The sequence below is a fragment of the Triticum aestivum genome, chromosome 2D, assembly GCF_018294505.1.
Source record: "Triticum aestivum cultivar Chinese Spring chromosome 2D, IWGSC CS RefSeq v2.1, whole genome shotgun sequence".
NCBI lineage: Eukaryota > Viridiplantae > Streptophyta > Magnoliopsida > Poales > Poaceae > Triticum > Triticum aestivum.
In genome coordinates this window covers 460,134,196-460,206,284 of record NC_057799.1, presented here as the reverse complement: position 1 = coordinate 460,206,284, position 72,089 = coordinate 460,134,196, and the positions used below count along the sequence as shown (strand labels likewise).

General features: G+C 44.8%; 1 protein-coding gene and 1 long non-coding RNA gene across 13 annotated transcripts; one reads left to right on the top strand and one right to left on the bottom strand.

The window, feature by feature from the left end:
- Positions 1-41,264: 41,264 nt before the first annotated feature.
- On the top strand, positions 41,265-52,483 carry LOC123053809 (uncharacterized). Of its 12 annotated transcripts, none has more exons than XR_006425853.1 (10): positions 41,266-41,594; positions 41,693-41,771; positions 42,119-42,214; positions 43,561-43,655; positions 44,571-44,733; positions 45,519-45,664; positions 45,783-50,957; positions 51,301-51,436; positions 51,692-51,737; positions 52,139-52,483. It is a non-coding gene; the product is annotated as an uncharacterized lncRNA (long non-coding RNA). The 12 variants fall into 12 exon arrangements; XR_006425849.1 differs by having other exon boundaries at positions 41,274-41,594; positions 45,783-45,906; positions 50,847-50,957; positions 51,301-51,737; XR_006425852.1 differs by having other exon boundaries at positions 41,274-41,594; positions 45,783-45,906; positions 50,833-50,957; positions 51,301-51,737.
- Positions 42,233-43,337, bottom strand: LOC123053808 (ATP-dependent DNA helicase PIF1-like). Its single transcript, XM_044477365.1, has one exon. It carries the CDS (start codon positions 43,282-43,284, stop codon positions 42,412-42,414), a length of 873 nt encoding a protein of 290 aa, XP_044333300.1. The 5' UTR covers positions 43,285-43,337; the 3' UTR covers positions 42,233-42,411.
- Positions 52,484-72,089: the final 19,606 nt, after the last annotated feature.

The following is a 72,089-nucleotide window of genomic DNA, read 5'->3' as shown; positions in this document are numbered from 1 at the left end:
ATGACAGGATTCACTCGACCCCTCGCCCAAGCCGGAGTTATAGCAGACACATGGACTCACCAGCCGTCTCAAGCAGTGACAGGCACCGTAAACAGCCTCGTGGGCATGACCCGACGCGTGATAGTGTTTGGGATTTGGTGGACCAGGACAGAGCACGTCGAGAAGCTGAGCTGGCGGCTAAGCAGGCGGCTCATCAACATCTTCCGATTTATCCGACAACTTCGGTGGAGGCAGGTGTGACCTCTAGAAGCACGGGTGTACCATGTTTAGTGCCGGCTCTGCATAATGCATGTCTGCCCAAGGATTTCAAAGGACCTCGTAAGGTGCCCAACTACACAGCCGACTTACCCACTGAGGCATGGACTGAGAGTTACGAGATGGCCATGGAGCTGTTGGAGGTTAGTGATGCTGCATGTGCCAAATACTTCACCATGATGCTGGATGGGACGACCCGTACTTGGTTAAAAGGGATGCCTGCCAACTCCATCGGGTCGTGGGCCAAGTTAAAGGCCCGGTTTATCCAGAATTTTAAGGATACATGCAAGCAACCCATGTCAATTGTGGTTTTGGATGCCTGCGCCCAAGAAGAGGGCGAGTCAACGACCCATTGGGTGCGCCGGGTCAAAGCTATCTTGCACTCATCGGATAACATCAAATGCCGGCTCAGCAGTCCTAATGTTAGAGAAGAATTGCCGTTTTTTGCCTCTGAAACAGAAGCTAGGGCAGCTCAAGCGCCACTACAATGACATGGGGGAGCTAATGGCGGCTCTAATTAAATATGCCGACTCTGATAGTACCAAGGAACCCGAATCTGATGATGAAAAGCCGAGAAAGGGAAAGAAGAGTGGTAACACCAAGGGTCAGCATCTTAACCCGGCGAGCCAGGGGGGCAATGGTAAGCGCAAGGCCGATAGTAATTCAGATTTTGTGGCCAATACCAATACGCAGAATGATGGTCAACGTCGTAAGGGGAAGCCACCTCCTCGGGTAAGGAGGGCAGGTCTCAATCTTGAGCAGATGCTAAATCAGCCCTGCCCAAAGCATGGTTTGCGGGAAAGACCATCCAGTCACCTTTGGAAGGACTGCTACATTATGAAGGAGTTCAAAAATTCTGATTTATTCCAAAACAATCATGGGCCGGGCGGCGGCTCAGGTTTCGGTGGTCGCGGTTCTCATGGCCCGGGCTACGGTGGTGGCGGTTCTAATTCCGGTTTCTAGGGTCACCCAAGCAATCAAGGCAATCAGGGTGGTTATCATCAACAGTCCGGTCAGGGGAATCAACAACAGCAATCTGGGTATCAAAGTAACCCGGAGCAGTTGAATAGTGGGCAGTACCACGTCTTCACCACGAGTTTATACAAGCGAGACCAGAAGCTCCGTAAAAGAGCTGTAAACGCCATTGAGCCTGCGGTTCCCCATTACCTGCGATGGTCCGAGCAGCCCATTGTGTGGAGTCGTGAGGATCACCCGCCCCGGGTTGATAATCCGGGTCAATTGGCTTTGGTGCTGGCACCTCAGGTTGGAGGGTACAAGTTCACCAAAGTACTCATGGATGGAGGCAGCAGTATTAATATCCTTTATTATGATACTTTCCGTCGTATGGGATTAACTGACAAAAATCTTAAGCCATCCAATACTGGTTTCCATGGAGTGGTGCCCGGTAAGTTGGCCTATCCGGTGGGTAAGATCGCTTTGGAAGTGGCCTTTGGAGATGACCATGACTCCCGGGCTGAAACGCTAACCTTTGAAGTAGTCAAGATTCAGAGTCGGTATCACGCTCTGTTTGGACGGTCGGCTTATGCCAAGTTCATGGCACAGCCTTGTTATGTTTATCTGCGACTCAAAATGCCGGGTCACAAAGGGACTATCACAGTGCATGGAAGCCGGAAGATAGCTTTGGAGTGTGAAGAAGGTGACGTTGTGTATGCTGAGTCTGTCTGTGCAACAGAGGAATTGAAGTTTTATAAAGATAATGTTGACCCGGCAGATATGACATCTTTGAAGAAAACAACTACGGAGCATGACCCGGTCCTGAAGTTTAAGTCGGCGGATGACACTAAGCTAGTTGATTTCGTTCCTGGCGATTCATCCAAGCAGTTCAGCATCAGTGCTAATCTGGATCCGAAATAGGAAGGCACGCTCATCGAGTTCATCCGTGAGAACCGGGACATCTTTGCATGGAAACCTTCTGACATGCCAGGTGTACCGAGGGAAATCGCTGAGCACACTCTTAATATTGATCCGAAGTTTAAGCCGGTCAAGCAATTCCTTCGTCGTTTTAATGAAGAGAGGCGTAAGGCCATTGGTGAAGAAGTGGCCCGGCTCTTGGCGGCTGGGTTCATTGTCGAAGTTTTTCATCCTGAGTGGTTGGCTAACACGGTGCTGGTGCTTAAAAAGAATGGCACTTGGTGTATCTGTGTGGATTACACGAACTTAAATAAAGCTTGTCCGGCTGATCCTTTTGCTCTCCCTCGTATTGATCAAATTATTGATGCTACGGCGGGCTATGAGCGTTTGAGCTTTTTGGATGCTTATTCTGGTTATCATCATATCAAAATGGCAGTTAAGGACCAGGAGAAGACAACGTTCCATTACTCCGTTTGGAGCCTTCTGCTATGTGTCCATGCCCTTTGGGCTCAAGAGTGTCCAGGCGACTTACCAACGGTGTGTGCAAAATTGCCTTCATAATCAAATCGGGCGTAATGTTCATGCTTATGTGGATGACATTGTGGTGAAATCTAGAAAGAAGGAGACCCTAATTGATGATTTGAAGGAGTCCTTTGACAATCTCCGGGTTTATAAGATGATGCTTAACCCGGCCAAGTGTGTTTTTGGTGTACCAGCTGGTCAGCTTTTGGGTTTTCTGGTTTCTGAACGAGGTATTGAAGCTAACCCGGAGAAGATCAAGGCTATTACTTCCTTGGCTAAGCCGCCATGTGTCAATGATGTTCAACATCTGGCAGGTCGTATTGCGGCCTTGAGCCGGTTCATAAGCCGGTTGGGTGAAAAGGCTATACCGCTGTACCAGATGATGAAGAAAACAGATCACTTTGTCTGGAGTGATGCTACTAATCAAGCATTTGAGGACTTGAAGAAACAGTTGGCTGAGCCGCCCGTTCTTGCTGCTCCCATTGATAAAGAGCCCTTGTTGTTATATGTGGCTGCCAATAGCCGAGCTGTTAGTGTTGCCATTGTGGTGGAAAGGAAGGAAACAGGCAAAGAATATCCGGTTCAACAGCCAGTTTACTATATCAGTGAGGTCCTTATTGAGTCCAAACAGAGGTATCCACATTGGCAGAAGCTTGTGTATGGGGTTTTTATGGCTAGCCGAAAGCTTAAGCAGTATTTTCTGGGTCATCCTATCACTGTGGTTAGTTCTGCGCTGTTAGGGGATATCATCCAAAACAGAGAAGCCACAGGTCGGGTAGCCAAATGGGCCATTGAGCTTGGACCTCATGATTTAAAGTATATGCCTCGTACAACCCTCAAATCTCAAGCACTTTTAGATTTCATCAATGATTGGACAGAGTTGCAGATGCCTGAGGAGAAGCCGGATAACACATATTGGACTATTCACTTTGATGGGTCCAGGCAGTTAGAAGGATCGGGGGTTGGATTTGTATTGACTTCCCCACAAGGTGATAAATTTTCTTATGTTCTCCAGTTGATGTTCCCTTGTACTAACAATGCAGCTGAATATGAGGTCTTGCTCCATGGTCTTCGGATGGCTAAGGAGATGAACTTAAGCCGGGTGAGGTGCTTTGGCGACTCAGATCTGGTAGGTCGGAAAGTTTCTGGCACTTGGGATTCTAAGCATCCACTCATGGCGGCTTATCGTCGAGAGGTTGATGCTATTGCAGGTCACTTCAAGGGTTATCAAGTCGAACATGTTGATCGCAGGAAAAATGAGGCGGCTGATGCTTTAAGCCGGTTAGGATCCCAGCGTAAGCCGGTGCCACCTAACACTTTCCTGGATATTCTGCATAACCCTTCTATGAAATTGCCTACAGAGGAGGATCTCGATGTTCCTGATCCGGAGGCGCAATTGGTGGTGGCTCTTCATGCGACTCCTGATTGGATAGTTCCATATTTGGCTTATATGACCCGGGGTGAGTTACCTGAGGATGAAACTTTGGCCAGGCAGATAACCCGGCGGTCCAAGTCAATGACTATCGTTAATGGAGAGTTGCATCATCGCAGTGTCACAGGGGCGTTTCAACATTGTGTTTCTCCTGAAGAAGGCTGTGAGATTCTAGAATCATGAAGGATATTGTGGCCATCATGTCGGCTCTATGTCTCTTGTGGCTAAGGCTTTTCGTCATGGATTTTATTGGCTGACGGCTCACGCTGATCCTGAGGATCTAGTCAGTAAATGTGATGGTTGTCAGAAATTTTCACGACGAGCTCATGTGCCGGCTCAAGAATTGAGGATGATTCCAATTACTTGGCCGTTTGCAGTCTGGGGGCTTGATATGGTTGGGCCTTTCAAAAGGTCTAAGGATAAAAAGACACACCTCCTGGTGGCGGTTGACAAATTTACAAAGCGGGTTGAGGCAGAGCCGGTCAGTAAATGTGACGCAGCGACGGCGGTTCAATTCATCAAAAAGGTGATTTTCCGTTTTGGCTTTCCCCACAGTACCATAACTGATAATGGCACTAATCTATCCAAGGGTGCTATGAAGAATTTTGTGAACGTGAGCATATTTGGCTTGATGTATCATCAGTGGCTCACCCCTAGTCTAATTGTCAAGCCAAGAGAGCCAATCAAGAGATCCTGAGAAGCATCAAGCCCCGGCTTATGGTTCCCTTTCAGAGGACGTCGGGTTGTTGGGTGGAGGAGTTACCTTCCGTGTTATGGAGCATTAATACCACCCCAACAGAACTACGGGTTACACGCCTTTCTTCATGGTTTACGGAGCAGAGGCGGTTCTCCCCAGTGACATCCGTCACGATTCACCTCGTGTGGCGGCTTATGTTGAAGCTGATAATGAAAGAGCGCGTCAGGATGCACTTGACTTATTGGATGAGAAGCGTGACCTTGGGCGGCTCGTTCGGTGATTTACCAGCAAGATCTGCACCGTTATCACAGCCGCCGGGTTAAAACTAGAACTTTCAAGAAGGTGACCTGGTGCTCCGGCTTATTCAGGATCAGACGGATATGCATAAATTATCCCCACCTTGGGAAGGGCCTTTTGTGGTCAGCAAGAATCTGAATGACGGATCATACTACCTTATCGATGTTCGAGACCGCAAGGACTCACGCACGTCGGAGGAGGAGACCCGTCGACCATGGAATATTGCTCATCTTCGGCCTTACTAGACTTGAACCACCGGCTCTTACAATGTACATATCTTGACAATGTATATATTATGATGATTATAATAAACCCGGCATCCCTGATAATGCAGGGCCTATGTCGTTTCGTTTCCAAGAGTAACGAGTCTTTTTCATCCTAATGGTCACTTGGGGGCTTCCTGCTCATTGAGCATAGCTGTGAATATCCCTCTTGATCGGCTCAATGCCACACCTCTAATGGTCACTTGGGGGCTTCCTGCTCATCGAGCACAGCTGTGAATATCCCTCTTGATCGGCGCAACGCCACAAAGCACTTGGGGGCTTCCTGTTCAAACATGGGTGTATTCACCAAAGAGAACATAGCGTTACTACCCTTGTGAACTGGGTTGGAACACCAGGTGTATTCACCAAAACCTTCCGGGTTCTCCTGCTTTGTAGAGTCTGCCACTCCGCCCAGGTAATCCCGGAATGACAAGCCGAACTCTTGACAAGTCAATCTTACATAGACCCTGAACTTGTCAATTCTTGACAAGTCAATCTTACATAGACCCTGAACTTATCAAGGTTAAAACAGCGGTCATGTGAGGCAGGATTCACAAAGTATAAAAGGTTAACTCAGTGGCTTGGCGGCCCATGAAAGCCTCGGAGCTTTAGGCTTGGCGGCCTATGAAAGCCTTGTTTTCTTGCTTTGATTCGTTTTTTAACATTTTTTGGGTTCATCTTGGTATCATATTGACATATGATTTAAAAAATAATTCAAGCCATGTAGCCTCAATTCTTCCAGCTCATATTTGAGTATATCCGTGGTTTCTGATAACCCGGCCTGGCTTTAGACGATAAGTCGCCAGCATATGATGATATTAAATACTTGGAAGTATTATCTTCTAAGTTTTGGGTTATGACCCTTACTGCATTGGTATGGTAAGCCGACAGTTTAATCACATATCACAGGTATGATATTTTTGATTATATCTAATTATGATTGAACCGACTCTGGTTATGCACTGTTTTAGTCACCAGTGGTTTTATATGGGGTATTATGACCCGCCCTGTGGTAAACCGCCAGGGCACTTGTGATTTACTTGTGTGCAGGGTAATGATTAATCTCATCTGCGTAAGTTGTCATCATCATAAACATAAAATGGTAGCTTTTCAAATGGCGGATCAAACAGTGTTGCGCAAAACAAAAATGTGCACGATGGCACGACAGATCAAAGTTTCACTAGCCTATTACATGACTCAGTGAGCCAATAAAGATCAAGTGTTCTCAAATATATAAACCACCTGGCGGTTCACTCTTCTTGGCCTTGATGACTTGAGGCTTTTGGATCATCCTTCTCCGGTTCTTCATCCTCCTCCACCGTCTGGATATTTGGTGATGACCAATCGATGCCACACAAGGCTTGAAATTCAGCTTCATCATCTATAAGTTCGGACGGTTCAACTTCAGGGGCGAAAGTATGCTTACGGATTGGGAGGATTAGATCCATCACTTTATAAGCCGGCGTGGGCATCTTCTGATTCTCCATGCTATAAGCCGGTTGGTATGTTGAAAGATCCGTTTCATTTGCAATCAGGCTGGCCAGGGGACGTATCTCCTTTACGCCGACAGAGAAGTCTTTCTTCTCAGAGGGAGTGCCATCTTCCTTTAAGCTTGGGTACCCAGTAGCTATCTCGGCTGGGTCTAGCTCCGTTAGCCATGCCTTGGCCCGGCTTAAAGCTGTCACGGCACCGGCTCTTGCAGATGATTGTTTCATCTCGTCAATCCTAGCAGGCAGAACAGAGAGTTTTTTCAAGACGTCAATCAAGAGAGTAGGTGCTTGATTAGTCGGAGAAATTGTCGCCAGTGCGCACTGAGCTCCAGTATATAGCTGTTCAACAAGTGTATAAACAGCCTTAAGCTTCACAAGCATGTCTTGGTTAAGATTGCTGCTCCTGGGACCTGAGTAATAGTTATGGATTGGGATTCAATTTTGATGTTGGCAAGGCGACTCACCAAAGATAGCAGAAACCATTTGGGAAACACGGTATTTTAAACCGGTAAGCTCAGTGGTCACCTCTTGAAGAGCCGCCTCTACTTTTTCAGCTCGCTGCGTCAAAGCAGTTTTCTCTTCAGCCCAGGCGTTTCCTTCAGCCTCAAAGCTGGTCTTCAGTCTTTCCGTTTCAGCCACGCTAAATTGGAATTTTGAATCGGCTTTCCGGGTCTCAGCTTCTTGATTCTCCAGCCGAGTCTTTGCATCAGCCAATTGTGATTGAAGTTCAGCAATGGTGTCCTGTACAAGCACAGAGTTGCAAACACATTCATATCCGGGTTACAGGAATATAAGTCCCAAGCACTTTGCAAGCAAGAGTACTTGTCACTTGGGGGCTAATGCCTGCCAAAAATTCTTCATACAACGGCTCATGTGAATAAGTCCCAAGCACTTTGCAAGCAAGAGTACTTGGCACTTGGGGGCTAATCCATATCGCTTGTGTCTCCTTACTACTTTCTGATGACCCGGTTGTGCCGTAAACAATCACAGCCGGTTCATGGGGGCTATACAGGTAAACAATGGTGAACAGGACCAGCTCATTCATGCTAATTAAACCGGCCCTTGGGGACTACGGATGCAATGTTAATTGTTTAAAAACCAGTTTAACTCTAATGGTGAAAGCCGGCCTCAGAAGGATTCTACTAAAGATGCTCATGGTTATCCTAAGTCTACAACATATTCAATCTTATCATATCCAGTAGACTTGGGGGTTGGCAGGATGTACATAACTTATTTAAGCAGGGATTCATACCTCATATTTTTGATGCATCTGCTTCACCATATCGATTTGAAGATCGCGGCTGGTGTGTACTTGGTTGAGGTAGCCAGAGAGTACTTCACTACTGCTCAATTAAGAATAGTGGGCGACATCAAATCTCACTTTCCGCTTTTCAATGAACTCCTGTTTAGCGGAGTGCTTAGCCAAGACAGTTGGATTTCCCGGTTCTTTAAAACCGGTGCCAGTGTCGGTGTACAAAAAGAGGGGCACGCTTTTGTACCCCTTTACCTGTGCACGGGCAGTCGGAGACGCGCCCATGGTCGCACCAAGCAGAACAGGGGAGGTGAGCCAAGGTAAGACCGAAGCCCAAGATAATCAGGGCAACACCAAGGCCGAGACCACAAGGAGCAGAGGGACGGAGCAGGCTCCCCCGGCGAGACCCTTGCCGGGGCAGCTCGCCCCACACCAACAGAGCGAGCCGCCCTTGAGCCCACGGTCCCCAACGCCATCATCCATGTGGGGCCAGGGCTCGGGAAGGCACCTCTGTGGTGGCATCCAGATCTTTGTGAAGACATATTCAAGATCAGATGAGGATTAGAAGACGACGATCCTCGGCAAGATCCTTGCCGGGGACGACAGCACGCCACGGCAGGACCCTTGTCAGGCCACCCGGCAAGGCCCTCACCAAGGACGCCAGCAGGGCCACCGCCACGCCCACGCCAACCAAGCTTCCACCGCCGTTCACATGCAGCTGCCAGCCCAACCAGCTGGGCGGGCACCTGCGTGGCAACATGCAGCTCCCAGGCCAACTCATCGAGCGCCTGCGTGGCGGCATGCAGATCTTCGTGAAGGCTCCACCACCGCGCCACCTCAGCTGCCTGCTTGCCTACATGCCGCCGCACGCATTGCTGGCCAAGGCGCGTGTCGAAGCGAGGAGGAGCGGCGACGGACGGGACGGGCCTCGCCCCCGTCCCCGATAAAGCAGGGGGACACCTAAGCTACGCATTAAATGCGCCTTGTCCTGTAATACGAGCGATAAGCTCAGGGCACTGTATGCCTTTCCACCTCCTGTGTGCCACTGTGGCAGCCCCTTCCGACTATAAAAGGAGGCCCATGGCATACTGGAGAGGGATTCGGCTCTTCCGAACCACGCACTGACCACAGCTAGTTCGATAGCTCAAGAACTCTCTGAAATACACCCACCAAAGCAGGACTAGGGTTTTACGTATCCTCGCGGCCCGAACCTGGGTAAACGATCCTTGTGCTGTCTATAGCCCTGCTCTTCTCGCAACCCCGCGCCCCGGCAACCGTAGTAGGGATTCTTGTGATCCCATAGGTGTCGTTCCACACCGACATCTTTGGCGCGCCAGGTAGGGGGCGCAATTGTGAGAATCTGGTCTAGTAGTTAGCCTAGCAGTTCTTCGTCGCCATGGCTCCTAAGAAGAAGACGGCCACGGCGATCGGCTCGTTGGGAACCGAACGGCCCGTGCCAGTGCGGACGAGCAGTGGACCAGTCGCGGACAGGACCCGGCCCGCGGACCGCGAGCAACAGCATCGCCCAGGCAGTCAAAGCCTAGCGAGCGGCGTCGTTCGCGTGCCAGACAACCGACCGCACGTCGCAGATCCAAAGACGGAGCCGGGCCCCCCGCAGGCGGCGCAGGGCCCTCCAGGGGTGTCGTTGTGCCGCCTCCGGGCGGCGCAGCGACCTCCAAGACGCCCACACTGGCGACCATCGCACGCTCTTCCCATGGTGTGCGCGCCGAGCAGCGTCACCACGTTGGTGACCCTGGGCACCGTCGTGGGAAGAGCCCTGTGCGTCATCCGCAAGATGAAGGGGTTCAGCACGCTCGCCGAAGTGCTGGCGAAAATGGCACGCAGCCGCTGGGTCGTAACGGAGCTCCTTCTAACGTAGTTAGAAGTCGAAGCGCGCCGCGATCCACGCAGCTGTCGCCGCCGCCCACGCCAGCGGAAGCTTTGGCGCGCGCGCAGCTGCTCCTCGACTTCCCTCCTGCTGCGGAGAAGCTCGACGAGTGGAGGGCCACCATCCGGAGCCTCGTCGCCGTCGCAAACAAAGACGATCCGCGACCGGCGGGGCCCTCGGGTCGGCGCTCCACCGAGCCGCCACATGCTGGCGCTGGGAGGACTGGGGAGGCTGCGGCCACGGTGCACCCTCCTCCTCCTCGCCAGCCGCCGCGGGCGTCGGCCTGTGGCGACGACACTTGTGATAACATCTCTATAGCATCGTCCGACCCGCAGACCCACCGCGACCAGCGCCAAGTTCTTTGGGAGCGAGCTGGTGCCGGCAAGGCGCGGCCCCCGGCAGAGTCTGATGCCACCAAGGCAGTGCCCGTGCAGTCGAGTGAGGTGGTGCAGAAGAAGAAGATGCAGCACCCGATTTACTTTGTCAGCTCCCTCTTGCAGGGGGCTAGGTCCAGGTATTTCGGTGTGCAAAAATTGCTCTTCGGCCTCCTTATGGCCTCGAGGAAGCTGCGTCATTACTTCCAAGCCCACGAGATCACTGTCGTCACCCACCTCCCATTGCAACGGATACTGCATAACCCAGATGCAACCGGAAGGATTGTGGAATGGGCCTTGGAGCTATCAAGTTTTGGTTTGAAGTTTGAAAGTACCTCGACAATCCAGAGCAGAGTCTTGGCGGAGTTCATTGCAGAATGGACCTCAACGCCTGACGAAGAAATCCAGGAGACCACTCTCCCCGGCAAGGAAGCAGACCGCGACTGGATCATGTACTTTGATGGGGCTTTCTCGCTGCAAGGCGCCGGTGTCGGTGTGCTGCTCATCGCGCCCACCGGAGAGCACCTCAAGTACGTGATCTAGATGCACTTCCCCAGGGAGATGTCCACCAACAACACTGCTGAGTACGAGGGATTGCTCGCCGGTCTCAGGATCACGGCAGACCTCGGGGTTAAGAAGCTCATCGTCAGGGGTGACTCGCAGCTTGTTGTTAGGCAGGTCAACAAGGATTACCAGAGCCCATTGATGGAGGCCTACGTAGATGAGGTGAGGAAGCTGGAGGAACGCTTTGACGGTATCCAAGCGGAGCACGTCCCCCGAATGGAGAACGACATCGCCGATTACCTGTCAAAGCGTGCTGCATTCAAGCTACCTGTGGAACCAGGTACCTTTTTGCTCCGGTTAACTCAACCATTCGTCGAGCCATCAACGGGGCAGAACAAGTGGAGGAAGTCAGGTCCCGGCAAGTACTTTCCTACCGAGAACCCTGGGGCCGCCGGCAAGGGTGCTGCCGCGGACGCTGGGCCTGCCCAAGAGCAACTGGCTTCGGCAGGGCGTCAAGCCCTGGCCGTAGAGACAGTCGCTCCCATGGTGGAAGAAATGCCTTTGGTCCTTGTCGTCGAGCCCCAGGCTCCGGCATGGGCGCAGCATACCGTCCAATTCCTCCAAACAAGGGAGCTTCCTGAGGAGCGGGAAGAAGCGGAAAAAGTAGCTCGTCGGTCCGCCCTGTACTAGTTCGTCGATGACGTCCTGTACAGGAGAAGGCCAAAGGGTGTGAAATTGAGGTGCATCCCCCGGGAGGAAGGACTGGAGCTGTTGGCGGAGATACACGGAGGCATATGTGGCTCCCACATAGGGTCGAGGGCCCTTGCCGGAAAGGCGTTCCGGCAAGGTTTCTTCTGGCCCACCGCCCTCCAGGATGCAACGGCACTAGTAACCAAGTGTGAAGCGTGTCAGTTCCATTCAAAGAAGCTTCATCAACTAGCTCAAGCCCTTCAAACAATCCCTCTCTCCTGGCCATTCTCGGTCTGGGGGCTCGATATACTGGGCCCTTTTCCCCGCGCTGTCGGGGGCTTTGAGTACTTGTACGTTGCGATCGACAAGTTCACAAAGTGGCCGGAGGTGGAAGCAGTGAGAAAGGTGACTGCCCAATTAGTTGGCAAGTTTTTCAAGGGACTGGTCTGCCGTTTTGGTGTGCCAAACAGAGTCATCACCGACAACGGCACGCAGTTCACGAGCCACACCTTCATGCAATACATTCAAGACCTCGGCAGCAAGGTCTGTTTTGCTTCCATGGCACACCCACGGAGCAACGGCCAAGCGGAGAGGGCAAATGCTGAAGTGTTGCGAGGCCTAAGGACAAATACTTTTGACAAGCTGCGCAAGACCGGAAGGCGCTGGATTGATGAATTGTCGGCGGTTCTTTGGTCGATCAGGACGACGCCAAATCGAGCCACCAGCCAGACACCTTTTGCCCTGGTCTACAGGGCAAAAGCAGTTCTCCCCACGGAACTCATATACGGGTCACCTCGAGTGCTCGCTTATGATGAGCTTGAGAAAGAGCAGTTGCGCCAAGATGACGCGACGCTCCTTGAGGAAGATCGTCTTCTGGCGGTTGTGAGAGCAGCATGCTACCAGCAAGCCTTGTGCCGCTACCATAGCCGCAAGGTTCATGCCCGAAGCTTTGAGGAAAGCGACCTTGTTCTTCGGCGCGTTTAGTCGGCCAAGAGTGCCAACAAGTTGACACCAAAGTGGGAAGGCCCTTATCGGGTAATACGAGTCACCAGGCCCGGCGCAGTCCGCCTGGAGACCGAAGATGCCGTCCCAGTGAGCAACTCCTGGAACATCGAGCATCTTCGCAAGTTTTACCCGTAAGGCATGGCTTGCCGGGCCTCCCGGCAAGCCACCTTTTGTACAAGCTTTGTCGGCAAGGCGTGTGACCCTTTGTACAAAGCCAGGCGCAGACCCTGAGCATAAATAAATGAAGCGCTGGCGCCCTAAGTTATAGCATGCATGCTAGGTCGAGTCTCTTCCTTGGTTAGGGTTGATAGTGCTTAGCGGCGACTAACCCCTAGCCTAGAGGTCGAGTGCGCGTCTATCTGTTCCTTTTCTGTCCTCCTTTGGTTCGCAGGGCACATGAGCACTTCTGCTGAGCTACTTGGAAAGAAGGAAACAGACCGGCGTCCCGACCCTGGCAAACCAGAGTTGCCGGGGGCTGCAAGCATAAGGATCCAACCGCGGCAAGATGAGGTTACCGGGGGCTGCAGATCCAGATAAGTCTTTCATCCTCTGTCATGCATTTCGGAACGGAACTGGGGCATGTGAAACCTCGTTTTTTCTCCAGGCTACCGTGCTCCCCTTTTTCCTATACCTAAGGATTATCTCCTAGGTCTGGATTTGGTTGTAGCCATGGCGGCAAGGAGATAGAACGAGGAGCCTAAGCCCACTTCATCCCTGCCTCCGCCAAGAGCGCGAGAATGGTCGAGTGAAGTGAGGGGGATGGCAAGGCCTGTTTCCGGGCGAAAAAATTTTATCTTAAATGATAACAAGAATTCACTCCTTGTCGCGGGGTCTACCCACGAACGAAAAACCCGGCAAGCATCCCTTTTCATTAAAAACATCCCATACAGGTACAGTTCATATGGAATGAAAAACATGAGCAAGGGGATTACAAGTTCTAAATTTAACGAAGGACCGCAGGCTTACAAACTAAAAAAGAGATAAGATGCCCGTAATCCCTTTCTTGTCCCTCTCCTCAGGAGGCAGGTCAAGGAGGCGAGAGGGCAAAAGGGGCGCCTAGGCGAGCTATGAGCAGCAGAAAGCACCAAGAGAACACCTCGGTGGCCGCCCACGGGTGGGCCGGTGATGACGGTGCCGGGAAAGGAGCTGGAAGACGAGGCGGCAGGACCGGCAATACGCGATGAAGGCGTCGGTGCCTGCGTACTCCGAGTTGACGGCCTTGCCGCCCGCCCTCTTCCTCTTCCGCAGCCTCCCGACGCCAGCCACCCAAGGAGACGGCCCCGAGAAGTTCAAGGAGCTGGCCCCGCCCCCTGCAAACCTCTGCCGGAGGAGCGGCCAGGTGCAGATGCTGCTGCTGCCGCACCCGCCCAGGCGCGGGGCGTCCGACGCCTAGTCGGACTCGTCCCCGTCATCTGCCCCGCTGTCCTCCTCATCACTTTCGCTCGAGGAAGAGCTTCCATCGTCGGAATCTCCGTCGGAGGAGCTCTCCACGCAGCACTTCAGGCGAGTTGCGAACTCTCCGAAGACCTTGACGGAGAGCAGGCCGTCCTCCATTAATTTGAAGTAGAGGACGAGCCTCGCCGTCAGGCTGTGGATACGAGCGAACGTCTTCCACCCACGACGGAGGTACATGACCCGAGGAGCCGGGAAGTCGACGTCGACCCGCGTGCCCCCATTCCCACAACCCCTCATGTGCAATCTGAGGGATTGGGGCCGGTCACGCTCCATCTCCCGAGCAAACGGGGCGGGAATACGGAGACGGCGACGTGGAGGCCGGCGCAGCCTGATGAAGAACTCGCGGGGCTGGTCTCCGACATGGCCTTCCATCAGGAAAGGCACCATTGGCGGGGGCGAAGCCGGCGCGCCGCCCCGTCCTCCTCTTCCCCGAGCACTACGACCTCTGCCCCGGTCTCGCCCACGGCGTCGCCCCCTCCCCCTTCCCCTCGCGGCAGGTTCCACCCCCACGGGCTCAGGAGGAGGAGGGACGCGCTGTCGAGCGGCGACCCTCGCCGCCACCGTCGAGGGACCCGGGTTCCCTTTCTCCATGGCGAGTGAAAGGAAGAAGCAGAAGCAAGAGGGGATAGATGATAGAAGAATGCAGGACGCCATCCGCCCTTCCCCCTCTTTATAAAGGGGCGGGGTCGGGGCTCGGCCGCCCCGCTCGGCCAATCCAGCCACCGGAGGCGCAGGGAATCAGGACCGACCCGCTACCCCAACCAGCGACAGCCCGGTTTCCCGCCTCCACCGCTTGCCACCCCAGGCGCATGAAGGACGTGTGGCGGACGTGCAGAACTAAGGAGACGGGTGAAGCGACATCTCCCCACCCCGTGATCATGGGGAGTGGACGCCTTGAAGACCGCGACCCAGCCCCGTTTAGTAAATGAGCCGCGCCTCCACGCCTCCCTCTTTTTACGGGGAAGGCGCGAGCCGCCTCTTTACTGCGATATGACGCATGCGTGTGGAAACCGCCCCACGCATGCCGCCCACATCACGCACACCCCTCCACGCCGCGCCGCGCGCGCGGGTCATGGGCAGCGCAACACGCAAAAAAGTCTTACCACGGTAAAAACTGCCCCGCCTGCCCGCGCACCGTTTTGGGCCTGGCCCAACAACGTGTCGCGCTTATATGTGGCCCAGGCCCGGGGGCTCCTGTTGGTATACAAAAAGAGGGGCACGCTTTTGTACCCCTTTACCTGTGCACGGGCAGTCGGAGCCGCGCCCACGGTCGCACCAAGCAGAACATGGGAGGTGAGCCAAGGTAAGACCGAAGCCCAAGATAATCAGAGCAACACCAAGGCCGAGACCACAAGGAGCAGAGGGACGGAGCAGGCTCCCCCGGCGAGACCCTTGCCGGGGCAGCCGGGGCAGCTCACCCCACACCAACAGAGCGAGCCACCCTTGAGCCCACGGTCCCCAACGCCATCATCCACGTGGGGCCAGGGCTCGGGAAGGCACCTCTGTGGTGGCATGCAGATCTTTGTGAAGACATATTCAAGATCAGATGAGGATTAGAAGACGACGATCCTCGGCAAGATCCTTGCCGAGGAAGGCCACCAGACCCCCGGCAAGGCCCTTGTCGGGCCACCCGGCAAGGCCCTTGCCGGGCCACCTGGCAAGGCCCTCACCAAGGACGCCAGCAGGGCCACCACCAGGCCCACGCCAACCAAGCTTCCACCGCCGTTCACATGCAGCTGCCAGCCCAACGAGCTGGGCGGGCACCTGCGTGGCAACATGCAGCTCCCAGGCCAACTCATCGAGCGCCTGCATGGCGGCATGCAGATCTTCGTGAAGGCTCCACCACCGCGCCACCTCAGCTGCCTGCCTGCCTACATGGCGCCGCACGCATCGCTGGCCAAGGCGCGTGTCGAAGCGAGGAGGAGCGGCGACGGACGGGACGGGCCTCGCCCCCGTCCCCGATAAAGCAGGGGGACACCTAAGCTACGCATTAAATGCGTCGTGTCCTGTAATACGAGTGATAAGCTCAGGGCACTGTACGCCTTTCCACCTCCTGTGTGCCACTGTGGCAGCCCCTTCCGACTATAAAAGGAGGCCCATGGCATACTGGAGAGGGATTCGGCTCTTTTGAACCACGCACTGACCACAGCTAGTTCGATAGCTCAAGAACTCTCTGAAATACACCCACCAAAGCAGGACTAGGGTTTTACGCATCCTCGCGGCCCGAACCTGGGTAAACTATCCTTGTGCTGTCTACTAGCCCTGCTCTTCTCGCAACCCCACGCCCCGGCAACCGTAGTAGGGATTCTTGTGATCCCATAGGTGTCGTTCCACACCGACAGCCAGTGATCATAACATCTTCACTATGCTCTTCTGACGGTTTAAGTGGGCTTGATGATTCGGTGTTCAAAGGATTGACATTTTTCTGGTCATGGGAGGGATCAGGAATTTCCGGCAGAGCATCATGGGCAGGTTCTTCTGGTTGTTTTTCAGAAGCGTCTGATGCTGGGACTTGCTGCTCCGGTTCAACGACTTTAGGATCTTCAGCCGGCTTGGTCACCTTTGCCTTCTTACTAGGCTTTGCTTGTCCACTACACGGGTTATGACAAGTCAGTACAAGTATAAGAGCATAAGGAGGTAGAGAATAAAAAGTAATTGTTGTTACCCAGGGGCAGTTTTGAAAGCCAGCAGCTGGGTCTGTGATGAGTTGCCGGAGGAAGAGCAAGAAGCCTCCTGGTAGTTTGAATCGGAATAATTAAGTGGCTGGCGAATGAGACCCGCCAGTGGGTAAAAAGAGTTAAGTTCGGAAGGACCTCGTTTCGGCGTTTCCGCGGAACTGGAGTATTCGGTAAGCCAGAGGATAATTCTTCACCTCCGCTGGTCCGAGTCTGTCGCCGGTTCTCGTGCTGCTGTTGCTTCAAAAGAAAGTGACGATCCAAATGAGCTAAGGGGTGTGAAAAGCTTACTTTCCGGGTTACTCGTCGAATTTTCTGTCTTGGCAAAGGTGTTGAGCCGGAGGAAATAATAGTTACCTCTTCTTCAACTACTTGGCTGGCCCCCGTGTCATCCTGATAATAATCAGTGTCAATAAGATAATTGAAAAAGGAGCCAAGGGAGTCAAGGGCTACCTCCAACTCAGAGCTGTCATTCAGTTCAAACATATCGGAAGCACTTGATTTCTTCTTAGTTTTCTTGGCGGTTTTCTTGGCAGCTTTCTTGGCAGCCCTGGCCTTTTTGGCAGCTTTATGGTCATATTTCTTTTTCCAAAAATCAGATCCAGCCTATGAAAGTCATCAAAGTTGAGTTAATAAAATATTTGAATGATGAAGTAAAAGTAAGTGAGTTAGAAACTCAGATCCGGTGGCGGGTTAAGTTTGCACAAAGGGTTCAGACCCACTTTGCTGCAGTCTTCCGGATCTTCATTCAAAAGGGTCTTTGTCATTTCATTGATTGCCTCGTCAGTTAGACGCACGGAGCTGTGGCACAGTGGATCCTTTATACCGCCCGTGTAAGTACACATTAAGCCGGGTCGGCGGCTCAAGGGTATGATTCGCCAAGAAACCCAGCACCGAACCAAGTCAATGCCAGTTAACCCATTTCCCAGCAGAGCCTTGACCTTTGCAATGGTGGGAGCAAGCTTTGCACGTTCAGTAGTGGTAAGCTTTTCAGGAAGACGATGCTTTGGGTCAAGACGCTGGACACGATAACCCGGCAATGGATTCTCGTCAGCCGGAGAAGTATCTTTGCAGTAAAACCATGTCTGGTTCCAATCTTTTGGGTGACTCGGCAAGCAAGCATAGGGGAAGATGGCATCTCTTCTTCGTTGAATTGAGATTCCACCAAGTTCCAAGCTGGGTCCGTTCGTAAACTCGTTTTTCCGGTTCAAATAAACATATTCCCTAAAGAGTTCAACACTGGGTTCCTCTTGAAGGTATACTTCACAGAAAACTTGAAAATTGCAAATGTTTGACACGGAATTGGGTCCGATGTCTGGAGGATGGAGTTGAAAGAAGTGCAGAATGTCTCGGAAATTTTTTGATCCGGGCGGTGAGAAGCCCCGATTCATGTGATCAGTAAAAACGATGACTTCACCATCCTTTGGGTGAGGTCTTTCTTCGCTTGGTTTGGGGGCACACCAATGCGTGATATCTTTTGCTGGTAAATAGCCGATTTTGACAAAGTCTTTGAGTGTGTTCTCAGTGACAATGGAGGGAACCCAATTACATGAGGTGGTTGTCTTCGGCGGCATTGTGAAGGAAGAAGCCTAAAAGAAAGAAAATTTTGCCGGTTTAAGTTGGTTCATTAAGCCAGAAGTAAAACGTTACAGTATGTATTCAGACTGGCGGCTTAAGTGGGGCCTAATGATATATGGATAGTTATAAACCGGTGATGTAAGCCGCCATGACAGCAATGGTATTCAAGATCTGTCAATAGCGAATTCTGCTAAGTGTTGAAGTAAACAGATTTCACAGATTGATGCTAGGATTTCGGATATACGACACTTCGGATAATGGAAAATATTTTTGACCTAAAATACAGTGCTCGAGCAGTTCATCTGCTCAGATTGGTTCTTTCTTACGCGAAGGAGATGATCTAATAACAAAAACAAGTATCACGGCTGCCGTCGTGCAGGAGAAGTGCTAAAGTTTGGATCAAAGTTACAAGCTACAGCGATGAACAAGGATGAACTCTGAAGAACTTCATGAAACCCTAATGGAGATCTATAGTGGAGAAAGGAGAGGCACTTACTGGATCCACTATGCAATGGAAGGGTGCCGCGGTTTCTCTGGTCTCGTTCAGGTCGATGCAGCGGCCGGAGTCGAGGAAGCTGACGAGTTCGGCGGCGGCGGTGCTCAGGCGCGCAGGTGCGTTGCGAAGGGAAAGGTCAAAGATGAGAAGAAGAAGGGGGGAAATGGAAAGGCTGTCAGGCCCTATTTATAAGGAAAGGTTCAATAAGCGAGTGTGAGAAACAAGGAGGCCGAAGAATGATTACCCTCGGACGCCTTGATTTTCGGGATGGTTAATTAAAGATAAGGATCCGTTAAGATATGCTATGTATCATGCGAAATTAATGATAGATGACGTCATGGCGGGTTTCCATAATTACAAGAGATGAAGTCATGGCGGGTTACGCTGTCTTGCAGAGAACAAGTGAAGGAGATTTTTTCTAAGTGTCGAAGATTGACATGAACAATTTCAAATCAACCTGGGGCCTAATGTTGGGGATATAACTATTAGGTATGACCCGCCCAGGAGGGGCCGGGTTATACTAACGGCGGTTCAATGTCACGAAGCCCATGAAGGAATCGAAGATGGCGGTTCATGAGGATGACTTATTAAGAGCCCAAGGCCCAAAGGCGGCTTAAGGCCCATAGGTATAAACCGTCATATAGACATGACTTGTATCGTAAGGCAAGTGTAATTAGTCACCAGGCCGGACACGTTTATGAGTCGTCCGGGACTCTGTAAGCCACAGGGCATCAACCTATGTATATAAAGGGATGACCCGGCGGCAGTTTAGGGCAGGAAACAACAGATCGAAAGCTAGGTCAAGCGTATTCGCTCCCTGGTAATCGAGACATAAGCAATACCACCTCAAACTGGATTAGGCCTCTACCTTCACCGCAAGGGGCCCAACTAGTATAAACTCCCTGTGTTCTTTGTCCCTTTTAACCGCTTTAGGCTAACCAAGTTGCGATGGCTCCACGACTAAGTCCTCACACTAGGACATCTGCCGTGACAATTCCACGACACCTAGGGTGACTTGCCCCCCAAGCTGGGTGGAGGCAGCCCTAAGGGGAGCGCTCCACCCCTTCTGGTGATCAAGAGATTGGGTGAGGGGGCGCACAACCCCTTAGTGGGCCGGTGTGCCCCCTACCCTTGGCCCATGATGCCCCCAACACCTACTAGGGGGCCCCTGAAACCCCTTTCGGTCATGCTGGTCATCACCCGGTACCGCCGGAACAATTCCGGACTCCAATACCCTTTATTCAATATATCAATCTTCACCTCTGGACCATTCTAGAGTTCCTCGTCACATCCGGGATCTCATCCGGGACTCCGAATAACCTTCGGTAACCATCATAATGATTCAACTATACTTATATCGTCACCAAACATTAAGTGTGTAGACCCTGCGGGTTCGAGAACTATGCCGACATGAACGAGACACCTCTACGGTCAATAACTAATAGCGGGACCTAGATGTCCATATTGGTTCCCACATATTCTATGAATATCTTATCAGTCGAACCTCGATGTCAAGGATTTAGCTAATCCCGTATGTAGTTCCCTTTGTCCATCGGTATGTTACTTGCCCGAGATTCGATCGTCAGTATCTCCATACCTAGTTCAATCTTGTTATTGTCAATTCTCTTTACTCGTTTCATAATACAAGATCCCGTGGCTAACTCTTTAGTCACATTGCTTGCAAGCTTAGTTGTATTACCGAGCGGGCCCTGAGATACCTCTCTGTCATACGGAGTGACAAATCCCAGTCTTGGTCCATGGCAACTCAACAGAAACCCTCGGAGATACCTGTAGAGCACCTTTATAGTCACCCAGTTACATTGCGACGTTTGGTACACACAAGGTATTCCTCCGATGTCAGTGAGTTGCATGATCTCATGGTCATAGGAACATATACTTGACATGCAGAAAATGATAGCAATAAACTTGACACGATCATATGCTACGTTCATAGTTTGGGTCTTGTCCATCACATCATTCTCCTAATTATGTGATCCCATTATCAAATGACAACTCATGTCCATGGCTAGGAAACCATAGCCATTTTGATCAACGAGCTAGTCCGGTAGAGGCTTACTAGGGACATGTTGTTGTCTATGTATCCACACATGTATTTGAGTTTTCGGTCAATACAATTATAGCATGGATAATAAATGATTTTTATGAACAAAGGAAATATAATAATAACCACTTTATTATTTCCTCTAGGGCATGTTTCCAACACCTGCAGGGACGAAGATCGCTGACAAGACAAGAGATACTTCATGATGCAATTTTATTTCACACATACAAGATGTTGTGTCAAAGACTTCCATTGATCCCTTCACCAAATACCTGGGGCTGCAAAGCTCATGCCTCACCCCATACCTTACCGGACTACTCACACATGTAGATCATATCGCGAGAAGAAATCATTGAAGAACACATCTTGAGCTTGATTGATTGCAATATGTCTTACAAATTACAATAGATGCCTTGTGTGAAGCATGATTACAAGTATGAACTAGATGAGAGAGGGCTATGGTGGTGGAGATGGCTATCGAGGTGAAAATGGCGGCATCTAGGGTTTGTGGATGAAGATGATGATGAATGGGTTGTGGTTGTGCTCGATGCTCCTCCTCTGCCTCCTCTGTTGACATTTCGACCAGGTCCCCTTAATAAAAGTTGTTCAGGTGGACGAGTTGCCTTGGTTTCCATGCCAAATGACCGTTCATGCGAGCGCCTGCGGTCGCATGGAACACCGTATTTTGCTCTGGATCCCTTCTGATGCTTCCTGATGATTTATTCCTTCACAATTTTCCTTCCTTCATCCGACGTGATGTCTTCCCTTTTTAGCCCAATTCCCGTGGATAAAATATTGAAGAGGGAATTTGTGGAATCCTTTACATTCATTAGTCATTAGTGGCAATATCAGAGCGAATATCTCTATTTTAGTGAAATATCTCAGTTTAAACAAGGTTGAAATGAGTGTAAAAATATCACTCATCAACTCCCCCAAGCTTAAACTTGATCATACTCGAGCAACATAAAGAGAAATCCGAATCATAAGGTTCAGTTGTTTAAACCAAAATAATGAGATGGTTTTGGTTCACTTACAATCGGTATGCCTAGATAGCCCCTCCGCTTCTTGATATGAAAACTTATCGTAGATATAGCGGTGGTATGGTTATAGTGCAAGTGTTAGTGAAGTAAAGATAATCAACACAAAGTTTCTGATCTACTAGATGAAACAACTTCGCAACACTTCATTTCATTTAATCTAGACAACACTTGCTTGCCGGGAATGCACGAAAGAGTTTCTTAAGATAGTGCCATGAAAACATAAGTTAGGGAGTAGAAAGTATGTAGTGAAACATGATGCTCAAGTGCTCTTGAACACACCCACAGTTGTTTCCTCCTCTAGGCTCTTAAAAACTTTGTTTCAATCATTGTTTGTCGGAACTTTGACTGTCACGTGAAGGAGATTATGCCAAATAAGTGATCATGCATAGGTTTTCGTTGTGGCTTAATGTTTTGGGAACTATGGACCTTTAGCAATAATGTCTCTTTTGAGCTCTTTTGATCAGTCCTCTTTATTTACCACATACATCCCCATTCGAGAGAAAGCCAAATAATATTCGTTTATAGTGTTGCCACTACGTATGGTAACAAACTCATAGCCGAAATCCGAGCTATCGCTCTTGGTGGATCATTCATTGGCCAGCGGAGTCCTCATGCATAACATCAAGAAGGGTGACGAAGCCACATTTACACACTTAAATGCATATATAGTAGCAAAGGCCATGGTACGTCGGAGGACCACTACGATTGTACTTCTAGCTCGTTTGGTCAAGTACCTTAGTGGACAGAGCTGAAAACTGACTGTCATAATAAGCAAGAACTGGTCAGCAATCCAATGACAAACTAAAAATCGATGGAGGTTATTCCGTGTCATACGAAGGGTTGCTGTCATAGAAAATTGTGCCAAAAACATGACATTATGGCCTGAACAAAAACTTTTTCTGTCATGGTTAAGACACTTCTATGACGATAATTGTGACAAAAACACGTATCATTATAGATGTGGTGGGATCCTACTTCTATGACAAAAAATTATGATAGAAGATGGGCTTTTCATCCTGGGCGGGCCAGATACGCACCTGCATGACATTCTTTGGGCCGTCCATGATGGAAAAAATCATGGTAGAAGTGAGGGCGAGGAAATTTTCAGGGAGTTCCCGGTTACGGTGGGTGGTCGGGGCCGAGCGATGCAGTGTGGTTTGCGCATTTCCCTCGTATATGCGTGTGTGCGAGGCATTACCCGAGCGAGGCGTTCACTTACTGAACCTGGGCGATCGCACTAGCTACTACTGAACACGAGCGATCGATCCCACGTAGTACTGAAGCCGACCAATTGATTCCTTCGCTGCTAACTGAACCCGAGCGATTCCTTCGCTGCTAACTGAACCTGACCAATTCCTTCGATGCTGCTACTAACTAAACCCAAGCGATTAATCACTTGTGCTGCTTACTAAAGCCGATCCATCGATGCGTTGGATCGAGCCCATGTGCGACATAGTAGCTAGCCGGTTGAGTTTCCTCTCGATGAACAATGCCCATTGCTGCTGCGCGTGAGATAGGTAGAACGAGTCATAACGTGGTGAGTTGACCTAGCTGGTTGGTTGGATGTGGATGAACAGTTCTCGTTGCTATCGCCTGCTCGTACGCCCCACCACAGCTGGTGGGGGTTGGATGAACAGGACCCCGTGGTAGTAGGCGGTTGCCGCTGGATGAACATGACCCCGAGGAGGCCGCCACACCCCAGTCGGTTGGGGTGGGTGAACAGGACCCCATGGAGGCTGGATGGACAGTAGCCGGTGGAGGCTGGATGAATAGTCGTTGGTGGGGGCTTGAGGAAGTCAACGGTACAGTAGCCCGTGGAGTCCCGTTTTGTGGTACGCCACACCCCTCCCGATGAACAGGACCCCTTTCGATCGTAGGCGCTCGAAGAGAAGTCCGTTTCCTCCGTTTTGCGGTACGCCTGACCCCTCCCGATCAACATGACCACAATGCCTTCCCTTAGGCCCAGGTATGGTGAAGTGTCATGTAGTCGACGTTCACATGACACCACTAAAGGAAGAACAACATACATACCATCAAAATATCAAAGGAATACCAACTTCACATGACTACTTATAACAAGGCTTCTCCCATGTCCTCAAGAACAAAAGTAACTACTCGCAAATCATATTCATGTTCAAGATCATAGGTGTACTGAATATTCTTAAGGATCTGAACATATAATCTTCCACTAAATAAACCAACTAGCATCAACTACAAGATGTAATCAACACTGCTAGCAACCACAGGTACCAATTTGAGGTTTTGTGACAAATATTGAATACAAGAGATGAACTAGGGTTTGAGAGGAGATGGTGCTGGTGAAGATGTTGATGAAGATTGGTCCTCCCATGATGAGAGGATCATTGATGATGTCGATGGCTTAGATTTTCCCCTCCCGGAGGGAAGTATCCCCAGTGGAATCACTCCGCAGGAGAGCAAAGGTGCTCCTGCCAATGTTCCACATCGAGGCATCGGCATTTCGCCCCGAAAGTCTTCCTCTTATTTTTTGGGGTAAATGGCTTCATATAGCAGAAGGAGGGGGCCAGAGGCCAGCTGTGGGCCCCACAAGGCATCAGGGCGCGCCCTGTTGCCTTGTGGGCAGCAGGTGGACCCCCTCCAGTAGATCTTTGTTCCAGTATTTGTCATATGTTCAATAAAAAACCTTCGTAAAGTTTCAGGTCATTTGGAGCTCCGTAGAATAGCTATATCTGCTATATCTTTTTAGGTCCAGAACTCCAGCTGCCGGTAATTTCCCTCTCCATGTAAATCTTGCAAGTTAAGAGACAAAAGGCATTAGAATTGCATCATAAAGTGAAATGATGACCAAAAACATTATAACATTAGTAAAATATGATGCAAAATGGACATATCAACCATATGTCATGCCCCAAGAAGAATTTTATCGCTTCCGCAAGCCTCTGTTCCGAAGAGATCCCATCTGGAGCCTTGTTCCGATGCCCTGCCTGAGGGGAAAGCCATTCTGGGAGGCATCTTCATTAACCTTGATGACTCCATGACCATGTGTGAGTAGTTCCTTTAGTACCTACGAGTCCATAGTAGTAGCTAGATGGTTCTCTCTCTATTGGATCTTCAATACCATGTTCTCGTTCTTGGTTGAGTTCAATTCAATCTAATCGGTGGTGTTTTTGTTGGTACATGATGAATTGCGAGTTTATGATCAGATTGTTCATTGAATATTATTGAATCTTTTGAAGTTCCTTTGCTGTATAATTAAGTTGACATGTATGTTTTCCGGTCTATTTTTCTTCTCTGACCAAGATTGATGGGCAGTTTTTCAGAGGAACTGGTTCATAGTAGTGGGTTCAATCTTGCAGTGCTCTAACCGAGTGACAATAAGGGCCAAGACATGTATTGTATTTTTTCCACTAAGGATAAAATGATGAGGATTAATCTTATTGCTAGATTTCTTTCTATCTACATTATGTCATCTTGCTTATTGCAATACTCTGTTTCTTTCAAACTTAATAGCTTGAGATGCATGTTGGATAGCGGTTTTGGGGTGGAGTATTTGTAGTAGACATCAGTAATTTTAACAATCTACTTATCATGGACGTAATGTCCGTATGCGATTATGCCATGAATGACCATACTCATAAATATTGCAATCTTTTCAATTGCCCAACTATAATTTGTTTGCCATGCCATTGGCCTATTTTTTAGAGAGTTACCATTAGTGAACCTATGGCCCTGGGGTCTATTCTCCATCAATACTTTCTTCTATAAAATTGCCTCTTTATTTGTCGTCTCACTATACCATTACCTATCTATCTATCTATTTGCTTTTAACCTTGTAACTAGCGAGACAAGGGGCCTGACAATCCCCTTGCCACGTTGGGTGCAACTGTTTTATTTTGTTTATGTGCATGTGCTACTTATCTTGTTAGCTTGAAGTTCATATTGGTTCGGTAAATCTTGGTTCCATACCGAGGGAAAGCTTTGCTACTATCTACATCACCCTTCCTATTTGGTGGCACCGAAGCCTTGGCACGTGCAATAGGCCTTGAACCACCCCCTGCCCCGAGGAAGCCGATCCCGTCCACCTCCCCTCGATAGTCCCCCGTGGAGGCGCCAAGGAGAGAAGAAGACAACGCGTGGTAGCGGGAGGGAGCGAGGGACTCCTACATCCTTAGCTCGTGCGTCTAACGCCCCGCAGCCACAAAGTCACGAGAGAGTAGTGCTAGGCTTTCTTGGCTAAGGAGAAAGAATGGGGATTTTTTTAGATTAGAGCTCTTTGTGGTAGTAAATCAGGAATATATAGCTATTAGGCAAGTAAAAAGAGCACGTAAAAACCGAAACGGGGGGAGGGAAAGGAATCGGTGGGGGGAAATCGCTCTGATCGATCAACAAGGCGAGTCCTAACGAAACGATGTACATACTCCCCCTTTAGTAGTAGAGATGCCGAGCACAAAATAATAGGTTGGTCATAGAAAAATGAAATATAAAAAAGGAAACCAAAAAACTAAACATAGAAAAAAAGGAAAAATAAAAACGCAAGCACACGTCAAATGGACTAGCCAACTTTGATTATAGTTGATGTTTTGATAAGTAGTGATTTGATTTGAATGAGTTAATGCATGATGTTGTTTTGAGAAAGTGCCAATTTGATTGAGTTAATGCACGAGTCAAACGGGCTGGCAAAAATTGGCTGCGCTTGAGTGAAAGGTCGCCTGGAAGACGCTCACGGGCATAATATAGGGTTGGTGGGAAGTGCGGCGATGCTACCAACTTCCCCTTTAGGAGTAGAGATTGCCTCTTTCCTCTGCTCCTGCTATGGTGTCGAGCTCGAGAGCTCCTATTCAGTGCTTCAAGCGCTAGCCGGCTGAACCAGAGCTCATGTGTGCCTACCACATGGGCCGGCCCAACTACGCGAGCACCTCAATCTTTCGAGCGCTCCACCCTTCATTCGCTCACTCGATCGCCTTCACCCTTCATTCTCTTGCTCAATCGCTCCCACCCTTCGTTCACTCGGTTGACCGGTCAACAACCATTGACTTTTCAAAAATAAGAACCTACTTTTTTTAATATTTTAGAAAAAAATCGTGAATTTGAAAAGGTTTCATAAATTTGGGAAAAAATCTCAATTTTTTAAAAATTCCATGAAATATCATAAATTTTTGAAATGTTTCACAAACTTGAAGATAGATCATAAAATTTGAAAATTTTACGTGAAATTGAAAAATTTCAAGAAATTGGGAAAACATGCCAATCTGAAAAAATTTAAAATTTAAAATGAAGTTAACAAATTTGGAAAATGTTCATAAAATTTGATAACAGTTACGAACTTGAAAAGGTTCGTAAATCTTAAAAAGTACATGAAATGATTTTTTTTTAATTTGATTTTTTTCACAAAACTGGAAAACAAGTCATGGATTTTTTGATAGAAAAACGTAAAAATGAAAAAGAAAAGATAAATAGAAAATTAAAAATAAAAAAAATAAAAACAAGAACCAGTGAAAAAACCACAAAAAACCTAGCCCAAGAAACGGGTGGGAAGCTTCTAAAACCGGTGATAACGGGCCGACGGCCCATCTAGATTAGGGAGCAAGTGGGTGGATGTCGGTTTGCACTTTATTTGGAGCATAGGGAGTGACTGTTTTCAATGCATGAAATACTGACGAAAGAGCTCTTTGATCGCCTAGTGGTAACGTTATGGGCACTATGGGCAGCCAGACGAAAGGCAATTCACGAGAATATTTTTCAGCCACCTTATTCTGTCAATAGATTCATAACTAACTACTTGGGCGAGCTGCAACTTACCAATGCCAGGCAATCAAGGACGGCGACTCCAACCAGTGCTAGACCGAAGAGTGGCTAGCCCCGCTATCAGGCAATGTGAAGTTCAACATCGACGCTGTTGTATCCAGATATTTTGGTTCAGTTGGGGTCATATGCAGAGATGACAGAGGTATGTTCATGGGAGCGTCGACCCTTTCCTTCAGACACATTGTGAATCCCCCGACTTTAGAAGCTCTCGCCGTCAGAGAAGCTCTCGCTTTGGCTGGTGACCTCTATTTGAGACGCATTCAAGTTGCATCAGACTGCAAAGCGGTGGTATAGGACAAACAGAAGGAGAATTTGGCGAGCTACGGAGTAATCATTCATGAAATAGTAGATCACTCTTCAGCTTTTGAATTTTGTAATTTTAATCATGAGTTTAAGAGCTCAAACTTTGAAGCTCACAACTTAGCGAAGCATGCTTTATCTTTCGGTGGTGGCCGCCGTGTTTGGTTAGGACATCCCGAAAATTTACCATCCGTCCCTGTAAACATTGTGACGAATCAATAAAAGCTTCGCGACGTTGCCTAAAAAAAATGGCGCATAGGGATTCGGGTCGAGCTCCCCAAGAAAAACGGTAGAATTGTTTTTCAACAGTTCTATTGTTTTCTACAAATGAGCAGTTGAGCTAGTTTCGAAAGGAAAGACGATTGGGCGGAACGATAAACGGTTGTACTTTTCTAAAAAAGAAGAAGATAAACGAGTATGCCAACAGTACTCGTGCGCTAGATACAACTGATGCCTCTCTGACTCTGACCGTACGAAAGAAAGGCAGGCCAAAACATCGAAATGGGAGGCACAGCACAAGCCAGACATCGATTGCATGAATAATACTAGCAGCTTAATAACCGAAATCTATGAGTGTACAAGTGGAAATTAATGGAACGTAAACTCATATACTGTACTGTACAACAACAACTTAAATACAGTACGTACTGTATGCACTACAAAAGTAAAAAAAAAATTGAAGACACTATTTCAAGTTCAGCATGGCAAAGCCTCCCAACGCAACGACGATGACGAGGGGCAGGATGGACACAAACAGGAACGTCTTCCCGGCAGCACGCCTTCCGACCACGTCGCCTGACACCCAGAAGCCGGTTGACGCCTCGATGAGCCCGAAGACGACTACGGCGATGAGAATGCCGTAGTACAAGTAGAATGGAGCCTTGCCATGGTGGAGAAATATGCCTCCTGGAGCTTTGAAAATGATCAGGCAGAGCGCGGCGGCGGCTTCGACGACGCCACACAAGATCAGGGCCCTTGGCAGCTTCTCCGCGTTGAGGCATGCGTCGGAAATCAAGCTCGTAGCGTGCATGAGAGAATTCATTGTTTCGTTGGTGTGCAATATGTGGTGGTGAGCCAGAGAACGGATTCGGCTTGTGGTCTCGAGTCTTGAGCATGAAAATGGTTGAGCTGTGTGTGTTATATATAGTGCTACGAAAACGTTGACGCGCCGCAGAAATGTGGGTGGCGGCGGCCAGGAAGCTTCGCGCAGGGTGAAAATGTACCCTATATACCCCTTGCCTTTTTCTTTTTGAGACAAATATGACGCATTCTGCGTCAGGTTGCCAGCCTCCCGGACAGGCGAGCGCCCAACTGGGCCGGCCCACTAGCGCACAAGATCGTCGCCTGTAGCGAGCGATCGAACTAAAAGAAAGCCTGTAGCGAGGCAGCGGGCACTGTAGAAACCCGAGCTACTGCAGCAAGACGGTACTGTAGCGCTCTCGGTCCACTGTACCACCTTTTTTTTAAGTGACCCTTTTTTGAAAACGCAAACAGTTCTTCAAATTTGCGAACATTTTTTGAAACCATGAAATTTTGAATCTTTCAATACTTTTTATAAAATGGGATCATTTTTGAAATTATGAAAACATGAACATTTTTTGAAACTCCGAACAAATTCAAAATAACGAAGATTTTTTGGATCTATGAACAAAATTTGAATACGGGAACATTTTTTGAAATTCCAAACAAAATTGAAAACCCAAACATTTTTTGAAACTCCCGAACAAAATTTCAAAACGCAAACATTTTTTTAAAAAACTGAACATTTTTTGAATATGTGAATTTTTCTTGAAATTGGAAACATTTTTTGAAACAACCGACCAAAAATTGAAAACACAAACAATTTTCTGAAAATCCGGAACAAAATTTGAAAACACGAACAAAATTTTGAAAATCAAACGTTTTTTGAAAATATCCTAGGATTGTTGCCAGGTCTTTGGAGGGAGACCCTTGGACCTTCCGAAGGAAGGCTGCTCTGATAATCCCCCATGACAGCTTCACTAAGTCATCATTGATCAAGCTTGACACCATTGATATCTGGATTCAAATCCATGATCTGCTGAATGGATTTGTTCATCTTCTGAAATCATTGGCAGCAAAAGTGGGGGATTTATTTATGTAGAACCTCGGTCACACGATTTCTTGGGCAATTTATTCATGGTCTGCGTCGAGATAAAATGTTAACAAACTGCTCAAGAATGATGTCTCGATGGTCAAGAATAACAAGGGCCAAATTTTTCGTGTCAAATATGAAAGATTGTCAGATTGGCGCGCTATTTGTAGTAATCTTGGGCATGTCCACAAGGAACATGGTGATAGCGGCCATACTCCATCAGTGTTGATCTTCAAGGACCTAAAGGCCACGTAGTTCGTGCGGCTAGACGAGGACCAGGCCATGGGAGACGACATGGCAGTGGTTTAGGCCGAGGACGAGGCGAAGTGACGGGACAAGGAGATGGAGGCTTCGACCATGATGACTGGTCGGAAGGGGAAAACATTAATGCTGACATGAATGAGCCCAATCATAACAGAAAGAGATCCTCGACTAAGGTCATTGATCCAGATGCAACTGGTGCTCCATGAGGTACCCTTGATCTTGGGGACGACAACCAGTAAGTCTCCCTTCCACCCCTATTGTGCCACCAAGTCCTCCCCTAATGAGGGATCTTAAGAGCACCAAGATGGGCAAGAACTCTTAAAATAACAACGGCAAGAAATCTGGACGGCAGAACAAAACCAACGATGCACGATCGGCGGGCTCCCTAGAGGAGTACCGCCGGATAGAATGAAATGTCCTTAGGTGGAACTATCATGGAGTGCACAATGACGAAACGGTTCGAGAACTTCGGGATTTTGCAAGGAAATTTTCCATGTCCTTGTTATGTGTAACTCAAATTAGTAAAGCATGGGTCGAAGCTTTAGCCCCTCCTCTGGGTTTCCATTGTTGTTTTGTTGTTAGTAGCTCTGGTAACTAGAAGTGGTGGTCTCAGTTTGTACTTAAAGAATGCAATAAATCTGGAAGCTTTGAATTACTCCATGTACCACAATCATGCCATGGTACAAGTAGTTGGAGTCGAACCTTTAAGATTGAGTATTGAAAGTTAGATGTCTTATATTCTAGGAAGCACAGGGGATGTTTTTGTGTGGTCCAAGCAAGGGGTGGGCCAGGACTTGGGATGCCAAGGTTGTCACATCCCTAGCTTCTGGTGCTGCCTAGTGTTTGCATCTTGCTTGCATCATGTTTAAATTTCTGAAAGTTGAATTGAGGATAATTGAAACCCTCACAAATCACTTCAGAAATAATCAACAATAAAATCTCTTCAAAGAAGTCCAAGGAAATGTTCCTGTTACTCTGTGAAAATATTGGTAAGAGGTAAATTTCAAACCAATATTTTTGGAATCACAGAAATATTTATTTGGGGCCTTTGAATTAAATCAATGACATATTTGAGTTGGATTTATTTCTGTTATATAAGAAATAAAGTTCAAATATTTTTGTAAGTTTTCATGTGACCTTGGACTACCTCCCTGAGCTCACATAAAAATTTACAGTAAGTTTTAAAATGGTTTGGTTTGTAAATCAAATCAAACAAAGAAAGAAAATAGAAAACAGAAACAAATAAAAGAGAGAGGGACTTATCTGGGCCTTACCCGGCTGACCCAGGTCCTGTGCAGCCCAGCTGTGGCCCAGCACTGTAGCTGGCCCAGCCCAGCCGCCCCACCGTCTTCAACCTCCTGCCAGTAGGCAGGAGGGCGTGTGCTCGCCGCGCGCGCGCCACCTCCACCCTGCCTGGCTGTCCTCCTGTCGCCCTGGACCTTCCCTCGCGTCGCCACACACCTCCCTCGACCCCCTGCGTCTCTCCCCCCTGCGTCTCTCCCCCCCTCTCTCTCTGGACCCCCCTTCTCCACTCGCTTCCGAACGGAGCCCGTCACCGCCGTTCGCCATAGCCGCAGCCACCGCCTCCCTCTCGCCTCCCCGACGTGCCCCAGGGATCCGCCTCCTCGCCTTCGTCCTCCTCGCCGAGTCACGCAACGCCGGGTGCCCGGGAACGCCGCCACCACCGTCGTCTTTAACTCCGGCCTCCGAGATCGTTGGCAATGCCCCGACGTCGTCCGACCTTCCCCGAGCCATTGAGCTTCTCTACGTGACCGATGTGAGCTCCTGATTCGTTTCCTCCTATTAACGCACTCGATAGCGCCCCCTAGCCGCGTTTGTCGCCGAACCCGAGAGCTCATTGTCGCCGGCCATGCTGCCGCTATCGTTGCAGCCACTGAAGCTCGCGTATGAGCGCGTAATAGTGCTCAGTATGCCCCCAGGATTCTAACACACTCATCCGCTGCTCCTGCCGCATGCTGCATCGCCGTAGCCATCGACGGCCAAACTCCGGCCGCCGCGGATGAGCTCGCCACCGCCCACTTAGGCCACCTCTGACGAAACCAAGGGCACCAGAGGATGCGCGCGTGCACCAGCTTCACGTAGGACCAAACCACAGTCGATTTGGTCGACTGTGGACGATTTCCGAGCCGGCCCGCAGCCACAGACCTCGCCGGCGGCGAACCCCCGGCGTGTTTCACCCGAGTTTGACCCTGGTTTGACCAATGTTTGACTCCACGTGAGTCACTGACATGCGGGCCCAGCCCGGCTAATTAACCTAGTTTAGGTTTAAACCTAATTAGTTTAATCTATGATTAGTACTAATTAAACCGGGATAGTTTAGTTAGTAACTGACACGCGGGACCCACTGGTTAGTTTGACCTGGGCCGCTTCGTTTACTCGCTGATGTAGTGATGACGTCATGCTGATGCAGTAAAGGAATTTCTGGATTTAACATAATTCAGGAAATTCCAGAAAATGCTATAAACTTCAAAAAATCATAGTAAATCAACCATAACTCAGAATGAGATAAGTTATATATGAAAAATTATCAGAAAAATCTAATCTATCCATCTGTACCATTTTCATGCATGTTTGAACAACCTAAAGCTGCTGTATAAGACAATTTGAATGAATGACATTTAGATAACCACATGTGGAGTTTGAATTTGAATCTTGTATTCAAACCAACTCCATCTAAATCGTTGCTAGTTGCATTAGCTCAAATCACATCATATTGCCATGTCACATTCATGCATCATATTGTTGCATTGCATTGATGGTGTTTCCTCTCTATTGCCGGTGTTGTTCCCCCTCGGTAGACGTTGTTCCGACGTTGTGATCGTTGACACTGATGAAGACTCAATGCTATCTTCAGAAGTGCCAGGCAAGCAAAACCCCCTTGTTCATTCCGATACAATCCCACTCTCTCGCTCCTGCTCTCTTTTAGTGCATTAGGACAACAACGCTTCAACTGTTACATGCTGCGGTAGTTGAACCCCTTTCCCCTGCATGACCTGTCATTGCCACGGTAAATAGATGAAACCCACTAGCATGAGTAGGAGTTGTTTGAGCCCTGATGTGCCTACTCATTCATGCTTATTTGTCATGCCTGCTATTGCTTAGAGTTGTGTCAGGTCTGATTCATCGAGGATGAATTGGGAAGTTGTGAACATGTCCTACTGTTGAGAGCTAAGTGTGTGAACACGATTTGGTAAAGGTAGCGGTGAGAGTCCATGTAGGAGTACATGGTGGGTTGTCTCATTGAAACCATCCTTAGGAACCGAGTTCTGTGTTTGTGATCCATGAATAGTTACTACCACACATTGGGTTCCGATAACTCGACCCCTCTCGGCTTATTAACCGCCTCGATCTCTGTCCAGGAGTTGCAACTAGTTTCTGGTGTTTGTAGGTCGTGTTAGTACTCTACCAAGTGGCACCCGGTACAGGTGGGCTTGGGACAGACTAGGCACAGTGGCACGGTGTACCAAGTGGCACCCGGATGGTGGGCTTGGGAACCCTGCTCACATCGTTTGGGGCTGTGAGCGACACCCCGGCCGGATCTCCTTGCGGATGGAACCCGAATAGGCGATAAACCTGGACTAGAGACTTGTGTGGTTACTCAGGTCGTGGCCGACTCCCTCGCCAGGCTTCCGCTTGAAGGTTGCCGAGATACACGACGTGTACATGGTGGTAAGTGGCGAGAGCGTGTGTGAAGAAGTACACCCCTGCAGGGTTAACATCATCTATTCAAATAGCCGTGTCCGCGGTAAAGGACTTCTGGGTTGCCTGTACAGTTCATAGACAAGTGAAAGTGGATACTCGAAAATGCGCAAGATAAGGGTGGGTGCTATGGATGGCGTTCTCGTAGGGAGACGGGAGCGGATCCATAGTGGTGTATTGGTATGGTGAATATGTGGACTCATGTGCGCCACCTCAAAAGAGTTACTTGCAGTCGTAGTTCAGGATAGCCATCGAGTCAAAGCTGGCTTGCTGCAGTCAAACTCCACCACCCCCTTTGTTGATACCGATGCATATGTAGCTAGTTCTGATGTAAGTCTTGCTGGGTACATTTGCACTCACGTTTGCTTATTTTATGTTTTGCAGAGAGACTTCAGTCTCCCTAGTAGTTCCGCATGGACTTCGACGTTTAGCTTGTTTCCTTAGCTACGATCTTGTACCCTTGGGAGGGTCTTGTAGATAGTCAGGCTTCTCAGCCTTCTTCATTTGTAGTTGTCTGTACTCAGACATGTTTATGCTTCCGCTTGTTGCTTGTATGCTCTGTATGTAGGGTCATGAGACCCATGTTTGTAATACTTGGCTCCTCGGAGCCTAATGAATAAATACTCTGAGTCGTAGAGTCTTGTTGTGATGCCATGTTGTATTTGCACATATTGAGCATATTGTGTGTATGATTGAAATGCTTGGTATGTGTGGGATCCGACAATCTAGTTGTTTATCCTTGGTAGCCTCTCTTATGGGGAAATGTAGTCTGGTGCTTCCACTGAGCCTTGGTAGTCCGCTACAGCCCGGTTTACCGGAGTCCTGCTAGCCCAGCACTACTGCTCCGGAACACCTAGACTGGCCGGCATGTGATACACTTCGTTCCTGTGTCTGTCCCTTCGGGGAAATGTCACGCGGTGACATCCGGAGTCCTGCTAGCCTGCTACAGCCCGGGTTCCCGGAGTCCTGTTAGCCCAGTTGCTACAACCCGGATTCACACGCTGCTGACCGACATGCTCGATGTTGTTTCATGTAGGCCTGTCCCCGTAAGTTAGTGCCACTTGGGTTCACGACTAGTCATGTCGGCCCGGGTTCTCTGTCATATGGGTGCTAGCGACACTATCATATACGTGAGCCAAAAGGCTCAAACGGTCCCGGGTCAGGTAAGGCGACACCCGTGGGAATATCGTGCGTGAGGCCGCAAAGTTATATGAGGTGTTACATGCTAGATCGGTGTGACTTAGAATCGGGGTCCTGACAGCTTTGGTATCAGAGCCTGACTGCCTGTAGGATTACCAAGCCAAACTGGTCGAAGTTGCGTCTAGAAATGCTTTAGTTATATAAGGGAATTGATTGTGGAAGGGAACGTAAGGCTCTTTTTACTCCTTATACCTTATGTCCTTCTGATCTGAGTCAACCTCTTCTTTTCTACGGGGATTAAGAACTAGGCTTCTCATCTTTCTATCAGGTTCACGTGTTACTAATTTGTAGACTCATAGGATTGATGGATTCAAGCCTCAGTTCAGTCTCTAGTACCTCCGTCTGTTAACAGTTGATCTCAGAACCTTGATATTGTGATGTTGAGTGGTTATGCCACCATTTTGCAGGATGTCTCAAATCTTTTTGAGCATTTACAACCGTTATGTTGTCCGAGTCATCCCAGGTTTCTAAATAGTCGGATGCATTTGCAAATCCCTTTTTCCCGTTTCCGATGTCCTTTTGGGCCAGATTAAGCACACTAAACGGTCTGTTGAGGTACACCATTGCATTGACATATATGTTGGAGCTAGTATTATGACCCTAGGCATCCTAGAGAACCACCCAGTAATCTAGCAATGCTTTATATTCCTAGTGTGATGATTCTGGCCATCATTCTCGAAAGCATCCCGTGATGCCATTTAGTAGTAGGTATTCTATTCCTGGGTTCTTGAACCCGAGATTCACCCTACTTACTTCATGTTGATATTGTTTGCTAGTTCCCTTAGGATATTAGTAACCTTGTGATAGTCCTCGAGGTCCGTGGTATATCATTCTTCCTAATACCATGAACCATCCTTGGCGGAAGTTCGTTGAACCAAAAGATCACAATAAGAGTGCTCTTGACGAGTTCTCGATTCTATGATGTGACTCTGCCAGTTCTACCTTCTTTGCATGGGTTATCCGGAAGAAATATGTTGAACTTGGTTCGACATACTAATCTATGCATCCACAACTCAGAAAGTTATATGTTCCTTTGAGTTGTCCCTCTCTTTAGTTGTATCATGATCTCCGTCTATCATTTGATAGTTAAGAGCATGTCTTGCATTCATGCTCATCGATACCTCTTATTCTTGTGGTCTGTCAAGCCATTCTATTCTGGAATGACTAGGAGAAACAAACTCCAGTACCGCATCCATATTTAGGATTGGGTCAAAGCAGTTGTATTCCGCAGGTCAAAATGCCAATCCAGCTTTTGATTCTGTTCTACCATGAAGTATTGCCCTCTTGATGTCAGGAATGTCATGAGAATTGCACCAACTCTTATGAATTCTTGATGCAGTGATACTTCTCGCCATCATCATTCATTCCTCGGTTCCTTGTTGTTGCAACCGAAATACCGACAAGTGAACCGTGATGTGTGAAATCAATACTCCTAGCAACCCCGTTGCTTGGTGGTTAATGGACAATAATCTCATTCTTGGTGTGTTGATTGTGGAATCATCATTCTAAGATTGATCGTGCTACCTAGTCCATTTTCCTGGTGCACTCTTCGATCAAGAGTTGGGATTATGTCTATCCTTTCTTATTTGATCATATCATCTTGCATAAAGAGCAAGATTGATCTCAAGCTTAGTAACATGTCGGTGGTTCGTGATTTTCTGAATATCTTCTCGGAAGTATTTCCAGGTTGTCCCCTGACCACTATGTTGAGCTCGTGATCAAGTTGGTTTCTTGTAACCAACCCTTCTCCAGGAATCTGTGTTGCATACCCTTGAGCTAGTTGGTTAAGCTAGACAACAACTTGGAGAGTTGGAAGATAAAAGCTTGTTCGACCTAGCTCATCCCTAAGGGATATCTTGTATCTGTGTTGAAGAAAGATGGTATTTTCATCGATTGATCCTCGTGATCAGTTAATGGACCTATCATCTTATCCAAACTTTGATTTGAGTGTGGGCTATCGTCAGATCAAATCAGAACCAACGATATTCGTAATGTTGTCTTACTCGTGGTTGTTTCCTCGAGCATACACCATTATCTTTTGGGTCTGGCCAATGCTATCGCTTTGTTCACATAGTTGTGGAATTCCATCTTCATGGAAATCTGGATGACCTGTTGTTGAGCCCATCAGCAATATTTTCATCTTATCCATGATTCATGTTGGACATCTATGTTAGTGTTGGAAACTTTTATAAGCATTATCTTCATGTCCCGTTCATGAAGCATATGTTGGATGAAAGAAGTGACTTCCTCTAATTCATGTGCATTTGATGCAAGTTGCCGCCATGAACTCGAGAAAGTTTGTTTTTGCCTCCTTTGGAACCATCCCAAGTTAGTCATGCACGTGCAAAGTGCTTTATGGTTTGATAGGTTGGCCGCCTCCACTCCATATGTGTTCCTAGCACACCAAGCCACTGACTGGTTTGTTCGAGGAAAAGGAGTTGCTGTGCGAATACTAGTTCATGCACAAGATTCCAATATCCTCGAAGATGGTTCCCCACCTGAACTCGGTAGTGTTTTATTATAAGACTACTACGTGATCATGCTTGTCTGGGACAGTGTGTTCACATGTATGTAGCAGAACCAGCTCATGTTTTGGAGCTTGCTATCGTAGTTCATTTCCCGAGAATCTGGCAACGTCATCTCGTCGGTTTGTGTCGCAAACTTTCCTCTCCAGACATGCTGTCTGAAATATCCCGTTACCAACCAGATCTGAATCTCAGGCAGATATGATGGTTGGGTCATTCCCAGTATTTGCATTTTGTTCCCAGCTTGCACCCGTCATTGTGTCAGTCTGCCATGGGTCCCTTCCATTTCCGATGATAAGCAGAAATCATCCATCGGGTTGTCTTCAACAAGGTAGTCCACATCATCCATTCGAACTCCGCCAAACGATCGATTGTGATTGCCTTAGGCTGGTATAAAGAGTTTCAATGATCTATGTACCAAAAGTAATTCTTTTTGCCACTTAAGGGAATAATTCCACGAGTCACCTTTCCTGAGGTGCCCCGTTATGGAATCATGGCAATTTTTCCTCGCTACTTTGAAACCCTCGTCAAATTGTTTCTTCCATCCCTCCTGATGCATGTTTTGCCTCTCAGCTCCAGAGATGTTTCTATGTCTCATTCCATGAGTTGATCTTGTGATCATCAAGATGATCCTAAGTTGCTCGAACCTCAGGAAGATCGATTCTTCTTAAATTCTCCCTTTCTACTCGTTGTCATGTTGGATGTAGTTCTCAAAGCAAGACGTCGAGATCAAGGTGATGCAATGAATCAACATCCTCGAGAAAGACATCTGGATCATGAAGATTGTGTTAGCTTGTGTCCCTCTGTCTTCTTACCTCACGACTTGAATCTCGGGACGAGATTCTTGTTTAGTAGGGGTGAGCTGGCACATCCCTAGCTTCTGGTGTTGCCTAGTGTTTGCATCTTGCTTTCATCATGTTTAAATTTCTGAAAGTTGAATTGAGGATAGTTGAAACCCTCACAAATCACTCCAGAAATAATCAACAATAAAATCTCTTCAAAGAAGTCCAAGGAAATGTTCCTGTTACTCTGTGAAAATATTGGTAAGAGGTAAAATTCAAACCAATATTTTTGGAATCACAGAAATATTTATTTGGGGCCTTTGAATTAAATCAATGACATATTTGAGTTGGATTTATTTCTGTTATATAAGAAATAAAGTTCAAATATTTTTGTAAGTTTGCATGTGACCTTGGACTACCTCCCTGAGATCACATAAAAATTTACAGAAAGTTTTAAAATGGTTTGGTTTGTAAATCAAATCAAACAAAGAAAGAAAATAGAAAACAGAAACAAATAAAAGAGAGAGGGACTTATCTGGGCCTTACCTGGCTGACCCAGGTCCTGTGCAGCCCAGCTGTGGCCCAACACTGTAGCTGGCCCAGCCCAGCCGCCCCACCGTCTTCAACCTCCTGCCAGTAGGCAGGAGGGCGTGTGCTCGCCGCGCGCGCGCCACCTCCACCCTGCCTGGCTGTCCTCCCGTCGCCCTGGACCTTCCCTCGCGTCGCCACGCACCCCCTGCGTCTCTTCCTCTCTCTCTGGACCCCCTCCCCCTTCTCCGCTCGCTTCCGAACGGAGCCCGTCACCGCCGTTCGCCATAGCCGCAGGCACCGCCTCCCTCTCGCCTCCCCGACGTGTCCCAGGGATCCGCCTCGTCGCCTTCGTCCTCCTCGCCGAGTCACGCAACGCCGGGTGCCCGGGAACGCCGCCACCACCGTCGTCTTTAACTCCGGCCTCCGAGATCGCCGGCAATGCCCCGACGTCGTCCGACCTTCCCCGAGCCATTGAGCTTCTCTACGAGACCGATGTGAGCTCCTGATTCGTTTCCCCCTATTAACGCACTCGATAGCGCCCCCTAGCCGCGTCTGTCGCCGAACTCGAGAGCTCATCATCGCCGGCCATGCTGCCGCTGTCGTTGCAGCCGCTGAAGCTCGCGTATGAGCGTGTAATAGTGCTCAGTATGCCCCCAGGATCCTAACACACTCATCCGCTGCTCCTGCCGCATGCTGCATCGCCGTAGCCATCGACAGCCAAACTCCGGCCGCCGCGGATGAGCTCGCCGCCACCCACTTAGGCCACCTCCGACGAAACCAAGGGCACCAGAGGATGCGCGCATGCACCAGCTTCACGTAGGACCAAACCGCAGTCGATTTGGTCGACTGTGGACGATTTCCGAGCCGGCCCGCAGCCACAGACCTCGCCGGCGGCGAACCCCCGGCGAGTTTGACCCGAGTTTGACCCTGGTTTGACCACTGTTTGACTCCTCGTGAGTCACTGACATGCGGGCCTAGCCCGGCTAATTAACCTAGTTTAGGTTTAAACCTAATTAGTTTAACTAGTCGCCAACCCGTGCGACTGCACGGGCTAGAACTTTCAATATTATTTGTATGTGCAATTTCTACAAATTAGGAACATCATACCAAAATAAAATGAATATATATTGGTAAAAACGATGACATATAAAAATATTTTATTTGTCAGACGCAGAGACAAAAGGAGGTATATCCGTTGGACTATGTGGTGAGCCGATTGATTTGGATGTGCATTATGCTTTAGTTAAAAACAATGGATGTTATTCATATTATGAATAATTTGCAAGGGAAGGCATAATGCACATGATGCCACTCACAATAGAAATGCAATTTATATATCATCGATCGACCACAATGCTTATATTACGTAGTTGTAAGTATATTTTAACGAATTGAAATTGGTCCGTGCATGATGTATTAATAATATCTTATATGATATTGTAAATTTCCGAAAATGGAATACCTTGAAATCTGAACTTTATTAAAATTAGGTGCGATCAGGAACATATATAGGCGAGTATTCAATTTTGTCATTTGGTAATAAATAGGCCTTTCAAACATTTTTATTGTATAGTTCTTGTAGATAACTTATCTGAGATAAATTCTTTAGAACCTTTTGTTCTTTCTTACTCGTCGTATTTGTTGATTTTGTCTTTTAAAATTAACATTGTATTTTTTATTAAAGATTTAATGTGTGAAATTTAATTATATTTGTAACGGAAATATGTATTTGACTTTTGTCTATATCAGATTTAATTGATTTGCGCATGATACTCGGAAAAAAATATTTATTATATTTCTATTTGATGGTTCTTTGGAAGTTTTTCTTCCTCATTCTTATAGGGCCAAGGCCAACATAAAGATTTAGGCATAAGGAAAAGCTATTATTATTTATAGTTAAATAAGCATGTAAAAAGTGATGTTTATTTTTCTTGCACATTTAACATCACAGCTATTTATAATTAATGAAATCGATAAAATTAGAGCTATGTAACTCCAATGTTGAAAAGATATTTTTTAGTGCGAGTGCATTTTTATGTTTAATCAAACAATTATTTCTTTTCATGTTTTTTTCTTAGTCGTTCGCTCTACATCTGGTATGTGTGTGCAACGTGAATATGCACATGCTTGTGCTATCCATACTATTGAGGCTCACGTGTGCGGTGTAGCAGAAAGGTAATGAAGTACAGTATATAGTAGCGTATTGTAGCCTGCTATACTACGACCCATGTGTCCAGTAAATAAAGAAAGTCAAAGGTATACTTTCTTCCTCCTGCCGTTTCTTCCCTCATCTCCCAAAAATGGACATCTTCAGCCATGGCAAAGATTGATTCAGGAATCCGCCGGGGTGTGTCGCCCAGTCGCCGTTAGTTCCAATCCCACGCGCGGCGCCGACTGCCCTCCCTCTCCCCACTCGCCGTTCCCACAAAATGAAACCCTCGATCCAACCACTGGTCATACATTCTGTTCCCAGTCCTTCAATTTCTCAGCGATAAATCTTACAAAGCAACCACTATGGGATACATCAGGTGTGATTAAATCATTTTATTTTGTGTATGTATTATCTTAAGAATTGGAAACTTGCTTCCTTTGAGGGATGCCTTATTTCCCTTTTGGATCTGTGCAGATGTGCAATGAGGTGATGTATGTGTGGTGTAGAGATGGATGGTAGAGGAGTCGTCAAGGAGACTGTTTTAGCTGAATTGGTACACCTGTGTTAGCTTATTCTATTTGTTTTTGCCTGAGCTAAATTGTTTGAATTTGTAGGATGTAACCTGTAATATGTGGTCGCTATAATATCTGTAGATCAGTCAACATTCGTCACCAATTGCTCCATGCTTAATGACACGACACAACTATTTACAGAATTGATCTTGGCATATTATGTAAATAATAATCAAATCTAGCCCTCGCTTGGTCGGCTGTACAACCTGAATAATCATTAATGAAATCATCCAAGTATATTTACATAGAAAAACAAAAATCTTGCCATTTCGTGCTCAATCATGCCCAAGAAAGAGATGTTGATGGATCTTTTATTTGGTATTGACAGATGCACATTCAATTATATTATGGTCATGTCAGAGCTATGAGACAGATTAGGGCATGAGTCGTGAGATCAAAAATGCGGTTACTTAGTAAACTGAAGGTACACATTCATGATTCATGTAGTTTTTTAATACTGATTATGCAATGCACAGACTACAGATTGTTTGAGTGCTAGATCAAATTTGCAAACATAGTCATGTGTGTCCGTAGAAATACCTGATTCATCTGAAATCCGTATGAAATTCCTTTTGAAGAAGGTTACATAGAGTAAAATAGAAATACTGTAAGGTCTCTTGACTAAAGGATCTCCTTGTACACAATATTTTTTGCCGAATTATTTTCCTTAGATTCTTCATCTGAAATTAGAACTTTAAGTCCATCTCTACTTGTGACTCTTGATACCGCCACATAGAGTTGGCCATGTATGAAAACCTGCTTTGGTAAATATAGCCCCACATGTTTTAGCGACTGCCCTTGACTCTTATTTATCGTCATTGCAAAACAAACTGATATTGGGTATTGCCTCCTTTTCAATACAAACGGCCATTTTGAGTCACTTGGTGACATAATAATCCTTGGAATATATACCTTGTTTCCAATGTTTGTCCCTGTTATTATCTGAGCTTCTATGAACCATTTGCCTAGCTGTGTTATAGTTAGTCTCGTACCATTGCATAAGCCCTCACTTTGGTTGATATTCCGTAGCAGCATAACTGGCAGTCCAACTTTCAGCCGTATTTCGTGGTCTGGTATTCCAGGGCACTTCAAACTATTCAGGAATTCTGTTGGGTACAAATGGTCTCCATCTTCTGAATTTGACATTGCTTTGCACACTGTATCTGAGCTTCGATAGGTGACCTCTTCACCTTCTATTCTACCCATGATGTAAGAATTTACCTCATCGACCATCTCATTTCTTGGACATAAGATGGCTCTCTCTTCTAAGTATGTTCGGTTCATGTAGTTCATCCATAGGTTTGGATAGGTGCTGTTGATGATTGTTTCTAATTGGTTCTCTCCTTTCTGCAGTAGTAAGTCCTCCGGTATATGTACCCATGCCTCTTCTTCTTTATTTCCAACTAATCCATCTCCAATATTTAGAATCCAGTCCGCAAAATCTGCGATCTTCTTTTGTTCTTCTGGAGTATCTGTTAGTGCAGAAACGCGCATGTTCTGAGTGAGCCGGAATTCCTCAAAGTTGTTCCATAAGTAGGAACGTTTTAAGGATGCATCCACATTGTGAGATCTTCGCCCTTTCGGTATTACTGGCAGGATTTGTCTGAAGTCACCTCCCATCACTACCGTCATCCCTCCAAATGGTTTATCTGCACTACTTTCATTTGTGAACCTTAGGATGTCTCTCAAGCTCTTGTCCAATGCTTCAAAGCAATGTTTGTTCGCCATAGGTGCTTCATCCCATATAATTAAGGATGTTTTCTTTAGCAGGTCTGCAAGATAGGATCCTTGCTTGATGTCACATGTGGACTCATTAGTGATGTTGAGCGGGATGTGAAATCTTGAATGTGCAGTTCTTCCCCCAGGTATAAGAAGTGCTGCTGTTGCACTGGATGCTACTGCTAAAACTATTTTTCCTTCAGATCGTAGTGATGTCGTGATTGCCTTCCAAAGAAATGTTTTTCCTGTTCCACCATATCCATTGACAAATATCAGTTTGCCTAGTTTGCTATTTACAGATTGTAGTATTGCATCAAAAGCTTGTTTCTGTTCTGGATTTAACTTTTAAAGTAGTGCCACTTTCTCTATTTGTAGAGACTGTCTGTCATAGTTAAGCTCTTCACTTACCAACCTATTTTGTAGACCTTGTAGTGAGTTGCTATCTGGTAATGGAATTCCTTCATAATCTTTCAATGACTTTCCACCTCTCCTTAGCAACATCTCTATCTCTATAAGTGTGAGATTTTGTATTTGTTCAGGATTAAGCTGAAGTTCATCAAAGTTCAAGATTTTCCTCTGACGTCGTTGTATGTCCTCCGAGAGTAATTCCCATGTAGATTCCCATAGTTTCCCTGGATCTGTGACCTCGCAAAAAATGAGTATTGTGCAGAAAAGTTGTCGCATTTGTTGTGCAGAAGCCCAATGCGATGCTTCCTTAATACAATCATCCCACTCTTGGCCATCATTGAGCAATCCAAGTGCATAACATGCTGATTTATAGGTTGGGTGTACAATACCATTTACTTTTCTGATGTCCTCATATGATTTACAACCTTTGACAGTATTTAGCAGAATCCTCAGGTAATATTTTTCACCACTTGCTGGATGGGCATAGTAGATCCTCCCAATAGACCGTTTCCCACCTTTCCTTGGCTTCCATCTTTTCTCCTTTGCATGCCACGTCCACTTAGTGGGGAATTCTGCATATGTCAGATTACGGGCCTCCTCATACAATTTATTAGCGGTCATCCATTCGGTGAAAATTGTTTCCTCTATGCCAGGTCTATGTACAATTTTATCGATGTCAGTTGAGTCTGGGAACACGACCATTTGCTCATCCTGAAGGTGGAATTGCAGTCTCTGTACAGAAGGTTGCCAGTGCTGAAGTTCAAATCCAAAGATACGCCAAGATGCTTCACCTGCGGATAGGTATCGTGCATCAAGGTACATTTGTATCTCGTCATAGTTATTTCCTGCACCCAAAATTACAGTTGCTCTATCCTCTCCTTTGTGGATGTACTTGAACAAATACTTTATGGATCTTGATTTATTACACCATTCCACGTTTATGTGGGCCTGGTACTTGACTATCAGGTCCCTGTTGTATGGAACAACATACCTGCTATCTAGCTGTACTCCATTTTTTTTCTACTATCCTGCCATTATTTCGTCTTCTGTATATTGGGAATCCTTCTTCATCTATGCTTGTTTCCTCACAGAACATCTTAGGGAAATGTTTTGAGCACTTTCCATTGATCATGCATGGTGACTTGTAGCATGCCTGGCCACATGGTCCATGCATCATGAAATTTTCAACTGCCATGTAACCTTCTGGATCAACATCCTTGTCTGGCACCTCTGCTGATATGATCTGGTCAATATTTTGGGGGCTAGGATCCCTGTCATCTGGATCCAAAAATAATAGTATATGTGCATGAGGTAGACCTCTTTTCTGGAACTCGATGGTGTAGACAACTGCAACAAAACATTATAATTTCATTAGTCATGTTTTAAGTTTGCGTAGTAATTTACAGAGGTATATGAAGATAAGGTACATAACAAACTTAGTTGTGATGATAGGTAGGAATTGGCCGAAACTTTGTTGACTTACTTGCTATTGCTTTTCCAAACCGCTTCTTTTTGTATATGTCTTCTATTAGTTCATTCAGCTTTATAAGGAACACTCTATTGACAATGTCTGGGCGATCTTCTGGTTTTTGTCCTGGTAGGAAGTCCAACATGATCTGTATTTCTGGCCACTTTGGGTTGCATGTGAAAGTGATAAACAGATCTGGATATCCAGCCCACCGACATATGGCCATTGCATCCTGGTAGTACTGCTGTTTATTCCTCGGACTTCCATTATATGATGAAGGTAGTATAATTCTTTTACCTACTTGATCAGTTCTGGTATCACCATTATCAATTGCGTCTTGCAGACCGCTATATAGCTCTGTTCTAAGTGTCCCTTGATGCATCCTGTACCAATTCAGCCTCCATTGCTCAATGCATGTTGCTGCGTCTAGGATGAACTGAAGGAACAACTTGCCACTCGTTTGCAAGACTACTGACTGGTTCAGTCGCTGCTGGATACGATATGCATAATACTCCATCATGGTAACATACTTTCTCTTTCCTTCAACATCTTTTTTTTTTTCTAATTCTATTTCTGGTCTGAATCCATCTTCTCCGTACGGGAATAATAACGGGTATTGCATAGACATAAAGCTTGGATGTAGTTCTGAAATTCGCTGGAGTTGTCTGTCTTTGTTTTCTACTATTATATCACGTTCAACATTTTCTCCTGTCTGTTCCCCAATAATGAGTGCAGCTATTTCAGATGCATTTGGTAGGTTGTATTGTCTTCCATCACTGGATCTTGTACCAATTAATCGCAATCTAACATTTTCGAGATCTGACTCTTGGTATCTATCCCTTGCCATACGGAATGATTTCACTAACTCATTGTGCTCATCAAGCATCTGCAATAATCCAGACACAATGCCTTCATCAAGTTGTGTTTTCCTTTCCTTTGAGGTTGAAGCTTGCATTCTATTCCTGACCTCATTTTCTGTATCATAAATGTACAATTGAGCAAACTTTGGCCTGAGAGCATTATCTCCATTATCTTTAGGTAGCAACGTGCCAATTTGATGATAGTTTTGGCCATTCAAGCGAAAAACATACGGTGCACCCCCTTTTTTGTTTATCTCGTAGTCTACCTGGCCACCCATCGAAGTAAATGCAAACATTGGATTATAATTCCTGATATTATCTCTGTAATTTGATGGTTCTCCCTTCTCATTAGATGTTAGTAGCTGCTGAAGGTATGCTGGAGGTTTTTTCAATGGTGGCAGTTTGACTTTGCCTTCCTTGCAACAAAGTCCAAATGTTGGTCTTGATTTATTTGTGTTATGCTTGCTTCTCTCTTGATGCCACATTATAGCATTGCAGAATGGACATACGCATGTTGGTTTTCCAAAATTTGAAACCTCACTTGGAGAGCTTTGGGATTTACCTCATTTTTTCATCGCCTGTAACTTCTTTCTATTTGCTCGATTCAACTTGCTTATCTCTTTTCTTCTAATCAAATCGATATCTACCGAGCCTCTAGCAAAATTTGATGCTTCTAAAGCATGTTCACTAGCTGTTGTACTCAAAGCAATCTCAGTTTCATAATTTTGTTTTCTTTGAACCAACCTTGCATGCTTGTTGGTGTGATTTCCATGGACTATCTGTTTCCTCTTTCTTGGTTTTTGTTTATTTGGACCCGTTGAAATCCTGTAACAAATATATTTGGCAGTTGTTAGTTCATTATATCAGGCACGGGCTAGCGGCCATGATTATGTTGTTAAAGCACCTTTCTTGCTCTTTGTTTATTGTAGCATGATCATTGGGTATTCCCTGAAAATAAAAATAGTTAAACTTGATCTGCATAGCACACTAAAAGGAATTTGAAGAGATAACAAATAAGTGATTACCATTTTCCTCTCCTGGCAAGCTACAACGGCAGTGGATGTATATGCGCATGTGAATAGCCTGTAATATATTTATTTCACCATCAGTTATTTTTATAGGTACATGTATTGAGCTATTTTCTTGTTTATTAATAACTAATAATATATAATGCAAGCCAGTACCTTTCATTCTGATGGTGTAGGCTGTCTTGTTGGGCATGAATATCCGACTGGTTACCCATCTCGCTTAATAACTTTGGACGCTTTCTATTTTTTGTTTGGTTTGGAGATTGGCTTTGCTTTGTCCTAGCTTGTCTCCGTTCATTTTTTCATATATTATTCGCATTATAATGTAATGTATTTTAATGTTAGACTGTACATGTGCTCGAGGCAATAAATTGTGTCATAACATACCGTTTGTTGCCTTCCACTCTAATTTGCTGAAAATTTGATTCGGATAGTCAGGTCAATATATTCAAGGGTGCATGGAAACATTGTTATAAGAATAGGATAGAAGTGTTGTAGTCAAGTTTGTACCTTGTTTTCGTCAGGTAATTTGTCTTTTTTGCCCAAGATGATACCCCTGCAAGTGGTATGTACTCTTATTAGAAATATTTTAAATATAAACTCAAATTGGTTTTGCTGCAAGGCACTATCTGAACCCTTTACTTCAAATATGGGAAGGAAATAGCTGGCATATTGCTAAAAATCATATGTTGAACACCACTATCTGCAATATCCATGGTCACCATTATCTATTCTACCTTCGATCGTTTTTATCCCCCTTTTGGATCACAGGCACATGATTATTCGACATGGTGGCCGGGGGTAGTGCTTATGGATTTGTCAATTTCAGATTGATCCTCTGAAATAACAGATGTCTTCTGTGTCTTCTCCGCACCTAATGAAGGTTTCAGTAATATCATAGAATTTAATACTTAGAGAAACAACATCATCAAGAGTAAGCATGAACTAATATGCTAATAAGTCAATCCTACCTCTTTTTTCTCTTTATTCCGTGTCTTTGGAAGCTCTGGATCGTTTTGAGACACGGAAGCTCCGGATCGTTCATGTGTAAAAATCATGTGTATGCATGCCCTTATGTAAAGGCAGTTGTGTTCGAGTTGGACTCTGCAAGTCTTGTTTATTCTGGACTGTATATGTATAAATAAATAATATAATACCAAGCCGTGTCCCATGGTCATGTGTAAGTCTCCGAGTCCAGCACGTGAACTTCTATAATAGAAACAGCCTGCTCGTACTTTTGTAGATATATTCTGGTGGCACACAATTATATTATTTTTCTAGTTTGATTAGCCGGCCGCATAAAATGTAGTATCTTATTAGTGAATGATTTTTTAATATGTTAATTTGTACGTGTGGCATTGTTTTTTTCATGTTACTACCTTCTGTTAGATCAAAATATCAGCTAACTGGTACGTATAATTAGTCATACTTCCCTCGAGATTGTGTTTCCTCCGTTGGGAAAATGTTATATATACCCTTGTTTATAAAAAGTGTATTCATCTTTGACTATTTGTCATGATTGTAAACATTCATGTTAAGAAACTTTCGGAAAAATGAAATCAGTGATATGAAAAAGCAAACTTTTAGCACTAACTCGTCTTCACACAGAGTCAAAAAGGTATTGCAAGTAGGAAATATTGGGTAAGCGGCATGTGACTCTGTTGTTTGCCCACTCTTGGGTTGCAAACATGGGTCTAACTGTAGGAATTTATGCTAAAATAAGTTGGGTGAATTACAAATCGAGCAGGTAGCGGTCTCGTCCTGCCTCCCCGCATCATCCTGTTCTGTCGCCCTCGCCTTTGTAGGGAGACATTTTTATATGCCATTGTAGGGGGCCATTTTTACACTGGACATTTTTACACTGGACGACAAAACCTGAGATAGGCTCTCTCCTATTCTTTACACTACCTCCTCGTTGAGTACAACAATATAGTGGTTACCAATTTCATACATGAGTTTATTAAGAAACTATTTTTTTAACTGAAATTAATTAATGGTTGATAACTGTCTCAACTTGATTCATGCATGACCAGGAAGTATATGCAGGAATATTCAGTTATATAACATGATAGAAAAAATATATATGAAAATATAACATAGTACTGTCTGTGTCGTCAAGTACTAAAGATCTATAGTTTGTATTCTAACAATCGAATTCTAAATATCACAAATTATTTCTTCCTCCCCCGTCGTGATCTGCAAGGTTGTTGTTCATCACCCAGGCATTGTGCACGCTTTCGTGCTTTTTTTTGGGCGTTGAATTGCTCTTCCGAGTCTTCATCGTCGTCAAGAACAACAAATTGTCTTTTAATTCTTGTACTCCTTCGTAACACTTTGTATTCTTCTTCTTCATCATCACCACTATCTTTGTGTATATCATCTTGAGTATCTTCTTTTGGTTCCTTTTTAATGATGACACCTTTTGGAATTTTCTTCAAGTTACCCTACATATAATAAGAGAATTAGTCCAATTTGTTTGTCTTGAAATATGGTTTTTTGAATGAGGAACTCCATATATTTTTTGAAAACCTCGTCATCTATTGAAGTATCAAGTGCCATAGTTATCTGCTCGTCAGAATCTTCATAGCGTTTCAGCTTTCTCCTAATCGTGCTTTTATTTTTGCATCTTCCATTGTTGTTTTTATCATGTATCTGAACAGATCGGCTCTCTTCATCTGCCTCGTGTTTAGTTACACCATCTTTTGGAAAATTCTTCGGCTTACTCTACAAAAGCATCAGAAGATCAGTTTAGTTCCATTGTGTCTAAAATATAGTATATTTTGAAATAGATGATGCATAAGGGAGTGTAAACTATAGATAATTAGGAATGTTGTTACTGTTCATTTTGTTTCAATATTTTATGCAAGTATTAACTCTGAGAAATATAATAGAGTGTAGAAAAATCAGTAAATATCATACCGTTCCATTGTTGCCACTCTCAATAGATTCCAGAAAGAACAGTCTTGAGACTGTGTAGTCCGGTCTACAACTGGTGAAATTGTAGTCTGTCAATCTAAACTGAAAAATTACAGTCTGACCACAAATATCTTGGATTGGTTTTGGAAGCTCATCACTTTCATTACAAATTGATGCAACCATGTTTTCTGCTGACTCATGAATTAATTGTTGGGCTTCTTTTTCAAAAAGAACGCAAGATGCAGATGCTGTCGAGTCACTGATTTCAAGCTTAATCTTATATCTGCAAAATATGTAGTGAATTAATTTAAAAATTATTCTATTAAAACTATTAAGATAGAGATCTGTTAAACTCTTTACCGTGGTTTGGGTTGAGCTTTCCTATCGCATTTGCTACAATAGTAGTAATCAATTCTCTTTTCAAGTAGCTTCTTGCAATTATTTTCACTGCATGATATGTAGTACCAACCATATATCTTGTATTAACATCATTAATTACTGCTTCCACGGTAAATATCCTTCCCTGTAGAGTAAATATAAATATATTTATGCTTTCTAAGTGGGAAAAAACAATTCATCATTATCTCTGGATTACAAACCTGATTTGATGAGTTTAACAGAATGCCATTTAACTCTTCTAAAGTTTTTCTATTGTAGCGCATTTGCTCTTCCAGTGTCCCTTTTAGATGGTTCTCCTCAACATGTAGTTCTTTGATAATTGTTTCTTTGGAACAAATGCTATTTGGAGACAAAAAGTTATGAGCCAGGGTAAGTACTACTGACATTGACGTTAAAAGGGCAATATTTGTAGGAATTTCGCTTACCTGTTTTGTACATCCATAGTCTCAGGAATATCTAAATTTATAAAAACTTGAGTTGCACTATTTGACGATAGAGAATATCCTGCATAGTGGTTGAAATAATCATTTTCCTATGTAAACCAAGCAGAGAGATAATAAAATAAGTGATTAAAATTTGAAAGAAGACATACTGCCAAATTTCCTCACTGTTGTTGATGTAATTATAATGACATTCCCTATTGACTTGACATCAATTAGATCAGCTTTGTCACCCCATAATCTAACTTTGACTTCCTGGTCTCTGTCAACAGAAAGTAAAATGTGAAGACATGACATGAGCACCTTCGCTGCGAATAAGATGTATTTTTTGGCTTACTCGATTAGAAGGAAAATATCACGGATTCTGGAGGGCCCAAGATATGTTCTAGTTTCTTCAATTTGTCCTATGTGTGTTGCAACTCCAATAACATCTGTTAGCACATGAATTTAGATGGCATTTTATATATGCCATGAAAAAATGGCATATTGTATCTTAAAAGTTCATTGATGTCATACCTGAGAGATAAGTGTCAATGCTTACTCTTTGGGAGAGTACCTCCATGCTTGAAAAGTTGAAACCATGCTTTGGAATGTCTCCATTATCTTCAATCTTCTCTATACTTGTTGTGGGTGAGAAGTTGATCATCATCTCATTTTGTACAGGTCGAAATTTTGCTGCTGCTGGAATGACTCTCACATTTTTAATGAGGTACACATTGCCTTCTTGACTTAATGACCTTAACCTTTCGATATATGCCTTATTGATAACTCCATGCAACATTGTCCCCTTCAATTGTATTTGTAATTAGCATGTAGATTGAAGCTAAATTATAAAAAGAATCAAGAAAGGATGTAATTTCTATGAGGGAACCATAATACCTCTTCATCAATAAGGACCATGTCTAGACTAAGTATTTCATCATTACCGATCAATATGGAATCCCATAGTCTTGATACTCTTGCCTTGATTGTTAATTCCTTTCCTCTACTGGTAGTATTGATTTGACAAAAGGTTTCGTTTGCCATGGAAGACTTCGTCATTGAGCTGCAACATCAAAGAGATAGTTAGGAATACATATGAGGATGCTTATGTGTTTGTTATATGCACAGGAGAGCTTTTTGTCCAAACCTTTGTGATTAGACCCAATCGGACAGGACGGCGGCCCGTTTGAGATGGGAGCGAGGGAAGGTGCTATCCGTTGCAGACGTGTGTGTGTGTGTGTATATATATATATATATAGGGATTGACTATTCGTCACCCTGGGTGAGGGATAGTTATTCTTCACCCCCTCTATTTTAACATCTATGCACCGTAATTTTATGTTTCATAAGTTTTTGTTTTATTTCATACGTAATAAGAGAGTGTAAGAAAATATGTAATCACTGTAAAAAATATTTTATGTTACGTAAAATTATAGACGTAAAAATATAGTGTAAAATATACATAAAATGCAATTTTTCTGGTCTTATAATCTATATTTTTGTTTTTATGCCAAATTTTATGTAGTGAATCGACATGAATGTAACTATTTGTATTTCATATGTAATTTATTTATAAAACGATCACCCACCTCTATTTTATCATCTATTTTACGTTTCGTAAATTTTGTCTTATTTTAGACATAAAAGAGAACGTAAGAAAACCTACACTTGTCGTAATGTTTTTTTATGTTATGTAAAATTACAAATGTAAAAACATAGTGTAAAATGTACATAAAATACAATTTTGACCTACATTTTTTTGTTATGCCAAATTTTATGCAGTAAATCAATATATATTGTGTTACTATTCATCACCCTATATATATATATATATATATATATATATATATATATATATATATATATATATATATATATATAGCCATGCATGTGTTTGTATTGCCAACAACACCACGTTTGGATGGAGACTGTGTATTTTTCTTTTTGGACAATTGAAGTACGATACGTGGCCATTGAAAATAAAAATAGAAGGCCAACTGTCCAGGATTAACGTGAGAGAGACATGGAAAGGTACCCAGGAAAGGATGTCTCGTGTATAACAATCTTTTTTCTTTCTTATTTAAGAGAAACAGGAAAGAGTCCAAGTGGAGGAAGACTTATGTACGTGTACGTGGGATGGAAGACTCCAAGTGGGGAAAGACTCGTGCGATAGGAGAGCACGTCTGGCCTCCTCACGTTTCATCCAACGGCTATACACACATTACGTATTAAACGGACGGTCAATTTTCTTTAATTTCACGGTTTAACACGGTGTCTCGTATGGTGCCTCCAATTAGTATATATATAATTAAACCAGGATAGTTTAGTTAGTAACTGACACGCGGGACCCACTGGTCAGTTTGACCTGGGCCGCTTTGTTGACTCGCTGACGCAGTGATGACGTCATGCTGACGCAGTAAAGGAATTTCTGAATTTAAAATAATTCAGGAAATTCCAGAAAATGCTATAAACTTCAAAAAATCATAGTAAATCAACCATAACTCAGAATGAGATAAGTTATATATGAAAAATTATCAGAAAAATCCAATCTATCCATATGTACCATTTTCATGCATGTTTAAACAACCTAAAGCTGTTGTATAAGACAATTTGAATGAATGACATTTAGATAACTACATGTGGAGTTTGAATTTGAATCTTGTATTCAAACCAACTCCATCTAAATCGTTGCTAGTTGCATTAGCTCAAATCACAGGATATTGCCATGTCACATTCATGCATCATATTGTTGCATTGCATTGATGGTGTTTCCTCTCTATTGCCGGTGTTGTTCCCCCTCGGTAGACGTTGTTCCGACGTTGCGATCGTTGACACTAATGAAGACTCAATGCTATCTTCAGAAGCGCCAAGCAAGCAAAACCCCCTTGTTCATTCCGATACAATCCCACTCTCTCGCTCCTGCTCTCTTTTACTGCATTAGGACAACAACGCTTCAACTGTTACATGCTGCGGTAGTTGAACCCCTATCCCCTGCATGACCTGTCATTGCCACAGTAAATAGATGAAACCCACTAGCATGAGTAGGAGTTGTTTGAGCCCTGATGTGCCTACTCATTCATGCTTGTTTGTCATGCCTGCTATTGCTTAGAGTTGTGTCAGGTCTGATTCATCGGGGATGAATTGGGAAGTTGTGAACATGTCGTACTGTTGAGAGCTAAGTGTGTGAACACGATTTGGTAAAGTTAGCGGTGAGAGGCCATGTAGGAGTACATGGTGGGTTGTCTCATTGAAACCGTCCTTAGGAACTGAGTTCTGTATTTGTGATCCATGAATAGTTACTACCACACATTGGGTTCCGGTAACTCGACCCCTCTCGGCTTATTAACGGCCTCGATCTCTGTCCAGGAGTTGCAACTAGTTTCTAGTGTCTGTAGGTTGTGTTAGTAGTCTACCAAGTGGCACCCGGTACAGGTGGGCTTGGGACAGACTAGGCACAGTGGCACCCGGATGGTGGGCTTGGGAACCCTGCTCACATCGTTTGGGGCTGTGAGCGACACCCCGGCCGGATCTCCTTGCGGATGGAACCCGAATAGGCGATAAACCTGGACTAGAGACTTGTGTGGTTAGTCAGGTCGTGGCCGACTCCCTTGCCAGGCTTCCGCTTGAAGGTTTCCGAGATACACGACGTGTACATGGTGGTAAGTGGCGAGAGCGTGTGTGAAGAAGTACACCCCTGCAGGGTTAACATCATCTATTCGAATAGCCGTGTCCACGGTAAAGGACTTCTGGGTTGCCTGTACAGTTCATAGACAAGTGAAAGTGGATACTCTAAAATGCGCAAGATAAGCGTGAGTGCTATGGATGGCGTTCTCGTAGGGAGACGGGAGCGGATCCATAGTGGTGTATTGGTATGGTGAATATGTGGACTCGTGTGCGCCACCTCAAAAGAGTTACTTGCAGTCGTAGTTCAGGATAGCCACCGAGTCAAAGCTGGCTTGCTACAGTCAAACTCCACCACCCCTTTGTTGATACCGATGCATATGTAGCTAGTTCTGATGTAAGCTTGCTGGGTACATTTGTACTCACGTTTGCTTATTTTATGTTTTGCAGAGAGACTTCAGTCTCGCTAGTAGTTCCGCATGGACTTCGACGTTTAGCTTGTTACCTCAGCTACGATCTTGTACCCTTGGGAGGGTCTTGTAGATAGTCAGGCTTCTCAGCCTTCTTCATTTGTAGTTGTCTGTACTCAGACATGTTTATGCTTCCGCTTGTTGCTTGTATGCTCTGTATGTAGGGTCATGAGACCCATGTTTGTAATACTTGGCTCCTCGGAGCCTAATGAATAAATACTCCGAGTCGTAGAGTCTTGTTGTGATGCCATGTTGTATTTGCACATATTGAGCATATTGTGTGTATGATTGAAATGCTTGGTATGTGTGGGATCCGACAATCTAGTTGTTTATCCTTGGTAGCCTCTCTTATGGGGAAATGTAGTCTAGTGCTTCCACTGAGCCTTGGTAGTCCGCTATAGCCCGGTTTACCGGAGTCCTGCTAGCCCAGCACTACTGCTCCGGAACACCTAGACTGGCCGGCATGTGATACACTTCGTTCCTGTGTCTGTCCCTTCAGGGAAATGTCACGCGGTGACATCCAGAGTCCTGCTAGCCTGCTACAGCCCGGGTTCCCGGAGTCCTGTTAGCCCAGTTGCTACAGCCCGGATTCACACGCTGCTGACTGAGACGTCTCCAACGTATCTATAATTTTTGATTGCTCCATGCTATATTATCTTCTGTTTTGGACATTATTGGGCTTTATTATTCACTTTTATATTATTTTTGGGACTAACCTATTAACCGGAGGCCCAGCCCGGAATTGCTGTTTTTTTGCCTATTTCAGAGTTTCGCAGAAAAAGAATATCAAACGGAGTCCAAACGGAATGAAACCTTCGGGAACGTGATTTTCGGAACGAACATGATCCAGAGGACTTGGACCCTACGTCAAGAAATCAAGCAGGAAGCCACGAGGTAGGGGGCGCGCCTACCCCCCAGGCGCGCCCTCCACCCTCATGGGCCCCATGTTGGTCCACCGACGTACTCCTTCCTCCTATATATACCTACGTACCCCCAAACGATGAGATACGGAGCCAAAAACCTAATTCCACCGCCGCAACCTTCTGTACCCACGAGATCCCATCTTGGGGCCTGTTCCGGAGCTCCGCCGGAGGGGGCATCGATCACGGAGGGCTTCTACATCAACACCATAGCCTCTCCAATGAAGTGTGAGTAGTTTACCTCAGACCTTCGGGTCCATAGTTATTAGCTAGATGGCTTCTTCTCTCTTTTTGGATCTCAATACAATGTTCTCCCCCTCTCTTGTGGAGATCTATTCGATGTAATCTTCTTTTGCGGTGTGTTTGTTGAGACCGATGAATTGTGGGTTTATGATCAAGTTTATCTATGAACAATATTTGAATCTTCTGAATTCTTTTATGTATGATTGGTTATCTTTGCAAGTCTCTTCGAATTATCAGTTTGGTTTGGCCTACTAGATTGATCTTTCTTGCAATGGGAGAAGTGCTTAGCTTTGGGTTCAATCTTGCGGTGTCCTTTCCCAGTGACAGTAGGGGTAGCAAGGCACGTATTGTATTGTTGCCATCGAGGATAACAAGATGGGGTTTTTATCATATTGCATGAATTTATCCCTCTACGTCATGTCATCTTGCTTAAAGCGTTACTGTGTTCTTATGAACTTAATACTCTAGATGCATGCTGGATAGCGGTCGATGTGTGGAGTAATAGTAGTAGATGCAGGCAGGAGTCGGTCTACTTGTCTCGGACGTGATGCCTATATACATGATCATACCTAGATATTCTCATAACTATGCTCAATTCTGTCAATTGCTCAACAGTAATTTGTCCACCCACCGTAAAATACTTATGCTCTTGAGAGAAGCCACTAGTGAAACCTATGGCCCCTGGGTCTATCTTCCATCATATTAATCTTCCAACACTTAGCCTATTGTTTTTGCCGTTTTTATTTACTTTCTTTACTTTGCATCTTTATCACAAAATTACCAAAAAAATATCCTATCATATCTATCAGATCTCACTCTCGTAAGTGACCGTGTAGGGGTTGACAACCCCTTATCGCGTTGGTTGCGAGGATTTATTTGTTTGTGTAGGTGCGAGGGACTTGCGTGTAGCCTCCTACTGGATTGATACCTTGGTTCTCAAAAACTGAGGGAAATACTTACGCTACTTTGCTGCATCACCCTTTCCTCTTCAAGGGAAAACCAACGCAGTGCTCAAGAGGTAGCAAGAAGGATTTCTGGCGCCGTTGCCAGAGAGGTCTACGCAAAAGTCAACATACCAAGTACCCATCACAAACCCTTATCTCCCGCATTACATTATTTGCCATTTGCCTCTCGTTTTCCTCTCCCCCACTTCACCATTGCCGTTTTATTCGCCCTCTCTTTTCGTTCGCCTCTTTTTCGCTTGCTTCTTGTTTGCTCGTGTGTTGGATTGCTTGTTTGTCATGATGGCTCAAGATAATACCAAATTATGTGACTTTACCAATACCAACAATAATGATTTCCTTAGCACTCCGATTGCTCCTCTTACCGATACTGAATCTTGTGAAATCAATGCTGCTTTGTTGAATCTTGTCATGAAAGATCAATTCGCCGGCCTTCCTAGTGAAGATGCCGCTACTCATCTAAATAGCTTCGTTGATTTGTGTGATATGCAAAAGAAGAAAGATGTTGACAATGATATTGTTAAACTGAAGCTATTTCCTTTTTCGCATCGTGCTAAAGCTTGGTTTTCGTCTTTGCCTAAAAATAGTATTGATTCTTGGAATAAGTGCAAAGATGCTTTTATCTCTAAGTATTTTCCTCCCGCTAAGATTATCTCTCTTAGAAACGATATTATGAATTTTAAGCAACTTGATCATGAACATGTTGCACAAGCTTGGGAGAGGATGAAATTAATGATACGTAATTGCCCTACACATGGTTTGAATTTGTGGATGATTATACAAAAAATTTATGCCGGATTGAATTTTGCTTCTAGAAATCTTTTAGATTCGGCCGCGGGAGGCACTTTTATGGAAATCACTTTAGGAGAAGCTACTAAACTCCTAGATAATATTATGGTTAATTATTCTCAATGGCACACTGAAAGATCTACTAATAAAAAAGTGCATGCGATAGAAGAAATTAATGTTTTGAGTGGAAAGATGGATGAACTTATGAAATTATTTGCTAGTAAAGTGTTTCTTCTGATCCTAATGATATGCCTTGTCTACTTTGATTGAGAATAATAATGAATCTATGGATGTGAATTTTGTTGGTAGGAATAATTTTGGTAACAACGCGTATAGGGGAAACTTTAATCCTAGGCCTTATCCTAGTAATTCCTCTAATAATTATGATAATTCCTACAACAATTCTTATGGAAACTTTAATAAGATTCCCTCTGAATTTGAGACTAGTGTTAAGGAATTTATGAATTCGCAAAAGAATTTCAATGCTTTGCTTGAAGAAAAATTGCTTAAAGTTGATGAATTGGCTAGGAACGTTGATAGAATTTCTCTTGATGTTGATTCTTTGAAACTTAGATCTATTCCACCTAAGCATGATATCAATGAGTCTCTCAAAGCCATGAGAATTTCCATTGATGAGTGCAAAGAAAGAACCGCTAGGATGCGTGCTAAGAAAGATTGCTTTATAAAAGCGTGTTCTTCAAATTTTTATGAAAATAAAGATGAAGATCTAAAAGTTATTGATGTGTCCCCTATTAAATCTTTGTTTTGCAATATGAATCTTGATAATGATGGGACTGAATATGATCCACCTTTACCTAGAAGGCGTTCCAAAAATTCGGAGTTTTTAGATCTTGATGCTAAAATTGATAAAAGTGGGATTGAAGAAATCAAAACATTAGATGTTAATGAACCCACTATTTTGGATTTCAAGGAATTTAATTATGATAATTGCTCTTTGATAGATTGTATTTCCTTGTTGCAATCCGTGCTAAATTCTCCTCATGCTTATAGTCAAAATAAAGCTTTTACCAAACATATCGTTGATGCTTTGATGCAATCTTATGAAGAAAAACTTGAGTTGGAAGTTTCTATCCCTAGAAAACTTTATGATGAGTGGGAACCTACTATTAAAATTAAAATTAAAGATCATGAATGCTATGCTTTGTGTGATTTGGGTGCTAGTGTTTCCACGATTCCAAAAACTTTGTGCGATTTGCTAGGTTTCCGTGATTTTGATGATTGCTCTTTAAACTTGCACCTTGCGGATTCCACTATTAAGAAACCTATGGGAAGAATTAACGATGTTCGTATTGTTGCAAATAGGAACTATGTGCCCGTAGATTTTATCGTTCTTGACATAGATTGCAATCCTTCATGTCCTATTATTCTTGGTAGACCTTTCTTTAGAACGATTGGTGCAATTATTGATATGAAGGAAGGGAATATTAGATTCCAATTTCCATTAAAGAAAGGCATGGAACACTTCCCTAGGAAGAAAATAAAATTACCATATGAATCTATCATGAGAGCCACTTATGGATTGCCTACCAAAGATGGCAATACCTAGATCTATCCTTGCTATTATGCCTAGCTAGGGGCGTTAAACGATAGCGCTTGTTGGGAGGCAACCCAATTTTATTTTTAGTTTTTTGCTTTTTGCTTCTGTTTAGGAATAAATATTTTATCTAGCCTCTGGTTAGATGTGTTTTTATGTTTTAATTAGTGTTTGTGCCAAGTTAAACCTATAGGATCCTCTTGGATGATAGTTATTTGATCTTGCAGAAAATTCCAGAAACTTTCTGTTCACAAAAATAATTGTTAAAAATCACCAGAACGTGATAAAATATTGATTCCAATTGCTGCTGGTCAATAAACAAATTGTCTAGGTCGTCCTATTTTGGCTGATTTTTTGGAGTTCCAGAAGTTTGCGTTAGTTACAGATTACTACAGACTGTTCTGTTTTTGACAGATTCTGTTTTTCGTGTGTTGTTTGCTTATTTTGATGAATCTATGGCTAGTAAAAGAGTTTATAAACCATAGAGAAGTTGGAATACAGTAGGTTTAACACCAATATAAATAAATAATGAGTTCATTACAGTACCTTGAAGTGGTCTTTTGTTTTCTTTCGCTAACGGAGCTCACGAGATTTTCTGCTAAGTTTTGTGTTGTGAAGTTTTCAAGTTTTGGGTGAAAGATTTGATGGATTATGGAACAAGGAGTGGCAAGAGCCTAAGCTTGGGGATGCCCATGGCACCCCCAAGATAATCTAAGGACACCAAAAAGCCAAAGCTTGGGGATGCCCCGGAAGGCATCCCCTCTTTCGTCTACTTCCATCGGTAACTTTACTTGGAGCTATATTTTTATTCACCACATGATATGTGTTTTGCTTGGAGCGTCTTGTATGATTTTAGTACTTGCTTTCTGGTTTACCACAATCATCCTTGCTGTACACACCTTTTGAGTGAGACACACATGATTCGGAAATTATTAGAATACTCTATGTGCTTCACTTATATCTTTTGAGTTATATAGTTTTTGCTCTAGTACTTCACTTATATCTTTTAGAGCACGGTGGTGGATTTGTTTTATAGAAACTATTGATCTCTCATGCTTCACTTAGATTATTTTGAGAGTCTTAAATAGCATGGTAATTTTCTTAAAAATCCTAATATGCTAGGTATTCAAGATTAGTAAAAACTTTCTTATGAGTGTGTTGAATACTAAGAGAAGTTTGATGCTTGATGATTGTTTTGAGACATGGAGGTAGTAATATTAAAGTTGTGCTAGTTGAGTAGTTGTGAATTTGAGAAATACTTGTGTTGAAGTTTGCAAGTCCCGTAGCATGCACGTATGGTAAACGTTATGTAACAAATTTGAAACATGAGGTGTTCTTTGATTGTCCTCCTTATGAGTGGCGGTCGGGGACGAGCGATGGTCTTTTCCTACCAATCTATCCCCCTAGGAGCATGCGCGTAGTGCTTGGTTTTTGATGACTTGTAGATTTTTGCAATAAGTATGTGAGTTCTTTATGACTAATGTTGAGTCCATGGATTATACGCACTCTCACCTTTCCACCATTGCTAGCCTCTTCGGTACCGTGCATTGCCCTTTCTCACATTGAGAGTTGGTGCAAACTTCGCCGGTGCATCCAAACCCCGTGATATGATACGCTCTTTCACACATAAACCTCCTTATATCTTCCTCAAAACAGCCACCATACCTAGCTATTATGGCATTTCCATAGCCATTCCGAGATATATTTCCATGCAACTTTCCACCATTCCATTTATCATGACACGTTCATCATTGTCATATTGCTTTGCATGATCATGTAGTTGACATAGTATTTGTGGCAAAGCCACCGTTCATAATTCTTTCATACATGTCACTCTTGGTTCATTGCATATCCCGGTACACCGCCGGACGCATTCATATAGAGTCATACTTTGTTCTAGTATCGAGTTGTAATCATTGAGTTGTAAATAAATAGAAGTGTGATGATCATCATTTTCTAGAGCATTGTTCCTAGTGAGGAATTAAAAAAAGAGAGAAAGGCCAGAAAAAAAGAGAAGACCCAAAAAAATGAGAGAAAAAGAGAGGGGGGACAATGTTACTATCCTTTTACCACACTTGTGCTTCAAAGTAGCACCATAATCTTCATGATAGAGAGTCTCTTGTTTTGTCACTTTCATATACTAGTGGGAATTTTTCATTATAGAACTTGGCTTGTATGTTCCAACAATGGGCCTCCTCAAGTGCCCTAGGTCTTCATGAGCAAGCAAGTTGGATGCACACCCACTTAGTTTCTTTTGTTGAGCTTTCATATATTTATAGCTCTAGTGCATCCGTTGCATGGCAATCCCTACTCCTTGCATTAAAATCAATCGATGGGCATCTCCATAGCTCATTGATTAGCCTCGTTGATGTGAGACTTTCTCCTTTTTTGTCTTCTCCACATAACCCCCATCATTATATTCTATTCCACCCATAGTGCTATATCCATGGCTCACGCTCATGTATTGCGTGAAGGTTGAAAAAGTTTGAGATTACTAAAGTATGAAACAATTGCTTGGCTTGTCATCGGGGTTGTGCATGATGAGAGCATTCTTGTGTGACGAAAATGGAGCATGACTAAACTATATGATTTTGTAGGGATGAACTTTCTTTGGCCATGTTATTTTGAGAGGACATAATTGCTTAGTTAGTATGCTTGAAGTATTATTATTTTTATGTCAATATGAACTTTTATCTTGAATCTTTCGGATCTGAATATTCATACCACAATTAAGAAGAATTACATTGAAATTATGCCAAGTAGCATTCCGCATAAAAAATTCTGTTTTTATCATTTACCTACTCGAGGACAAGCAGGAATTAAGCTTGGGGATGCTTGATACGTCTCCAACGTATCTATAATTTTTGATTGCTCCATGCTATATCATCTTCTGTTTTGGACATTATTGGGCTTTATTATTCACTTTTATATTATTTTTGGGACTAACCTATTAACCGGAGGCCCAACCCAGAATTGCTGTTTTTTGCCTATTTTAGAGTTTCGCAGAAAAAGAATATCAAACGGAGTCCAAACGGAATGAAACCTTCGGGAACGTGATTTTCGGAACGAACATGATCCAGAGGACTTGGACCCTACGTCAAGAAATCAAGCAGGAAGCCACGAGGTAGGGGGGCGCGCCTACCCCCCCAGGCGCGCCCTCCACCCTCGTGGGCCCCACGTTGCTCCACCGACGTACTCCTTCCTCCTATATATACCTACGTACCCCAAACGATCAAATACGGAGCCAAAAACCTAATTCCACCACCGCAACCTTCTGTACCCACGAGATCCCATCTTGGGCCCTGTTCCGGAGCTCCGCCGGAGGGGGCATCGATCACGGAGGGCTTCTACATGAACACCATAGCCTCTCCGATGAAGTGTGAGTAGTTTACCTCAGACCTTCGGGTCCATAGTTATTAGCTAGATGGCTTCTTCTCTCTTTTTGGATCTCAATACAATGTTCTCCCCCTCTCTTGTGGAGATCTATTCGATGTAATCTTCTTTTGCGGTGTGTTTGTTGAGACCGATGAATTGTGGGTTTATGATCAAGTTTATCTATGAACAATATTTGAATCTTCTGAATTCTTTTATGTATGATTGGTTATCTTTGCAAGTCTCTTCGAATTATCAGTTTGGTTTGGCCTACTAGATTGATCTTTCTTGCAATGGGAGAAGTGCTTAGCTTTGGGTTCAATCTTGCGGTGTACTTTCCCAGTGACAGTAGGGGCAGCAAGGCACGTATTGTATTGTTGCCATCGAGGATAACAAGATGGTTTTTTTATCATATTGGATGAATTTATCCCTCTACGTCATGTCATCTTGCTTAAAGCGTTACTCTGTTCTTATGAACTTAATACTCTAGATGCATGCTGGATAGCGGTCGATGTGTGGAGTAATAGTAGTAGATGCAGGCAGGAGTCGGTCTACTTGTCTCGGACGTGATGCCTATATACATGATCATACCTAGATATTCTCATAACTATGCTCAATTCTGTCAATTGCTCAACAGTAATTTGTTCACCCACCGTAAAATACTTATGCTCTTGAGAGAAGCCACTAGTGAAACCTATGGCCCCCGGGTCTATCTTCCATCATATTAATCTTCCAACACTTAGCCTATTTCTTTTGCCGTTTTTATTTACTTTCTTTACTTTGCATCTTTATCACAAAATTACCAAAAAAAATCCTATCATATCTATCAGATCTCACTCTCGTAAGTGACCGCGTAGGGATTGACAACCCCTTATCGCGTTGGTTGCGAGGATTTATTTGTTTGTGTAGGTGTGAGGGACTTGCGTGTAGCCTCCTACTGGATTGATACCTTGGTTCTCAAAAACTGAGGGAAATACTTACGCTACTTTGCTGCATCACCCTTTCCTCTTCAAGGGAAAACCAACGCAGTGCTCAAGAGGTAGCACTGACCGACATGCTCGATGTTGTTTCATGTATGCCTGTTCCCGTAAGTTAGTGCCACTTGGGTTCACGACTAGTCATGTCGGCCCGGGTTCTCTGTCATATGGGTGCTAGTGACACTATCATATACGTGAGCCAAAAGGCGCAAACGGTCCTGGGCCAGGTAAGGCGACACCCGTGGGAATACCGTGCGTGAGGCCACAAAGTGATATGAGGTGTTACATGCTAGATCGGTGTGACTTAGAATCGGGGTCCTGACAAAGGTCGTGACCCCAAAGGTGGTTTCTACGATGAAAGGCTCATATGTAACAACATGAAGTTCAAAGCGGTACAGTGACGATGGATCTAATTAAGAGGAGGAGTTTCAATGGTGGTGTGTTCTGCGAGGGCGAGAATGTTGTCGACTCGGCCAATGCATCTCTTGGACTTGGCTTGGCCTAGATGTCGAGCGTTTGGCATCTTGGCGCGAGAATTGTTGCATGCGGGCGGCTATTCAACTGTGCATAGAATACAAAACAGTTTGTCGTGTAGTGTTGCGGTTTCCTTGTGGGTGGCGGATGTTGGGTAAGTGGCTCCAAAGGATGGTGAAGGGGGATACATAGGGTGTGGTAGCTAGGATGTGTGAAGGGGGATGTAGGGTATGGACCACACATGGTTTCTGAGGCACATCTCACATGTGACAATGTTGGGTGACCAAAATTTGTTCCTCCCATCGCAACATTTGTTTCTCTTCCCAAGCCTGGGGATGCCAATACATCTCAAACATATCTATAACTTTTTATTATTAAATGCTATATTATCACTTTTGTATGCTTTCTATGCCATTTTATATTATTTTTTGGACTAACCTATTAACTTAGTGTCCAGTGTCAGTTCCTGTTTTTTTGGCATGTTTTTGGTGTTAATGTCCTCGACTAGGGGCGCTTGCACTACAAACTTTGCTCTATTTTGCGACGCTTCACTTATGTCATGTATAACCCGTTTGCGTCATGAAAAATACACCGGTGACATTTTTCGGTCGTCACCCCCACCATCATCGAAGCGCCGTCATAGAAAATAAAATTTTGACAGTACCACTTTTTTCGTCACGCAAGTTCGCATGTTAGGTGACAGACCAAAAAATGTCACCAGTGGCCGTGTTCGGTGATGGCCCTGAATGTCGCCTATGATAGCCCAATCTGTCGCCTAAGATCTTTTTAGCGACGATAATCCCATCACCGTTGATCGGTCCGGGGGGTTGACCGGTCAAAGATTCAGATAGGTGGGGCCAGCAGTTGCTGTCATGGCTTCTTCCATATGGGTCTGACATGGGTTTTATCATTGGCGGTCCCGTCAGTAATAAATTAGCGTCAATTTTGACCGGTCAACGTTGCTGACATATGGGCCTAGAAGATGCTGATGTGGATACTTACATGTGGGACCATGTGTTCTATTTTCGGTGGCGATGTGTCCTATGATCGGTTAATGATTTTCACATGTGGGACCATTGTTTTAATGAAGTGGATGCTGGCACGTGGGTCCATATGTGGGTGATGTGGCGTCTTACATGTGGAACCATACACTTCCGATGCCGTTCATGACCGTCCCAATATTTAGGCGCGGTCAATTTGTATTATATTGTAATTGGCGGTCACATTTCATACAATATTGAGTTTTTAAAATAAATTTAATATGAATTCATGCAAAATTTTAATTTCAATCCAAATTCAACAATCACAGCTTTTAGTAAACCGCAACATTCACAATTGTCAAATGAAAGAGGCTGTATACACTACAAAAAAAGACACATCCGTGACATTTTGGGCCGAACGAAAAAAAGTATGTCATGCTTATGACACTTCTATGTCGATAATTGTGACAAAACCCGGTATCATCATAGATGTGGTGGGCTCCTACTTCTATGACAAAAAATCATGACAGAAAAAGGGATTTTCGTCCTGGGTGGGCCGGAGACGCAGCTGCATGACATTCTTTGGGTTGTCCATGTCAGAAAAAATCATGGCAGAAGCGAGGGCGAGGAAAATATCAGGGAGTTCCCAGTTACGGTGGGTGGTCGGGGCCGAGTGATGCACGGAGGGATTGCACGTTTCTCTCATACACATACGCACGTGTGTGCGAGGCATTAGACTCTAACTGAACCTGAGAGATTGCACTGGCTACGCGTTACTGAACCCGGGCGATCGATCGATCCCTGGCTGTTAACTGACCCGATCGAGGGATTCCTTTGCTACATCTGCTAACTAAAGCCGATCAAACTGAAGGAAATGTGCCCTAGAGGCAATAATAAAGTTGTTTATATTTCCTTATATCATGATAAATGTTTATTATTCATGCTAGAATTGTATTAACCGGAAACTTAGTACATGTGAGAATACATAGACAAACAGAGTGTCCCTAGTATGCCTCTACTTGACTAGCTTGTTTATCAAAGATGGTTATGTTTCCTAGCCATAGACATGTGTTGTCATTTGATGAACGAGATCACATCATTAGAGAATGATGTGATGGACAAGACCCATCCGTTAGCTTAGCACTATGATCGTTTAGTTTATTGCTATTGTTTTCTTCATGACTTATACATGTTCCTCTGACTATGAGATTATGCAACTCCCGAATACCGGAGGAACACTTAGTGTTCTATCAAGTGTCACAGCGTAACTGGGTGATTATAAAGATGCTCTACATGTGTCTCCGATGGTGTTTCTTGAGTTGGCATAGATCGAGATTAGGATTTGTCACTCCGATTGTCGGAGAGGTATCTCTGGGCCCTCTTGGTAATGCTCATCACTATAAGCCTTGCAAGCAATGTGACTAATGAGTTAGTTGTGGGATGATGCATTACAGAAAGAGACTTGCTGGTAACGAGATTGAACTAGGTATGTTGATACCGACGATCGAATCTCGGGCAAGTAACATACCGATGACAAAGGGAACACCGTATGTTGTTATGCGGTTTGACCGATAAAGATCTTCGTAGAATATGTAGGAACCAATATGAGCATCCAGGTTCCGCTATTGGTTATTGACAGGAGATGTGTCTAGGTCATGTCTACATAGTTCTCAAACCCGTAGGGTCCGCACGCTTAACGTTCGATGATGATTCGTATTATGAGTTTATGTGATTTGATGTGTCGAAGGTTGTTCAGAGTCCCGGATGAGATCACGGGCATGACGAGGAGTCTTGAAATGGTCGAGACATAAAGATTGATATATTGGACCGTGTTATTCGGACACCGAAAGTGTTCTGAATAGTTTCGGATAAAACCGGAGTGCCGGAGGGGTTACCGGAACCCCCCAGGGAAGTAATGGGCCTTAGTGGGCCTTATGGGAGAGAGAGGGCAGCAGCCAGGAGGTGGCGCCCCCAAGGGGAGTCCGAATAGGACTAGGGGAGGGGGCGCGGCCCCTCTTTCCTTCTCCCTCTCCCTCTCCTTCCTTCTTCTCCTACTTGGACTAGGAAAGGGGGGGGGGGCGATTCCTACTTGGAGTAGGACTCCCCCCTTGGGCACGCCCTCTAGGGCCGGCCGGCCTCCTCCCTCCCTCCTTTATATACGGGGGAGGCCCCCCCCCATATACACACAAGTTGATCTTTAGCCGTGTGCGCTGCCCCTCCACAGTTTTACACCTCGGTCATATCGTCGTAGTGCTTAGGCGAAGCCCAGCGTCGGTAAATTCATCATCACCGTCACCACGCGGTCGTGCTGACGGAACTCTCCCTCGGCCTCAGCTGGATCTAGAGTTCGAGGGACGTCACCGAGCTGAACGTGTGCAGATCACGGAGGTGCCGTGCGTTCGGTACTTGGATCGGTTGAATCGCAAAGATGTTCGACTACATCAACCGCATTACCAAACGCTTCCGCTTTGGGTCTACGAGGGTACGTGGACACACTCTCCCCGCTCGTTGCTATGCTTCTCCTAGATAGATCTTGCGTGATCGTAGGAATTTTTTTGAAATACTACGTTCCCCAACAGTGGCATCCGAGCCAGGTCTATGGGTAGATGTTATATGCACGAGTAGAACACAAAGAGTTGTGGGCGATAATAGTCATACTGCTTACCAGCATGTCATACTTTGATTCGGCGATATTGTTGGATGAAGCGGCCCAGACCGACATTACATGACCGCGTTCATGCGACTGGTTCTACCGCCGTGCTTTGCACATAGGTGGCTAGTGGGTGTCTTTTTCTCCAACTTTAGTTGAATCGAGTGTGACTACGCCCGGTCCTTGTTGAAGGTTAAAACAGCACACTTGACGAAAAATCGTTGTGGTTTTGATGCGTAGGTAAGAACGGTTCTTGCTAAGCCCGTAGCAGCCACGTAAAACTTGCAACAACAAAGTAGAGGACGTCTAACTTGTTTTTGCAGGGCTTGCTGTGATGTGATATGGTCAAGACGTGATGATATATAAATTGTTGTATGAGATGATCATGTTTTGTAACAGTTATCGGCAACTGGCAGGAGCCATATGGTTGTCGCTTTATTGTATGAAATGCAATCGCCATGTAATTGCTTTACTTTATCACTAAGCGGTAGCGATAGTCGTAGAAGCAATAGTTGGCGAGACGACAACGATGCTTCGATGGAGATCAAGGTGTCAAGCCGGTGACGATGGTGATCATGACGGTGCTTTGGAGATGGAGATCAAAGGCACAAGATGATGATGGCCATATCATATCACTTATATTGATTGCATGTGATGTTTATCCTTTATGCATCTTATTTTGCTTAGTACGGCGGTAGCATTATAAGATGATCTCTCACTAAATTTCAAGGTACAAGTGTTCTCCCTGAGTATGCACCGTTGCGACAGTTCGTCGTGCCGAGACACCACGTGATGATCGGGTGTGATAAGCTCTACGTTCACATACAACGGGTGCAAGCCAGTTTTGCACACGCAGAATACTCGGGTTAAACTTGACGAGCCTAGCATATGCAGATATGGCCTCGGAACACTGAGACCGAAAGGTCGAGCGTGAATCATATAGTAGATATGATCAACATAGTGATGTTCACCATTGAAAACTACTCCATCTCACGTGATGATCGGACATGGTTTAGTTGATATGGATCACGTGATCACTTAGATGATTAGAGGGATGTCTATCTAAGTGGGAGTTCTTAAGTAATCTGATTAATTGAACATTAATTTATCATGAACTTAGTACCTGATAGTATTTTGCATGTCTATGTTTGTTGTAGATAAATGGCCCGTGCTACTGTTCCGTTGAATTTTAATGCGTTCCTAGAGAAAGCTAAGTTGAAAGATGATGGTAGCAAGTACACGGACTGGGTTCGTAACTTGAGGATTATCCTCATTGCTGCACAGAAGAATTACGTCCTGGAAGCACCGCTAGGTGTAAGACCCGCTGCAGGAGCAACGCCGGACGTTATGAACGCCTGACAGAGCAAAGCTGATGACTACTCGATAGTTCAGTGTGCCATGCTTTACGGCTTAGAACCGGGACTTCAACGATGTTTTGAATGACATGGAGCATATGAGATGTTCCAGGAGTTGAAGTTAATATTTCAAGCAAATGCCCGGATTGAGAGATATGAAGTCTCGAATAAGTTCTATAGCTGCAAAATGGAGGAGAATAGTTCTGTTAGTGAACATATACTCAAAATGTCTGGGTATCATAATCACTTGACTCAACTGGGAGTTAATCTTCCGGTTGATAGTGTCATTGACAGAGTTCTTCAATCACTGCCACCAAGCTACAAAAGCTTCGTGATGAACTATAATATGCAAGGGATGGAAAAGGCAATTCCCGAGCTCTTCGCGATGCTAAAGGCTGCGGAGGTAGAAATCAAGAAGGAGCATCAAGTGTTGATGGTTAACAAGACCACTAGTTTCAAGAAAAGGGCAAAGGGAAGAAGGGGAACTTCAAGAAGAACGGCAAGCAAGTTGCTGCTCAAGTGAAGAAGCCCAAGTCTGGACCTAAGCCTGAGACTGAGTGCTTCTACTGCAAAGGGACTGGTCACTGGAAGCGGAACTGCCCCAAGTATTTGGCGGATAAGAAGGATGGCAAAGTGAAAGGTATATTTGATATACATGTTATTGATGTGTACCTTACTAATGCTCGTAGTAGCGCCTGGGTATTTGATACTGGTTCTGTTGCTCATATTTGCAACTCGAAACTGGGGCTACGGATTAAGCGAAGATTGGCTAAGGACGAGGTGACGATGCGCGTGGGAAATGGTTCCAAAGTCGATGTGATCGCCGTCGGCACGCTACCTCTACATCTACCTTCGTGATTAGTTTTAGACCTGAATAAATGTTATTTGGTGCCAGCGTTAAGCATGAACATTATATCTGGATCTTGTTTGATGCGAGACGGCTATTCATTTAAATCAGAGAATAATGGTTGCTCTATTTATATGAGTAATATCTTTTATGGTCATGCACCCTTGATGAGTGGTCTATTTTTACTGAATCTCAATAGTAGTGATACACATATTCATAGTGTTGAAGCCAAAAGATATAAGTTTAATAATGATAGTGCATTTATTTGTGGCACTGCCGTTTAGGTCATATTGGTGTAAAGCGCATGAAGAAACTCCATGCTGATGGGCTTTTGGAATCACTTGATGCTTGCGAACCATGCCTCATGGGCAAGACGACTAAGACTCCGTTCTCCGAAACAATGGAACGAGCAACAAACTTGTTGGAAATAATACATACTGATGTATGCGGTCCGATGAGTGTTGAGGCTCGCGGTGGGTATCATTATTTTCTGACCTTCACAGATGATTTGAGCAGATATGGGTATATCTACTTGATGAAACATAAGTCTGAAACATTTGAAAAGTTCATAGAATTTCAGAGTGAAGTGGAAAATCATCGTAACAAGAAAATAAAGTTTCTACGATCTGATCATGGAGGTGAGTATTTGAGTTACGAGTTTGGTCTTCATTTGAAACAAATGCGGAATATTTTCGCAACTCACGCCACCCGGAACACCACAGCGTAATGGTGTGTCCGAACGTCGTAACCGCACTTTATTAGATATGGTGCGATCTATGATGTCTCTTACTGATTTACCGCTATCGTTTTGGGGTTATGCTTTAGAGACGGCTGCATTCACGTTAAATAGGGCACCATCTAAATCCGTTGAGACGACACCATATGAACTGTGGTTTGGCAAGAAACCCAAGTTGTCGTTTCTTAAAGTTTGGGGCTGCGATGCTTATGTGAAAAAGCTTCAACCTGATAAGCTCGAACCCAAATCGGAGAAATGTGTCTTCATAGGATACCCAAAGGAGACTGTTGGGTACACCTTCTATCACAGATCCGAAGGCAAAATATTCGTTGCTAAGAATGGATCCTTTCTAGAGAAGGAGTTTCTCTCGAAAGAAGTGAGTGGGAGGAAAGTAGAACTTGATGAGGTAATTGTACCTGCTCCCTTATTGGAAAGTAGTTCATCACAGAAATCAGTTCCAGTGATTCCTACACCAATTAGTGAGGAAGCTAATGATGATGATCATGAAGCTTCTGATCAAGTTACTACCGAACCTCGTAGGTCAACCAGAGTAAGATCCGCACCAGAGTGGTACGGTAATCCTGTTCTGGACGTCATGTTACTTGACCATGACGAACCTACGAACTATGAGGAAGCGATGATGAGCCCAGATTCCGCGAAATGGCTTGAGGCCATGAAATCTGAGATGGGATCCATGTATGAGAACAAAGTGTGGACTTTGGTTGACTTGCCCGATGATCGGCAAGCCATAGAAAATAAATGGATCTTCAAGAAGAAGACCGACGCTGACGGTAATGTTACTGTCTACAAAGCTCGACTTGTTGCAAAAGGTTTTCGACAAGTTCAAGGAGTTGACTACGATGAGACTTTCTCACCCGTAGCGATGCTTAAGTCTGTCCGAATCATGTTAGCAATTGCCGCATTTTATGATTATGAATTTGGCAAATGGACGTCAAAACTGCATTCCTGAATGGATTTCTAGAAGAAGAGTTGTATATGATGCAACCAGAAGGTTTTGTCGATCCAAAGGGTGCTAACAAAGTGTGCAAGCTCCAGCGATCCATTTATGGACTGGTGCAAGCCTCTCGGAGTTGGAATAAACGTTTTGATAGTGTGATCAAAGCATAT

Excerpts from the sequence above, each read along its gene's own strand:
- LOC123053808 (XM_044477365.1), bottom strand. The coding sequence starts at position 43,284 with ATGCGCGTTTCTGCACTAACAGATACTCCAGAAGAACAAAAGAAGATC.